General features: G+C 39.6%; 1 protein-coding gene across 1 annotated transcript; it reads right to left on the bottom strand.

Annotated features, from left to right (window-relative positions):
* Window positions 1–50,506: 50,506 nt before the first annotated feature.
* LOC131246957 (oligopeptide transporter 4-like) lies at window positions 50,507–56,157 on the bottom strand. Its single transcript, XM_058247415.1, has 3 exons — window positions 55,573–56,157; window positions 55,055–55,237; window positions 50,507–50,599 (listed from the first exon to the last, which is right to left on the bottom strand). The coding sequence occupies exons 1-3, from the start codon at window positions 55,831–55,833 to the stop codon at window positions 50,507–50,509; spliced, it is 537 nt and encodes a 178-aa protein (XP_058103398.1). The 5' UTR covers window positions 55,834–56,157.
* Between the last annotated feature and the right edge of the window lie 15,932 nt (window positions 56,158–72,089).

Below are 72,089 nucleotides of genomic sequence, written 5' to 3'. Positions count from 1 at the left end.
GTCAAGGACGTCCCACGACCAGTCGTGTAATGCGTTGGATCTTTTAATTTGGAGAAAAACCCTTTCTTCCTCATTTCCTCTTTTTTCTACAACGGGCTGTAGCACGACTAGTCATACCCAACTTCTTGATTCATCAAGGTTAGTGCATTATTTCAGTTTTTCTTATAGATTCAATCTCTAATCACTTCATTTTCTTCCTTGGAGTGCTTAATTTTAAGTTGCCTTGAAGTTTTTTGAGTTTTCTTCTCCAAAATCTGTTTTTGAGAAAACCCATTCCACATCTTTTGTAACTCTTTGCTTCTTTGATTTTCTAGTTGCAAATGGATGCTAGAGGAAAAAAGAAAAACACTCGTGGTCCTTCATCATCTCGTTCTTCAATTATAACAAGACGCCACTTTCAGTCACCCGAAGATGATTCCTCCTATGTGCGAGATTTACGAGTGTGTAATGTTATTGTTGAATGACCTGTTGATCTTGATCACATTGCTCCTTTTGGTCTCCTTCCACTTCTTCAAGTTGTAGGATGGGCTAACATTTTACATTGGGGTGGGTCGGCATACCGGTCTATTGCGCAGGCTATGTTTGCTTGCATTTCTGATTTTTCAACTGAGAATTTAACTTTTATAATTGCAACTAGAGAAGGCCCATTTCAAGTTGATCGACACCTGATTTCTGGCCTAATGGACATACCTGTTAATGATGATGGTATTCCACTTAGCACTCTAGTTGAGAAACTCTCAGAATTAGAAAAATGCATGCTTACTAGAGCATTATGCAATATGCATGCGCAATAGAGTCAAATGAGAATGCGCTTGCTTCAAAGTACTTGTTACCTAGATACAAGGTTCTTCATCGAATATTTATTTCAAATTTGTATCCACGTTCTGGTAACAAAACAGAACTGACTTCCTTTATAGTTTAAATTTTGCATTCCATCATCTCAGGCACAAATATCTATCTTCCTTCTTTGATCTGTCATTCTATCATTCAATTCCGTCTCCATCCTGGACACAGTGATATTCCATTTTCATTTCTTAAGACCGTGTTAGCTACTGGCATGCTAGTTGCTATGCCTGTTGAAGAGGCTCCTATTCATCACCTTGTTTTCAACAACTCAAATATACACAAAATGAAGTTTCGGTTGGCTGAGGGCCAAGTGGATGTTGGTGATGGTGGAGCTATAGTTGTGAATGAAGAAGAAGGTAGCGATCTACCTCCTGATGATATAAATATGGATGATATCTTCAATGAGATTGAATCAGATTCTGAGGCTGACCCTGACTATTAGCCTTCTAATTTTGCTGAGTGATTACAATCTCTTGAGGAACAGGTGGCTCAGATTCGTGTAACCTAAGATTCTCAATTTGCTTATATGTGAAAATATATGAGGTGCTTAAATAAGGGTTTACACCAAATTGATCCTTCTATTCCTGCACCATCATCTGGATCTGATTAAGTTTTTTTTGGGCTGTAATAACTCTTATGATACTTAACTCTTTTCTTTCAGTTTCTGAGACTGACTTTGGACGAATTTGGTTTATGCTAGTTAATGATATGTGATCTTTAAATTTGCTTATATGTTTCATAACATGACTAGTTTGCTTCCTTATTCCACTTTTCTTTTCCTCTTTCATATCTTAGTTGCTTCCTTTATCATATTGTGATAAAAAGGGGGAGATTTATTTTGTTATGCTTGTATGGATATGGATTGGGATTGGATAGTAGTATTTTTTTTAGATATATGTGTGCTACTTAGGGGGAGTATGTAAGGAGGTCTTTTGACTAGTTCATGATGATGTGTGCTAAGTTGATGATAACAGGTTCATGTGAAACGACCTAGCTATATGTCCTAGAGGGGGGGGGGGGGGGAGGGGGGGGTAAATAGCACTATGCCAAATTATAATTATAATAGCGGAATAAAATAAAGAGATAGCCAAATAAAATAAATCAATTCACAATGCTGAAATAAAATCAACCTCAATAAACAAGTATTGAGAGGTTGATACGAATTCAGTTCTAAGGACAACCTTACACCATAAAAACCAAGGGTTTATGGCAGGACAACCTTATTTCTAGAATGTCCTTTGTATCAAAAACTCAATTTGAAGATAAATAAATAAACAGTAAGAAATTGAAATAAATTGCAGGAATTTAAATCTAAATTATTACAACATTCCACACACTTGCTTGAAATGTAAATTTTACAACATTCACATCCACACATACATCCCACAAACTTGAATGATAAAAGATATAAAACTTAAGCAAGCATTCAAACCACAAGACAAAGAATTATAGTGGTTCGCCTGTGTGTACACCAATTATTTCACAACAGCCACACAAAATGCTACTCCACTCCTAATATCCTCACACAGGGGATATTAGTGTTCACTAACAAAATAGGTTTTACAGGTTCACCTAAAACCTTCACAATTGTGACTTTTTAACTTGGGCTTACACAATCCAAAAACCCACACTTTCTGAGTTTTCTGGCTCTCCTCAGATAACCACACAATGAGATTTTTCTGGCGAATCTCAAATAAAAATAAAAAGAATAAAATTTTTACATAAACGTAAAATACCTGGATTTCTCCTTTCGTACTAGCCCGGAAGAACCAATCAGAGTAGAAGTTTGAATCAATGTTCAATGTCCAATACTCACTTAAAATGGTTCTAAGTTCTAATTGATTTTAAATTAAATCAAATGGGCTAGCTCTATTTGATTTTGATTCCAAGAAGAAGGAATTACAGAATTTCCCCTTTTCAAATCAGATTGGAATGTAGATCAAAATCAAATAAAAATAAGCTAACAAAAGGAAATATTAATTATGCACAAAGTAGCTTAAAATGAACACTAACTTATCTCAGAGTGGAGCCTTGAATTTCTTTGAATTGAGTTATGAAATTCTGAGATTCGTGCTCAATTTTTAGAAGTAGAAATCACGTCTACGACTGGTCTTAGGGAAACTTCGACTGGTCATAGCTTCAACGGCATTTTGAATTTTTAAGCACGATCTTTGAAAACCGTTTTATGACTGATCGTGGGGTGTCTACGACTGGTCGTGGACCACCTACGACCGGTCGTAGATGACCGAGGACTAGTCGTAGACTGCATGAGTAGGTCATTGTAGTTTGAGTCAAGGACCCACGACTGGTCGAAGTTCGAGTCGTGAACACACCTACGACCGGTCGAAGGACCTCCAGGACTGGTCGTGGGCTAACCAAAAAATTTTGAAAATCTTTAACAACTTAAAGACTGGTCGTAGAATTTCTTGGACTGGTCGAACCAGTGCTAGGACTAGTTGAACAAGGTCCAAGATTAGTCTTAGAACAGACCAAATTCATATATAAACATACAGTTTGAATTATGTATCCGAAATGACCTATCCTAAGGTCAATCTAAGGTCAATCATACCTGGGACATGAAGTATGGACATTAAAACTCCATTCTATCAAATGATTGTTGACCTTTGAAGTTTACAAAGCTTGAGATCTCTACTTGATGTAGCTTGATCTTGAGATCTTCGAAAGCTTGACATCAAACTTCAACTTGAGTTGCTCTTAAATCTTGAAATGTACTTAAGTCTTGTACTCTTTATTGATGTAGCTCTGAACATTGATGTTTACAATACATGGCTTGACTTGGCTTGAAGTCGATCATTGTACTTAACTTGAAGCACTTGTGAAGTAGTGTCTGGAACATATATAACAACATACAAACACAAGACACAAATAGAGTTTTGGCACAACAAAATTTGACAAGCAAAGGAACATGAGACCATAACAATTACAATCTCCCCCTTTGTCAAATTTGTGACAAAACACTCTCAAAGAGAATAAGAGAAGCACACCATGTTCAACAAAGAATCATGCACTAGTTATCATAAACTAGCACACACATTCATTTAGAGGCAAGTCTCCTCTATACTCCTCTATACTTAGTACTCCCCCTGAGTAGCACACATAGATATTCAAAATAAAAAATGCTACTTAATCCATAACCAATTAGCTCTAAAAAGTCTTCTCCCCCTTCTTGTCACAAAATGACAAAGGAAGAACACAAGGATAATAATGATAATTAGGATTGCAAAGTAAGCAAGAGATGAAATAAAGTCCATACATCCAAATATCAAAAATCAGTCAAGTCCAAAGACAAATAAAAACAGTCATACAAATTGAGATAAAGCAAAATAGTATATGAGTTATTATAGACTAGCAAATAAAAATATTTAGTCAGATCCTGAAGGAGCAGGAATAGATGCATCAATTTTGTGCAAATCCTTAGTAACACACCGCATATACTTGCGCATATAAGCAAATTGAGAAGTTTGGGTTACACGTATTTCAGCCACCTGTTCCTCAAGAGAACGCAATCTCTCATCAAAGCTAGACGACACAAAGTCAGGATCATTTTCAAAATCAGATTCTATTTCATCAAATATATCATCCATATTAATATTGTCTGGAGGAAGATTATCACCCTCTTCTTCATTCACACCTGCTGCTCTACCTTCTCCAACATCTACTTGGCCCTCAGCCAATCGCAACTTCATTTTGTTTAAGTTGGAGTTGTTGAAAATGAGGTGTTGGATAGGAGCCTCTCCAACAGGCATAACGACTAGCATGTGAGTAGCTAACATAGTCATTAAGTAGGCAAAGGGAAGATCACTATGACCTGGATGGATACAGAACTGAATGATGGAGAGGGCAGACAAACATTTACACCAGTGATGATAGAATACAAGATATGAACCATGAATGCAGTCAGTTCTATTTTGTTACCAGAACGAGGATACAGATTAGAAGTAAAGATACGATGCAAAACTCTGTATCTGGGTAACAAATATTTGGTTGTGAGGGCATTCCTGTTCTGAGTCCATTGAGCATCCATGTTACAAAGTGCTCTAGTATAAATACATTTTTCAGATTTAGAAACTTTCTTAGCTAGAGTGCAAGGTGGAATACCATCATCATTAACAGGTATATCCATAAGGCCTGAAATTAAATGACAATCAATAGGAAAAGGCCCTTCTCTAGTAGCAATAGAGAAAGTTAATTGTTCAGTAGAAAATTCAGATATTCATGCAAACATGCTCTGCGCAATGGATTTATATGCTCCCCCGCCCCAACGTAGGATGTTATCCCAACCTACAGATTGGAGAAGAGGAAGGAGACCGAAACGAGCGATGTGATCTTAAATCAACGGCTTTTTCCACAATGATATTACGCAGACGCAAATCATGCACGTAAGATGGATCATCTTCGGGAGACCGAAGATGGCGTCTTGTAATAGGAGTTGGGTTTAACAAAGAATATGGACTCTAGTATTTTTTCTTTTTCCCTCTAGAGTCCATATTCTTGAATAAAAATAAGAAATCTCAAAGAAGTAGAGATGGGTTTTTCTAGATCAGCAAATGGAGAAGAAAATCCCAAAAAGCTCAAGGCAAACTTGAAATCAACTACTCCAATGAAGAAATTGAAGAAAATAAACCATGAATCTACAAGAAAGACAAGCAAAATGCTTTGACCTGATTGAATCGAACACTCAGGTTCGACTAGTCGTAGCTCGACTTGTTTGAGAGAAAAGTGAAAATGAGGAAGAAGAGAGATTTCTCCAAATTAAAGAGGTCAGCATGCTCCACGACTGGTCTTGGGAAATACAAGATCGGTCGTACCACGACTGGTCAAGTACCGGCCAAAAATTATATTTTTCAGTGAATTTAAAAATTTAACCACAAAATACATAAACATATATACAATATGTTACAATTATGCAAGAATATTTAATATAAATTGCACATACCGAGGTCAAACTTTAATTTATTGAACCTGCTTTTGTTGAGCGGTTTAGTGAAAATGTCAGCAAGTTGAGTCTTGGTTGGAATGTATTCCCCAGATATTGTTTTTTCTTCTACTAATTCATGAATGTAATGATACCTAATGTTAATGTGCTTGGTACGTGAATGCTGGATTAGATTTTTAGAAATATTTATTGCACTGGAATTATCGCAATATAAAACCATTGAGTCTTGTGCAATTCCATAATCGCTTAACATACGTTTCATCCAAACAAGCTGAGTACATGCATTTCCTGCTGCGATGTATTCAGCCTCAGCAGTGGAAAGCGATATAGAACTTTACTTCTTGCTAAACCAAGAAACCAAGCAATTTTCAATATAAAAACAACCACCACTGGTTGATTTTCTGTCATTTATATTACCAGCCCAATCAGCATCTGAGTACCCAGCCAACTGAACACTAGTATCATATGAATACCAAAGACCCAAATTAGCAGAACTTGTGATGTATCGCATAATTCGCTTAACAACAGTTAAATAAGATTCTTTAGGATTAGACTAATATCTAGCGCAAATACCAACATAAAAAGCAATATCAGGTCTACTAGCAGTTAAATAAAGTAAACTGCCAATCATGCTATGATACAATTTAGGATCTACATCTTTACCTGTAGAGTCTTTTGAGAGTCTTAAAGTTGTACTCATGGGAGTATCAAAATTCTTACCATTCTCAAATCCGAACCTTTTAATTAAGTTCAAAGCATACTTGGTTTGAGAAATAAAAATTCCATCAGGTTGTTGTTTTACTTGCAACCTTAGGAAATAATTTAATTCCCCAACCATGCTCATCTCGAACTTAGATTTCATTAAATCTGCAAACTCAATAGTCATGTTAGTACAAGTTGATCCATAAATAATATCATCAACATAGATCTGAACCATTAAAATATCATTGTTGTGTTTCTTAACAAAAAGCGTCTTATCGACACTACCCATTTGAAAATTATGACTGAGTAAAAACTTAGTCAATTTCTCATACCATGCCCTAGGAGCTTGTTTTAGACTATAGAGAGCCTTTTTAAGATGGTATACATGATCAGTTAACTTAGGGTCTTCAAACCCTGTAGGTTGTTCAACATATACCTCTTCATGTAAATCGCCATTCAAAAAGGTACTCTTTACATCCATTTGATAAATCTTAAATTTTCTATAGCATGTAATGGATATAAAAAGTCTGATTGATTCAAGGCACGCAACTGGGGCAAAGGTTTTATCGTAATCGATGCCTTCAATTTGAGTGTACCCTTGTACAACCAGTCTTGCCTTATTTCGAATTATATTTCCAAGTTTATCAGACTTATTTTTGAAAATCCACTTTGTTCCGATAATGTATTTATCTTTAGGTCTAGGAACGAGATACCAGACATCATTATGAACAAATTGATTAAGTTCTTCCTGCATGGCAACTATCCAGTTTTCATTAGAAAGAGCTTCTTTTATGTTAGCCGGTTCAATTTGGGATGTAAAGCATACATAATTACATATGTCTTCTAATTGTCTATGAGTGCGCACACCAGTGAAAGGGTTTCCAAGAATCTGAGTAGTTGGATGATCTTTAATAGTCCTTAATTCAGAATTAACTTGATTTGATGAATTATCTGGTTTGTTAATTAAAAGAACTTCATCATTATCTGGAATAGGGGTAGGTGTATTCAATTGATCATCAATGACCACATTAATGGATTCTTGAATCACACTAGTCCTATTGTTCAGTACACGATATACACTACTGTTTAAAGAATATCCTAAAAAGATCCCTTCATCACTCTTAGTGTCAAACTTTTTCAAATTTTCACGGTCACGTAAAATATAGCACTTGCTGCCAAAAACTCGAAAGTATTCGACAGTAGGCTTCTTATCAAACCAAAGTTCATAAGACATTTTATTATTAGAGTTACAAGTATAAACCTGGTTAACAATATAGCAGGCGGTATTCACTGCTTCAGCCCAAAGATGTCTAGGGAGCTTCATACTATTTAACATTACGTTTCCCATTTCTTGAAGTAATCTATTTTTTCTTTCCACAATTTCATTTTGTTGTGGTGTTTTGGGCGCAGAGAATTCATGCAATATTCCCTGATCGCTACAAAATTTCTCAAAACTACTATTCTTGAATTCAGATCTATGATCACTATGGTTCTTACTGACATGAGAACCTTTTTCAATTTAGATTCGTTTGATGATCTTTTTCACTTCATCAAGGGTTTCTGAATTGTCCCTTAAAAATGTTACCCAAGTGAATCTGGTATAATCATCTACGATAACCAAGATGTATTTTTTGCCACCTCGACTCTCCGTTCTGGCTGGTCTTATAAGATCCATGTGGAGCAGTTCGAGTGGTCTTGATGTGGCATTGGAGTTCACCTTTTTGTGAGAGCTCCTAGTTTATTTACGATACTGGCATTCACCACATATTTTACCTACTTTTTATAACTTTGGTAGACCTCTAATTAGTTCTCCTTTGCTCAATCTGTATAAATTTCGGTAGTGTACATGTCCAAGGCGTTTATGCCATAAATTTGTCTCCTCAGTATGGACCATGTAGCACGATTGCTTAGATGAGCTACCATCACTTACAATATAGCATTTTTCAGAAGTTCTGCGACCAGTTAATATAACAGAACCCTTTTTGTTTATTATTTCACAATCTTGATTGGAAAATTTCATACTATGGTTGTTATCGCGTATTTGAGATATGCTTAACAGGTTGTGTTTTAGTCCCTCAACATATAAAACATCTTTAAATAAAGGGAGGTTATAGAGTTGGACCGTATCTTTGCCAATAATCTTGCAATTGCTACCATCACCAAATGTGACTGACCCATTAGTCATATCTTTTAGATCGGTGAATAAAGCCTTGTTGCCTGTCATATGCCTGGAGCATCCACTATCTAAGTACCACTTTGAATGGCTTGTTGCTTTGAAAGTAGTGTGGGCAGCCAAGCAGGCAACTTTAGTAACCCATTTCAAAATTGTTTTGGGTTTAGGAGTACAGTTGGTCTTCTTCTGTTTGTTGTTGTAAGAATGACCTACCGAGTTAGATTTTAAGAGCTCCTTGAGTAAATCAACTATCTTTTCAACTAGTGGGTTTCAGTTCTGATTTTTAAAGTTGACATAGCTGCTTTTAGGTTTTTGAAAAGTTTTTGTATTTTTAGAAAAACATTGATAAGTACTTTTCCCTTTTGAGTTTAAGGTCTCTCCATTCACAAACTTAGGAGGAGTATTCTTTTGTTTAGGAGGTATATTCTTATCATAGCCCAACCTGGATCGATCGCCACATTTTCTTGATCCGGATAATAGTTTTCTAACTTGGATCACCTTGGGCATATCTCCATGTGTCCTTTATACTCAGAAGAGAAGATACTTCATTTTTAAGTTTCTCATTTTCAGATTTCAGATTTTCAATTAGGGAGGTTTTGAATTCTAAATCGCATTTTATTTTTCAAAACATTCTGTAATTTGGGATTTTTCTAAAACAAGTGATTCAAAACATTCTTTGAGTTTAAAAAACTTTTCTTTTTAAAGTTTAAGTTTGACAGCAATTTTACAACTTTCCTTGTATAGGGCATTATAAGCATCTTGAAGATCCTCTTCATTTTCACATTCACTGTTCAAATTTTCCTCACTAGTTGAATCATCATGATCTGAAAAAGTGAACTTGGCCAGAGTCATAAGGGCTTTAACTTTATTGTCCAACTCAGTTTCAGAATCTTCTGATTCAGAAGAAGCTTCAGGATCAGACGATTCATCCCAAGTAGCCAACATACCCTTCTTTTTTGTTTTGTCCTTTTTAGGACATTTGTTTGCTAAGTGCCCATACTCTTGGAAGTTGTAACATTGACTATCTTTTAAAGACTTCCAATTTTTAGATTTAGATTTAGATCTTTTCTTATCATTTGATTTTTGAAAATCTATCCTTTTCTTGCTTTTGAAAATCTTGTCAAACTTTTTCGCTAAAAGAGCCATATCATCTTCAGAATTTTCTAAATCCGAGTTTTCTTGAGAAATACCTTTAGAAGATTTAAGAGCGATGGATTTACTTTTAGGAGCTTTAAAGTTTAACTCATAGGTTTGTAAAGAACTAACTAGTTCTTCTACCCTCATATTGTCCGTATCACGAAGTTCCTGGATCGCGGTTACTTTAGAGTTGAACCATTCAGGAAGAGAGCGTAGTATCTTTGCACACACTTTACTTTCTGGGATTTTATCGCCAAGACCTCACATCGAGTTTACAATGTCATTTAATCTTGTGTAAAAGTCCATAAACATATCATTTTCCTCCATATGAATTTCTTCAAATTTGGTTGTGAGGAGTTGGACTTTAGATTTTTTGACAATTGTAGTACCCTCACGTGTCATTTCTAATATATCCCAGGCTTGCTTTCCAGTATCATAGGATATGATTCTTTTGAACTCATCTGGTGATAGTGCGCAAGTGATTGCATTTAGTGCTTTTGCATTGGCACTACTCTCATTTTTCTGAAGGGTGGTCCAAGAGAAATAAGGAGATACTCTCATTGATTTTGAACCATTGATTCCAGTCACTTCAGAGGTAGGAGAATTCCATTCAGTCATAGTGGCTTGCCACACACTCTCATCCATTGATTTGAGGAAGATCCTCATCCTGGCTTTCCAATAGGCATAGTTGGAGCCATCAAAGGGTGGAGGCCTAGTGACTGATAGGCTATCAAAATTTGACGTCTTTTATATATCTTAGATTACAGGAAATAAATCCAAATAAAAAGAATAATAGTGAGCTATTAGGCTCTGATACCACTTGAAACGGCCAAGCTATACGTCCTAGAGGGGGGAGGGGGGGGGGGGTGAATAGGACTATACCAAATTATAATTATAACAGCGGAATAAAATAAAGAGATAACTAAATAAAATAAATCAATTCACAATGCTAAAATAAAATCAACCTCAATAAACAAGTATTGAGAGGTTGATACGAATTCAGTTCTAAGGACAACCTTACACCATAAAAACCAAGGGTTTATGGCAGGACAACCTTATTTCTAGAATGTCCTTTGTATTAAAAACTCAATCTGAAGAGAAATAAATAAACAGTAAGAAATTGAAATAAATTACAGGAATTTAAATCTAAATTATTACAACATTCCATACACTTGCTTGAAATGTAAATTTTACAACATTCACATCCACACATACATCCCACAAACTTGAATGATAAAAGATATAAAACTTAAGCAAGCATTCAAACCACAAGATAAAAAATTATAGTGGTTCGCCTGTGTGTACACTAATTGTTTCACAACAGCCACACAGAATGCTACTCCACTCATAATATCCTCACACAGGGGATATTAGCATTCACTAACAAAATAGGTTTCACAAGTTTACTTAAAACCTTCACAATTGTGTCTTTTTAACTTGGGCTTACACAATCCAAAAACCCACACTTTCTGAGTTTTCTGGCTCTCCTCAGATAACCACACAATGAGATTTTTCTGGCGAATCTCAAACAAAAACAAAAAGAATAGAATTTTACATAAACATAAAATACCTGGAATTCTCCTTTTGTAGCAGCCCGGAAGAACCAATCGGAGTAGAAGTTTGAATCAACGTTCAATGTCCAATACTCACTTAAAATGCTTCTAAGTTCTAATTGATTTTAAATTAAATCAAATGGGCTAGCTCTATTTGATTTTGATTCCAAGAAGAAGGAATTACAGAATTTCCCCTTTTCAAATCAGATTGGAATGTAGATCAAAATCAAATAAAAATAAGCTAACAAAAGGAAATATTAATTATGCACAAAGTAGCTTAAAATGAACACTAACTTATCTCAGAGTGGAGCCTTGAATTTCTTTGAATTGAGTTATGAAATTCTGAGATTCGTGCTCAATTTTTAGAAGTAGAAATCACGTCTACGACTGGTCTTAGGGAAACTTCGACTGGTCATAGCTTCAACGGCATTTTGAATATTTAAGCACGATCTTTGAAAACCGTTTTATGATTGATCGTGGGGTGTCTACGACTGGTCGTGGACCACCTACAACCGGTCGTAGATGACCGAGGACTAGTCGTAGACTGCATGAGTAGGTCATTGTAGTTTGAGTCAAGGACCCACGACTGGTCGAAGTTCGAGTCGTGAACACACCTACGACCGGTCGAAGGACCTCCAGGACTGGTCGTGGGCTAACCAAAAAATTCTGAAAATCTTCAACAACTTAGGACTGGTCGTGAAATTTCTTGGACTAGTTGAACCAGTGCTAGGACTAGTCGAATAAGGTCTATGACTAGTCTTAGAACAGACCAAATTCTTATATAAACATACAGTTTGAATTATGTATCCGAAATGACCTACCCTAAGGTCAATCTAAGGTCAATCATACCTGGGACATGAAGTATGGACATTGAAATTCCATTCTATCAAATGATTGTTGACCTTTGAAGTTTACAAAGCTTGAGATCTCTACTTGATGTAGCTTGATCTTGAGATCTTCGAAAGCTTGACATCAAACTTCAACTTAAGTTGCTCTTGAGTCTTGAAATGTACTTGAGTCTTGTACTCTTTATTGATGTAGCTCTGAACATTGATGTTTACAGTACATGGCTTGACTTGGCTTGAAGTCGATCATTGTACTTAACTTGAAGCACTTGTGAAGCAGTGTCTGGAGCATATATAACAACATACAAATACAAGACACAAATAGAGTTTTTGCACAACAAAAATTGACAACCAAAGGAGCATGAGACCATAACACTTATAGCATGATTCTTTAACCAGGCTGTAACTGGTTTTCTTTTATAACTGGTGCATGATTCTTTATTAAGATGCATCTCTTATTTTTTGAGTGTGTTTTGTCACAAATTTGACAAAGGGAGAGATTGTAAATGCTATGGTGTCATGCTCCTTTGATTGTCAAATTTTGTAGTGCTAAAACCTCAATCTGTGTCTTGTGTAGCACATTGGTGTATATGTTCAAGGCAATGCATCACATGTACAAGGACAATGCTTCAAGTCAAGAGCAAAGATCTACTTCAAGAACTGCAAGATCAAGTACATTGTTCTCTTCTGTAAGCTTCAAAGCTCAGTGTTTTAAAACTACATCGAAAGACGAGATCCTGTTCAAGACTCAAGGTGAAGTAAACTCAAGAACTATGAATTCAAGCTTCCAAAAATCTAAAGTTCAAGCTTCATCATGTGTCGAGATCTCAAGCTTCATGAATGTAAAAGATCATCCATTATTTGAAGAAAAGAAGGTTTAATGTTCACACTTCATGTTTAAGGTATGAATGACCTTAGATTAACCTTAGGGTAGGTCATTTTTTAATACATAATTCAAATTGAATCACTTTATAAGTGTTTGGATTATTCTACGACTAGTCTCAGACTCTGTTCGACTAGTCCTAGCACTGGCTCGACCAGTCTAAGAAATTTGAAGACCAGTCCTAAGTTTGTTGCAAATTTTTGAAATCTTTTCGTTAAGCCACGACCAGTCCTGGAGTCTACTCGACCGGTCGTGTGAACAGTGCTCGACTCGTTCACGACCAGTCTAGCAGCTATGACTCAAACTCCAGCAACTATTCCTGGCTCCTCACGACCAGTCATGGAGGTCTCATGACCAGTCGTGAAGTGCCTACGACCAGTCGTGGAACGGTTTTATCCGATCACACTCAAAATTTTGAAAATCAGTTCGTTCTACGACCAGTCGTAATGTCCACAGGACCAGTCGTAGACGTGATTTTTACAACTATAAATAAAGCATGATTTTCAGAGTTTAATATTCAATTCAAGTAAAATCAAGGCATCACTCTAAGAGATAAGTTTGTAATCTACTTAAGCTAGATTGTGCATATTTAATATTCTCTTTTTATTAGTTTTTTATATTTGATTTGGTTTCTGCATTTCAATCTGATTTGAAAGAGGAATTGTGATATTCCACTTCTTGGAATCAAAATCAAATAGAGCTAGCCCCAACTTGATTTAATTTAAAATCAATTAGAACCTAGAACCATTTCAAAGTGAGTGTGGACATTGAACTTCTATATTCGAATTTCTACTCCGTCTTAGTTTTTCCGAGCTGCAACAAAAGAAGAAATCAAGGTATTTTGCATTATTGTAATTTCCATTGTGTTGGTTTCTTTTGATATTAATCCAAAAAAATCTCATTCTTTTTGGTTATCTAAGGGGAGCCAAAAAACTCAGAGTGTGTGGTTTTTGAATTGTGTAAGCCCACTTGAAAGACACAATTGTGAGGGTTTTAGGTGAACTTGAGGAAAACCTATTTTCATAGTGAACACTAATATCCACTGTGTGAGGATATTAGGAGTAGAGTAGCTGTGTGGCTGTTGTTGAACAGTTGGTGTACACACAGGCGAACCACTATAATTCTTCGTGTTTTGTGGATGTGTGATTTATTTTCTATATCTTTTATCATTCAAAGTTGTGGGATGTATTTTTGGATGTGAATGTTGTAATATTTTCATTTCAAGCATTGTGGGGAATGTTGTAATAGTGTAGATTTTAATTCTTACTATTTTATTTCTCTTCAGTTTGTGTTATTGATTCTTAGATTGTTCTAGTAAGGTTGTCCTTGCCATAAACCCTTAGTTTTTACAGTGTAAGGTTGTCCATAGAACATCTAGAATTTTAAGGTTGCTTTACATTTCTGTATTGTGAATTGTTTAAAGCGCTTCTTTCCTTTATTTAATTAAATTTCGCTGTTATCATTTTAATTTGGCATAGTCTATTCACCCCCCTTTTAGGACATATAGCTTGGGCTTTTCAATTTTCCTCAAGATATTTTTGATCACTTTATTATTGGCCTCGACCTGGCCATTTTCTTGAGCATAAAACAGGGTTGAATGGAGAATTTTTATCTCATATCGATCAGCCATGACATGTGTCTCCTTGGCTGCGAATGTAGCCTCTCATTCCATATTAATGGATTCTGGAACACTAAAATGATGAATGATATTGGCTTCTGTAAAATTGATATTGTCTTTGTGATCAACCATTTTCATAGGCATGGGCTCTACTCATTTGGTAAAGTAACCAATTGCCACAATGATGAACGTGTCTAACTTGGTTGAAGGTGGATGGATCTACCCAATCAAGTCGATCGCCCATCCTCGAAATGGCTAAGGTTTTATGATATGGTGTAATTTGGTTATGGGTACATGTTGAACTAGCCCATTTCTTTAGCATGCCTCATAACCTTCTACATATTGAACACAATCGACCGTCATTTTTGACCAAAAGTATTCGTAACACCTTAACATAAGTTTCATCTTCCTTCCTGCGTGGTGAGCCCTACAAACATCTTCATGGATCCCTTTCATGACTGACATTGCTTCATTCTTTGACAAACAATGATGCAAAACCCCATCAACCCCTTTACAGTATAGTTCATCGTCGATCATGACATAATTTACGGCCGACCTTCTCATGCTTCTGTCGGCTTTTGTCCAAGGGCTTTGTAAATAACCCATACTAGGGGCTCTCCAATCGTTTTCCTCTACATTGATTAAACGAACTTATTCTATGCTTCCCCTTCGGAAGACAAAAGGCAACAATCTTTTTTAAACTGTAATCGACTAACCATTTGATCCCTTCCATATTTCCAACCCTGCTGCCAATTGTGCAATTTCATTAGCATTTACATTGTTATTTTGAGTAACATACATTAGTTGGACGTCATTGAATCGTTCTAGCAATTTGATGGCCACCGCGTAATGTAAGGCCCATATCCTTGTGCGTTTCATTTCTCTAATTCCCGCGATCCTCCCCATCGAATTCCGGCAACCAGCGACCTGTATACAGCGATTGCTCACGATCCTAAGTCACATCCCAAAAATCTGAGTTAACTCTACTCGAAACCTATACCCTAGCGACCGCGTCGTCTCCGCGGTTCCAACGTCGTGTCTTGCGTACCAATGCGATGCTCAGGCTAAGAGTAGTAGGCCCTCGTATATCTTGAGGAAACGCCGCGTGTTGCGAATTCTGAGAGATTCCAGAGAATCTCTACCCAACCTATCACATCAATCAATCAAGTACAGCCATCATTTAAACCCATACCTAGCCCATCCCTCTCTTACCAACAAGGCATGACACCCATCCCTCTTTCACCCAAAAGTCAACCAAACCCATACCTCTCATGTCGCTCCTCTTACACACTCATTCCTCTCATCCCATCCCTCTTACACAACGCCACTCCTCTCTCATTTCACTCCATCCCATCTCATTCTCTACCATTTCCAAGCAACCAAGAGAGAAAAATTCTAGGGAGAGAAAAAGAACCCAAGTTCAAGGCCCATCTCCCTACCCCTAAGATCTCACCATCCAACCATCCAAACTTCATCATCCTCCATTAGAGAGAGAGAGCCTAAGAGCTAAGGAGTCCAAGGAGGTAAAGAAAAGGACCATAGGTGGGTGTTTTGTAGGATTGGATTATAATTTTAGTGCTGGACTAAGGGGGGCCTACCGTTTGATGGTATGGACCCCATTTTGGACCCAAGGTGTGGCTAATGGCCCATCGTGATTCATATGTTTAATCCATGATGGGGCCATTCTCCATGGACCCCACTGATGTTTATTTGATAATCAACATGTAGTGGTCATCTAGACCCTTGATCTAGTGGTGGGGATGGTATCCCCACCTTGATTTCATATTGTAGGCCCACATGTGGTGGGACCCAATTGATGTATGTGTAGTAATGCTTGGAGGGGAGCTCATAGTGGCAAAGCTCCTCCCTCACACACATGTTTTCTCTCTTTTTCCTTATTGATGGCCCACCTTGATGATGTATATGTTTTACCCCATTGTCCCATTGTGGGACGCACCTTGCTGCCCAAACAGGGGCCCACCTTGTTGCCCATTTTCGGGCCAATCTGAATGAAGGGAAAACACAATTATTAGCTTGATCATTGTGTGGGGTGGCCCGCTCATGTGGACCCCACTGTGATACATGTGCTGCATCCATGCCGTCCCATTCGTGGGACGCCGGACTGTCCAGTAGGCAGGCCCACCTGCCTGGACTGGCCCGATTGAAGGGAAAAATACAAATATCAGCTGGATCTCCCATTGGTGGGCCACACGTGTGGACCCCACCCTGATATATATGTTGTATCCTCACCGTCCACACATGGGACGGTGGGACTGACCGTGATGTATGTGGTATCCTCACCCTCCAGAATCTGGACGTGGGACCCACTGATATAAGTGTTTTATCCACACCGTCCACCGTCCAGCAATGGGACGGTGGGGCCTTGCTACACGTGTGGTGTCCACATCATCCAGTTGGGACGGTGGGACCCACCATGATATATGAAAGTGCCCTGGTTTGTCAATTAGCGTGATGATTGAGTCGGTGAGTTACGTGTGCCCCATATGAAGATTGATCAAGCTATCACCTCAACCGGATGTGTGCCCCGAACTCATCAAAAGTAAACTTAGCCTCACATCCCATGTCCCAAAACACCCATGTATATAAATCCTTAAAAAGCTTAGAACGACATTGGAATATAAGTATGAAAACTGAGTTTGCAAACAGGAAAATTCTCTAAGTTTTCAGATTTCTTCGATGTATCGAGCTTACATCGATGACATCAAACACTTGTTTTCGATGGCATCGATATATCCTCGATGACATCGAATTGAGGTCTTTTATGTCCAGCAACCAACATGATATTTGGACAATATTCTCGATGAATCGACTGATCTTCAATGACATCGGAATTCAAATTCTGATGACATCGAGAAAGGTTCGTGTCATCGAATATAGGCTAGTTTGTGTCCAGCAAGCTTCAAAGGTAAATTAAAAATTTCGTCGATAACTCGAAACGAGCCTCGATGACATTGGAATTCAAATCCCAATGACATCGAGGGAGCTTCGATGTCATCGAATTCGGATAAGTCATGTCCAACAAGCTTGATAGGAAAATCATCTGGATATGTTCGAGGAATCGAGCTACCCTTGATGATATTGAAATTCAAATCTCGATCATATTGAATCTAGGTTGATGACATCGATTTTGGATAAAGGAATGTCCAGCAAACTCTCAAGGAAAATCTTTTGAAAAGATCGATGTATCGAACTAGGTTTCGATGTCATCGACATTTAAAATTTGATGACATCGAAGCCAGCCTGTTCATGTCCAGCAAGCTCTTTTGTATACATTGTCGAGGAATCGAACCTTGGTTCGATTACACCAGAGTTCAAATACCGATGCCATCAAAGCAGGTTTGATATCATCGAGTTTCTGTCAAAAAGTTCTAGCTGTGTTTGTTAGTTGAGTTTGTATCATCGAACGACATTCGACGTCATTGAAAGTATATGTTCGATGACACTGAACTCTATAAAATACTGACTATTTTATTTTCATTGGTACTTTTTGTCTATAAAAGGGGAGCTTGTTCTTGATTGCTGTGTGAGAAAAAAATAGAGAGAGCTTTGAGAGAGTATTTGCATATTACCTACGCTAAGCTCATTTTCTCATGGAAGTTCATCCTTCAATTCACCCTCATCAATGATATTTAATAGTGGATTGAGGAATGAACTTTCCCATTCAAGGATCATCCAACTACTATCTTAATGACAAATCATTGAGCTGGGATACCTTGAATTCTTGAATGTTTGGAATCACTCCTCTAAAAAAGGAAAACATTTACTAGAGTAGGATTCTAACATAACCTTGACCCAACCTGTCGCCTTTATTAGAACATCATCAAGTGTTGCAAATCAAGGGAGCAGAAGAATCTTCATCATCAAGGAGGAGATCTTCATCAATGTGCTTAATGAGGCTCATCTACTTATTTGTAAGTCATTAGAGTCCAGAGACCCCGTTGATCATTCCTTGTGTAGGATTGGGTCATAGGTACATCTCACCCCATATAAGTCCTCATAGGAGGCCTCCGATGGGAGACTATGTCTGGGTGCTATGTGTCGACCCTTGCTCTTATGTAGGGCATAAACTTCAGTCCTTTGTGTAAGTCCTTGGCCTATATGGCCTAAACCTAGGTACCTTGTCATTACGCCAAAACAGTGGAAAAAGTACAGCTGAAAACCATCTCAAATCTCAATAAATGATGGTCTTGAACCATCACATGGGCCGTCTTATTTTGTTGTGTCGTATTAGTTAAAGGACGGTCATGGACCGTCATTAAAGATGGACGTTAAAAGGACGATTATGGACGGTCTGTAAAGAAGGACGGTCATGGACCATCATTAAAGATGGACAATAAAAGGTCTGTTATAGACCGTCTCTGATGTTTGACAGTTACAAACTGTCTAAAACACTAACGGTCTGTGGCCGTCATTAGTGTGCATTTAATGTCTTAAAAAAAGGACGGTTATGGATCATCTCAGATTTTAATATTTTAGAAAATATAGACGACCTAAAGCCTTAGAAAATTTCTTGCACTAAAAAAAAAGCAACAATTTTCTTTTTGTGTTTCTTTCATCTAATAAAAAAATATTTAACCAACAAAACATGGTTATAATTTAGAATTAAGAAGAATTATTAAGCTTAAATAGAAGCTTCATTTAAGTGGACAATGAAATAATAAGGAAATAATAAAGAAAAGTATTCTAATTCAAGTTACTAGAAACAACAACAAAAATTAAAACTTTGTAAAAAGAGGCATGTGTTAAAGGGATACCTCATTGATTCTCATGCATAAGAGTCCAATGATGATGATAACAAGAATTGTAGCAAAAGGGTCCATAAATATGGCAATGTTATCCCGCAAAGAAATAGGATAGTATTAGATGTTAACTATAGTATTAGATGTTAATGCACTTGATTAAATTGAACCGTTAATGTACTCGATCAGATTGCGCACAAAGTTTAGATTAGAGCTACAATTTAGCAAAGGTTTACACTGCCATACATGAATGATAAGGAAGCTGAGAAGAGCTCAAAAACTAATCAAGCCCTTTTATTTTCCTTTGCAACAAAATATGTACAATCTTATGAAAACTAATTAATGAATTAAAAGAGGGTTTGAAAAAAAATAGAAATGACAATATTCATTTAGTGAGATGGCATTCATGGTCTACAAACTTCTAATATAATGACATTATAAACTCTAGTAGCATAAAACAAAAGGCTATTAAATTCATGGGTTCTATGGTCCATGTGAATTTGCAACCATGAAGCATTTATAAAGTTTTGAAAATTTATTTTCATGATATTGGCAAACTATTTTTACCGACAAGTGTTTAACTAAATCTACTTTTAGCATTTCCATAGCCAAAAGTCAAATCCATAACAGCTTCCATAGCCTATTATAGACCTCTAAATCACTAGCCACCACTACAAGAAAAAAAAGGCTTTAGCCTCCATTCAAAACTATGGCTAAAAAGGTTAAAAACTGAGGCTAAAGCATTTAGCCTTGGTTTTGCCTTAATTATCCTAACCGAGGTTGGAACCCTCGTGGTTAAAGGCTTTAGCCTCAATTTTAGCAACCGAGGCTAAAAAGGCTTTAATAACCTTAGTTCTTCAAGTGAAGTTAAAAGAAGTTTTTTAGCTTCAGTTGCCTTGAAATGATGTTAAATCAAAATTTTAGCCTCTATTTGTAATGCCTCAGATTTCTAGGGTTGAGCAAAGCTCAACTCTCGAGATCTAGCATATCACTTATGCAACATGGATAGTGATGTTTAAATGTTGTCCATATCTATGTATTAACATGAGTGGGATTATTGTTAAGTGCTATTGGTTCAAGATCCTATGATTGTCAAATTTTGTAGTGCCAAAACCTCTTGAAATATGTGTCTTGTGTAGCACATCGATATATTCAAGACAGTGCATCTAATGTACAAGGACAATGGTCTTTACTTTAAGATCTTTAAATGTAAGATTACTTGTTCATGTTCAAGTACAAAATCAAGTGTGAATTCAAGCTTTCAAGCTTCAAAAGTTCAAGTTTTTCAAGGCTTCGTACAAGTTATGAAAAAGTTTCTATACTTTGATCCTCAAGCTCAAGCTTCAATATGTCACAAATTCAAGCTTTAGAAGTCTCGAGTTCAAGCTTCTACGAATAACAAGATCTTAAGTGTCGTGAACTTCAAAGAACATCTATCAACCGAAGGAAAAGAAGTTTCACTGTTCATACATCATGTATGAGGTATGAATGACCCTAGATTGACCATAGGGTAGGTCATTTTGTATACATAATTTAAATTGGATCACTTTATAAGTGCATAGACTGTTTCTCGACTAGTCTTGGACTTTTTTCGACTAGTCCTAGTACTGGCTCAACCAGTCCAAGAATTCCTTGACCAGTCCTAAGGTTGTTACTGATTTTTGGGAATTTTTGTTAAAGCCTCGACCGGTCCTGGAGACTGCTCGACCGGTCGTGTGAACAATGCTCAACTTGTGCTCGACTAGTCCTGCAGCCTCGACTCAAAGTCTAGCAACTAAAAATGGTTCCACACGACCAGTCGTGGACAGGACTCGACCGGTCGAGCAGAGCCTACGACCAATCATGGAACGACTTTATCCTATCGCGCTCAAAATTTTAAAAATCTGTTGGTCCTACGGCCAGTTGTGCCAACCTCAGGACCAGTCGAGAGTGCGATTTCTGCAACTATAAATAGAGCACAAATTTCAGAGTTTTATATTCAATTCAAGCTAAATCAATATGTCGCTCTAAGACATAAGTTAGTGATATTCTTAAGCTATCTAGTGCTCATTTATATTCTCTTTAATTAGCTTTCTTTATATTTAATTTTGTATTCTGTATTCCAATTATATTTGAAAGAGGGATTGAAGTATTCCCATTTCTTGAAATTAAAATCAAATCAAGCTAGCCCAAGGTGCTTTAAATCTAAAATCTATCTAGACCTTAGAACCATTTCATAAGTGAGTGTGGACATTGAACTTCTACGTTGAACTTCTACTCCGATTTGGTTCTTCCGAGGCTGCATCTAAAGGAGAATATCTAGGTATTTTACATTATTGTAAATTTCTATCTTTTAGTTTCATTGAGATTGAGCTAGAAAAATCTCTCTGTTTTGGTTTGTCTGAGGTAATCTAGAAAACTCAAAGTGTGGAATTTTTTGAATTGTGTAAGCCCACTTGAAAGACACAATTGTGAGGGTTTTAGGTGAACCTTGAAAAACTTATTTTCATAGTGAATGCTAATATCCACTGTGTGAGGATATTAGGAGTAGAGTAGTTGTGTGGCCGTTTTTCTAAACAGTTGGTGTACACACAAGCGAAACAGTATAATTTCTGGTCTTGTGGATTGATTGTTTATTTCTTTTTGTGGATGTTTGTAATTTCCCCTTTTGCATTTGTGGAGAATGTTGTAATTTCTTTTATGCAAGTGTGGGAATGTTGTAATAGCTTAGATTTCTTTCCTTGCTATTTATTTCTTTATTCCTCTATATCAGTTTGAGTTTTTGATACACAGACCTTTCTAGGAATCAGGTTGTTCTATCATAAGCCTTTAGTTTTTGGTGTAAGGTTGTCCTTAGAACAACATCTGTATCAATCTCTTAATACTCGTACATTTGAGGTTCTATTTAATTTCAACATTGTGAGATTGTTTATTGCATCAGTATTTATATTTGTTTAAATTCCGCTCTTAATTTTTAATTTGACATAGTCCTATTCACCCCCCCTCTAGGACTTAATACCTTGACCTTTTCAATTATACTAAAACAACATATCATACTCCAGAGATAACGTAATTAAGCAAGCGGAAGTCTGAAGTATATGTATTGAAATAAGTAAGCGATTCATAGCCTCCAGAGTATGATGATGTAACAGGGTTTAATATATACAAGGTTAGTTTCAAAATATACAAAATGTTAAAATGTAGGTTTCCAACTAATCCATGTGACCCTGTAATCTCATCGAATCAGCATGAGGTCTACATAGACCTGCCTGATAGCTGAACATAGGAGAATTCCTCCTCCTCATCATTGAAGTCCAACTCAGCCGCATAGACTTCATCATCACCTGCATTTACAATAGAGTCTGGTTGGTGTTTTAAAACACTGTCCCAGGGTGGGAGTGAGTGATCAACTCAGTGGTACTATAAGGCAAAGGTTAACATGTTATCAAATCAATCAAGCAGTAATGATAAAGCAGTATAAAATCATTCCCTAATTACTCTTATTAATGCAGGGATGGAATGTAGTAATGATGCATGCTCTCACACGAAGTTCCCTCACAAGTGACTCCGACAACCAAGTTGACGCATGACAACCTTCCTAAAGTGCAACTTCCTCGCCAAAGCACATGCAATGCGGTGCATGGTCGTGTTAGCCGAGTACTTAATTAAGCTCATTCATACAACAGATTTGGGAAGCTAAGGTACCTCCCTTTATATCATAACCCAAACTGAAGGATCCATCTAGGGTCGTCAATCCTAGTTAATCACATACGATAGGCAAGTTATGGGGCATCATCCTTAATGGAAAGCAGTCGATAGGCAAATTCAATAGTTTATACTTGCGGTCACTACGGAGAGGCTCGTCACCTTAGCGTAGGCCGACAGCTTGAACACGGTGTCCTATACCACCATGCTCGGCTCACGAGTTTGGGTTGCTCACTGGTCACTATGGGGAGGCTCGTCACCCTAGCGTAGGTCGATAGCTCAACCACGGTGTCCCATACCACCATGCCCAGCTTATGAGTCTTAGAGGTTCGTGGTACCATGGTTGAAACGGGCTTTTACATTGGTAAGTAATACCTTAGATTCAAGCAGTGATGTCCATATATGGTAAATACACAATAGGTCAATCGGTTTATTAGATAAGTTCGATTGGTACGAGCGCACGCTGACTTAATCGACATGGAGCGCATAAGCACCCCACATGGCCTAACCACTGTCGACAATCGTCATACGACTCAGATTCATCAAACGTGTCAAATGTGGCGATACTAATTCTGCCACTCGAACAGGAACTGTTACCGATTGCTTGGACTACGTTATAGTCCCAATCTTACTCAGATGTAGCATGTAAATACATAGACTAGATTAGTTACGACATATATTATGGCAAATCCTTACACAGAGATCGTCATACATATGGCAAACATGAATCCTAGATTTACAGTCACGATATGCGTAAATCATAATTTTATGTTCATTCAAACATTTCAACAAACATATGGAATGCATCTTGTATTTAACATAGTTCACAATGCATAATATATCGACAACGCCGTAACTAAGATCATATGGTAGCAATCAAGTTAGACATAAATCATTAGCTGACATTGAAAGCATTGAAAACCATAACCTAAATGTTTATAGTCTGCACCTTCTGTCGGAATACTCGATTCGGACTCAGTTCAAACACTACGTTCCCGAATACAGAACAATGGGTACCTAAACCATGAAATAGGTTCGCTAGTTTATCGATTACTCAATCCAAACTTCTAAATCAAGATTAAGGTTAGGATTTCTTACCCAAATCGTAACCGAATAGATCGGTTAGCTAGATGGAAAGGCGATTCGGTGCGTGTAGTGGTGGGAGAGAAACACCGCAATAATCTCCCGACCTTTCACTTCTCTCCTCACTCTTTTCTCTTCTTTTCTCTCTTCTCTCTCCTAGGGTTTGGAGCAAATTTGCATGGAATAGAAATGGGGTGGTTTAAGGGCTTTATATAGGCCCAGTAGTGATGTAAATGGCCTTAGGGCCACGGTATACTTAGTTTATAACCAGAGGGTGCCTATTTCTGGCAAATGGGACTTATCGGGAGTTCAATTACTCACCTACGTCATAGAGTAAGTTCCCTGACAATGGATCTATTTCAGGATGTGTTTTTGGCACGATTGGATTGGTCGATCAGCCGTAGAGGACCTTTGTCAGATTAACGGTTATGCTTACTCGATCGGGGCCACAAGTACAGGGATATGAGCGACAAAATTTCCCTTATCCATGGGTAAAGTTTGATCAGAAACTGATGGTCTGGAATCCTCAATTTCGCGCGTAAGTGAATGGCCCAATTCACTTACGTTTCATTACGTTTTCTAAAGATAGTCGCATTTCTCACACACGTTGCTCAGGGCTCAAGTTGTGCATTTCTTGACAAAATCTGGGCTCGATTCCCGGGATGGTTGTTACACCTAATAAGATGGTCATAACCCTATAGTTTCGTGGTCATCAGACTTTCGACGTACGGTCCCAGTCCGATACGGAGTTTTAATGTGCTCCCGAGAGCAACAAGCTTTTGGGATTCTTCCTAGGTTTTAAAGTAGTGTTAAGATAGTGGTATTGGTGGTTTTGAGTCTTGCCACTTGTATAAATAGTGGTTCGAGTTGAATCCACTGATTAATTCAGCGAGTACTCAATTAATTTTCACCTAAATTTCTACAGAATACGATCCTTAGGGATTTCTGCTTGAGGTGGTACTCAGGTCTTTGTATGAATTTTTTCGAGACATTACAATCTACCCCCCTTAAAGAAAAATTTTATCCCTGAAATTAGTACCTTTTCATACTCCTCGAGGATCTGAGGGTAGTTCTTATGGACTTCAGCTTCTGTTTCCCAAGTAGCCTCTTTTTCAGTATGATGTGTCCATAATACTTTCACAAGTGGGATAACTTTGCTGCGTAGCACCTGTTCCTTCCTATCTAGAACACGTGTTGGTCACAATACAAAGGTAGCATCTTCACTTAGCTGTACTTGCTTGTAATGCCCTGAAAATCGGCTTCCGAGTTCCAACTCATCACTTAGGCAACATAGATAATGATGATTAAATGTTGTCTATATTAGTGCATTAAACATGAATGAGATTACACTAAATCAACATATCATACTCCAGAGACAATTAGATTATGCAAGCGAAAGACTATGATAGATATATAAAGCATATAAGTAGTTGTAAGTCCCCAGAGTATGAACATGTCGTCAGGTTAAATAATTACATGTATAGTTCCAAAAGTTCACAAAATGATATAATGTAATGTTCAACTAGTTTGTATCCCTACAATCCTGCCGACGCAACTCTAGGTCTACATAGACCCGTTAGAGAGTTACAAGTAGGAGAACTCCTCATCATCATAGAAGTTAGGCTCCACCTCGTAAGCCGCAACATCATCTAAAACTACAATAGAGTCTGGTTGGTGTTTTAAAAAACGTCCCAGAGTGGGAGTGAGTGATCAACTTAGTGGAGCTATAAGGCAAAGGTTAACATATTATCAATTATGATAAAGCAATACAAGAAGTATTCCTAAGTACTCTGATTAATGCAAGGATGATATGTATTCATGATGCATGCCCTCGCCTGCACTCCCTCTACGACATCATCTCACGGTCGCGCATGCTAAACTCCCACTGTGCTCAACTCTCAAGCCAAAGGCACATGCAATGTAGTGCATGGTCGTGTTAGCTAAGTCTTTAATTAGACCTATTCATACAGCAAATTCGGGAAGCTAAGGTACCTCTCTTTATATCATATACCCAAACAATGATCCATATAGGGTCGTCAATCCTAGTTAATTACATATGATAGGCAAGTTATAGGGCAACGTCACTCCTGATTTAAAAAACAGTGGACAAACAAGTTCAGGTCAGTACAGGAGGCTCGTCACATCGGCGTAGGCCTAGTTTATACTCGAGGTCACTACGGGAAAGGCTCGTCACCTTAGCGTAGGCCGACAGCTCGAATACAGTATCCCATATCACCGTATTCGGCTCACGAGTTTGGGTTGCTCACTGGACACTACGGGGAGGCTCGTCACCCCAGCGTAGGCCGGCAGCTTGACCACGGGGTCCCATACCACCATGCCTGACTCATGATTCTTAGCAGATCGTGATACCAAGGTTAAACGGGCTTTCTAATAGTAAGTGGTACCTTAGATTCAAGCAGTAGCATCCATATATGGTGAACATACATTAGGCTAATCAGGTTACTTGATAGGCTCGACTGGTACGAGCGCATGTTAAATTAATCAACACGGAGCGCATACGTACTCCTCCTGGCCTAACCACTGTCGATAATCACCGTACGACTCGGATTCATTGAACGTACCATTGTGGTGATACTAATTCGGCCACGGATCGTAAACTGTTACCGATTGCCTGGACGACGTATTAGTCCCAATTATATTCAAACACAATAGGCATTCATATGTGATAGTCAATATAACATGTGACAACTAATTCAGATATAAATCTCATTTGAGCATTTTAACAAATATATAGGGCACATGTTATCATACATAGGCATTTCATCCATAAAGCACATAGTAGCAAGATAGTTTACATGAAGGAAACTGTAATTATAGATAAGGTAATTGAGAATCCTATCTCAACACCCTCATTAAATACGTTCCAACAAGCATTTTCTCATTCAGACATTTTATCAAACACTTAGACTACATATATCAATATACATGTAATAAATTAGTTATAACATATATTATACAAATCCTTTCACAAAGAAGTTATCATGTATACAATGATCATGTATTCTCAAGCACAAATCATGATTCCATATTCACTCAAACATTTCAACAAACACATGAAATGCATCATATTCAACATAGTTCATATATATGTGTAATACACGGAAAGCAAAGCATCCAAGTACATGTGACAGCAATCAAGTCAGTCATAAATCATTAACTGACATTGAAAGCCTTGAAAACCATAACCTAAATGTTTATAGTATGCACCTTTCATCGGTACGCTGATTACGAACTCAGTTCATACACTACGCCTTTGCTTATGGCACAACGGCTACCTATAGCATGAAATAGGTTAGCTATTTCACCGATCTACCTGTTTAGATACCTTAAACAGATTAGGGTTAGGATTCCTTATCCAAAAATGAAGTTAAAATTGCCAGTATAGCGACACGGAAGAGGGGATTCAGCATGTGGAGTGGCGGGAATGAATCCCAGCAACAAACCACAACTCTCTCTCACTTCTCCTCCCCTTCTCCTTCTCTTTTCTCTCTTCTCTCTCCTAGGGTTTAGGAAATTCGTATGGAATGAGAGAGGTGTGGGTTAAGGCCCTTATATAGGCCCAGAAGTGATGTCAATGGCCCGAGGGCCATGGTATACTTAAGTTATAGCCAAAAGTTGTTCGTTTCGGGCTAACGGAGCTCATTTGGAGGTCCATTGCCTACATATAGTTTGGGGAAAGTTTCCTGACAATAGATCTATGTCAGGTTAAGATTTTGGTCTGATCGAATTTACAGATCAACCGCGGTGGACCTATTTCAGTTTAACAATCATCATTACTCGATCAGGGCCACAAGTGCACTGACATTTGTAGAAAAATTTCCCTGATCCAAGGGTGTAGTTGGGTCAGAATCTGACTGTCTGAAATCTTAAATTTGTCTTGCAAGTGAACGACCCAAATCACTTAAGTTTGAGTTCATTTTCTAAAGATATTCGCGTTTCTCACACACCTCGCTCCGGGCTTAAGTTGTGTGTTTTCGGATACTATTTGGACTTGATTCCCGAGATGGTTGTCAAGCCCAGTAAGGCGGTCATAACCTTATAGCTTCACGTTAATCAGACTTTTGACATGCGGTCCAGGTCCGATACGGAGTTTCAAGATGCTCCCGAGAGCAACTGGGTTTTGAGATTGATCCTAGGTTTTTAAGTAACGTAGAGTTAGCGATTCTACTGGTTTTGGGTCTTGCAGTTCGTATAGAAAGTGATTTGAACTAACTCGCCGATTAATTCAGTTTAGTACTTAATTAATTTCCATCTAATTTCTAAAGGATTCGGTCCTTAGCGATTTCTGTTTGAGGTGGTACTCGGGTCATTGTACAAATTTTTTTTTGAGACGTTACAATCTACCCCCCTTAAAGAAAAATTTTATCCTCGAAATTATTACCTTTTCGTACTCCTCGAGAATCTGAGGGTAGTTCTTGTGGACCTCGACTTCTGTTTCCCAAGTAGCATCTTCCTCAGTGTGATGCGTCCACAGTACCTTCACAAGTGGAATAACTTTACTACGCAACACCTGCTCCTTCCTGCCTAGGATACGGGTTGGTCGCAGTATATAAGTAACATCTTCACTCAATTGTACCTACTCTCATTTGATAATATGGGAAGGATCAGGAACGTATTTCTTTAGCATCGATACGTGAAATACGTTGTGCATGCCGGTGAGTGGTGTGGCCAAAGGAAGGCAGTACGCTACTACACCCACTCGGTCTAGTATCTGGAATAGGCCAATGAATCTCGGCGTGAATTTCTCTTTCTTTCCAAACTGGTGGACTCTCTTCATTAGGAAACCTTCAGGAATACCTAGTCCCCGACTTCAAATTCTAGCGGTCGCCGCCTCGTATCGGCGTGATCTTTTTTCTACTCTGTGCTGCAAGAAGTCGACTCCTGATAATGTCGATCTTCTCTGAGGTCGCCTGTACTAACTCTGGGCCAATCAAACTCTTCTCGCCAACCTCTGCCCAGTAATGCGGTGCTCTACACGGACGCCCATACAGTGCTTCGTAGGGGGCCATGCCAATACTCGCCTGAAAGCTGTTGTTATAAGCGAACTCAACATAAGGAAGATAGTCATCCCAACTGTCCTTGAAATCAAACACACAAGCTCGCAGCATATCTTCCAACACCTGATTCACCCGTTCCGTCTACCCATCCTTTTGTAGGTGGAACACGTACTGAACTTCAGTTTTACACCCATTGCTTCCTGGATACGAGTCCAGAAGATAGATGTTAATCACGTATCTCGGTCCGACACGATCTCCATAAGCACTCCATGTAGACATACTATCTCCTTGATGTACAACCTGGCCAAATCGTCTGCTGAGTTTGAGACTCTAATCGAGAGAAAATGAGCCAATTTCGTCAACCGGTCCATAATCACCCAAATGGAGTCATGTCCCTTCCTCGTCTTCGGTAACCCTAAGATGAAATCCATAGAGATGAAATCCCATTTCCATTCAGCTATGGGCATGGGCTGAAATAAACTAGGAAGTCGACGATGTTTTGCCTTGACCTGCTGGCACGTGAGGCAACAGGATACATAGTCCACTATGTGGGCCTTCATGTTATCCCACCAGTACAAGCGGTTCATATCTCGATACATCTTCGTACTATCAGGATGCATCGCCATCTTCAAATTGTGAGCAGCTTTGAGAACTTCCCTTCTCAAGTCATGAAGGTTTGGGACATATAGGCGGCCATAATAACGTAAACCCCTATCTGTACCACCTCTTTACTCAGAGTCTTTATTGTCATTAGCTCGCTTTCTCAACTCAACTAACCCTTCATCTTCCCACTGAGCCACTTTGATTTGGTCATCGATAAGTGGCTGTACATGAATATGTGCGCTGCTCTCGAACGGTTCCTCTACCATAAGTTTCTGCTCAAAGTCTTGCACAAACTCTATCACGTTCCATTCATCAATCATCAGCGGAGCTACAAATGCTATTGTTGTCTTGCGGCTCAACACGTCTACCACAAGGTTGGCCTTGCCGGGATGGTAGGAAACCTTAAACTTAAAGTCCTTCAAGGTTTCCATCCACCGTCGCTGCCTCATATTCAAGTCTCTCTGTGTGAATATGTATCTGAGGCTCTTGTGGTCGCAAAAGAGCTCGAACTCCTCTCCATAGAGGTAATGTCTCCAGAGCTTTAATACAAAGATGATGGCTCATGCGTAGGGTAGTTTTCCTCATGCTTCCTCAACTGTTGCGATGCATAGGCAATCACTCTGTCCTTCTGCATCAGAACACAACCCAAACCAACATGAGAGGCATTGGTGTAAATGGTATATCTAACCCCCTGCTCTGGCAATACTAGCACGGGGGCGAATGTCAACTTGTCTTTCAGTTCCTGAAAGGCTGCTTCTGCCTTCTCATTCCAGGCAAACTTGAGATCCTTCCAAGTGAGCTGAGACAACGGTCTGGCTATATTGGAAAAGTCTTTAATGAAACGACTATAGTAACCTACCAGGCCAAGGAAACTTCTCACTTCAGTAATCGAACTGGGCTGCTTCCAGTCCTGAACTGTGGTCACCTTAGCAAGGTCCACGACTATTCCTTCCTTGGACACAACATGTCCCAGGAACTTGACCTATTCTTTCCAGAAGTCACACTTCTTGTACTGGGCAAACAACTGGTTTTTCTTGAGCGTATCAAAGACTTCTCACAGGTGCTCATTGTGATCTTCCTGACTCTTGGAGTATATCAGGATGTCATCTAGAAATATGATGATGAATCAGTATAGATACGGCCGAAACACCTGGTTCATCATGTCCATGAACACGGCGGGTGTATTCGTGAGTCCAAATGACATAACGAGGAACTTGTAATGCCCAAAGCTGGTTCTAAACGCTGTCTTTTGCACGTCTTCATCCCTGACGTGCAACTGGTGATACCCTAACTGCAAGTTGATCTTTGAGAAATATTGTGCCCCTTTTAACTGATCGAACAGATCATCTATCCTCGGCAAAGGATACTTGTTTTTCACTGTCACTTGGTTCAACCTGCGATAATCCATACACAACCACAGTGACCCATCCTTCTTCACGAATAACACAGGTGCTCCCCAAGGAGACACGCTAGGCCGTATGAAACCTGAGTCCAACAGGTCATCAATTTGTCTCCTCAATTCCTCTATCTCACATGAAGGCATGTGATATGTGGGTAAGGAAATGGGTGTTGCACCAGGCACAAGGTCGATAGTGAAGTCAATCTCACACCGGGGAGGTAATCCAGGTATCGTCTTAAATACTTCCAAAAAGTCCTGGACCACAAGTGTGTTTTCAAGTGTTGGATCATTATGATCTTTCAATAGGGAAAAATAATAAAGAACCCGGAAGGGGCAGCTGACCTGTACGGGGAATGTGAAGGTTGTGCTTTCGGGTCCGTGTGCTGTCACTAGTCAGGTCTCGCAGTCGATCTCAGCTCTCATTTCAGTAAGCCAATCTATGTCGAGGATGACGTCGTAATGGTATATCGTGGTGACAATCAGGTCAATGCATGTTGTCTTGCTCCCTAAATCTATTAAGCAACCCTCACACAACTTAGTGACATCTGTAAAAGTTCCTACTGCTGCGATAACTCTCACCCTAACCATAAGGGTCATATTTAGCCCTAAGCGCTTGACCGCAGAACATGATATCATCGAAATAGTGGACCCAATGTCCAATAACAGGAATATGGGTGTACCTTGGATGTGGGCAATGACCTCGAAGGCTAAAGGCACTATAGCTGCTGCCTCAGATGCTTCAGCTGCAAGTGCATGTACTCACGCCTGTTGAGAACGATTCGGCTGTGGTGCCATAGGTCGTTGAGGCGGCCTAAATCGAGGTACAGGCGGCCAGTAAGAAGACTGTGCAGGTGGTACTGAACATAGAGGTGGAGCCGAGATAGCTGGGGGCATCTGACGGTTGATCTTCTGAGGGGGCATGAAGCCATTATCCCTCATCTGGGTAAAACAGTAAGCGTCAGAATGGCCCGACCTCTTGCAATAGGTACACCATACATCAGGTCGCCTCAGCTATGTCAATGGAGTCGTAAGCCAAGGAAGAGAATCTGCATGCGGCCTCTTGCCGAGGAACGGTCTGCTCGACAATTCTGGTCGAGGCCTAGGTCCCATGGGTACACGTGTACGGGATAACCTATCCCCATCCTGCTCAGCTCGCAAGAACATGCTCACTAGTTCAGCATAGTTGTAATGCTAGCGCAACACATCTTCAAGCAGATCTCAGGCCGCAAACCCTCAGAAAATTGTCGCATCTTCATCGGCTCGTTTGTTAGGATCAAAGGAGCGTATCTGTCCAACTTCGTGAACCTATTCTAGTATTCTGCCACGGTCATCCCTCCCTGATGGAGGTAAAGGAAGTCACTCTCCTTCTCATTACGGTACGTGAGGGGAAAGTACTTCACGTGGAAGCGTGTTTTAAAAGCCTCCCATGTCCATATGTAACCAAGAGCAATGGTTCGAAGGATGCTGTCCCACCAGAGACTTGCTTCCTTCTCGAACATGTACGTAACCAACTCGATTTGCTCTACCTCGGTGCAGTGCAGCAGCTTCAGCATCTTAGAGATGCGGTCAAGCCAATACTCGGCCTTCTCAGGTCTGTGAGTACCCACAAAAGTGGAAGGTCGGAAGCGCTGGAATCGCTCGAACAAGCCAGTGGCACCTATGTTTTCAACAGGGTGCACAAGAGGTGCAGGTGGAACCACATTCATGTTCTGGGCAAGGGCCTTAGCGATGGTGGTCTAAATCTGCTATTACTGCTGCATAAGGAGTATCATCTGCTCCAACCTATCAGGAGGAGGAGCCTGATACATGTGAGGCATCGACGAAGATGCATGGTTCTGCTCTAGAACCGGTGGTGCAATAGGTGTTAGCCCATTTGTGGGGCTAGTGTCCGACTGGGGATCCGACATAGTGTCACTATCAGGGCCCAAACTGGGGTTCGTGTGGCTATCGCTTAGGGGAGGTGCCCCGTCAAATGATCCGCCAAGTGCAAGACATGCTGTAGTCCAAGTGACTTTCGGAGGCATTCCCTATACACAACATAGGGTACAACATGTTTAAGATTTTTGCATAAAAACACTCAATTTCTCAAGCATTCTACACATTTCATAGCAAAAGGAGCTGCATGCATTTCATTTAACAAAATTTGTCACAACACATGAGATATAGTTTTACATGAATCATGACAGAAGATGCATGTGAGCTAATCTAATCAAAGCTTTAAACACCAAACGCACCATCAAATCTGCCCTACTACTAAGCCTAGCAAGGCTATAACGTAGGAAATAGGAAAGCAAAGAAAACTCAAGGACGACTACAACATAGGATTAGTTGTCAGAATCTGGTGATGGTGGAGGGGCACCCTTGTCCTGCATGCAGCACAGGAGAGCCTTCAAGGTGCAAGACACCTTCTTAAATTTCTACTTCATGAAGGCCTGATTCTCTTCAAGCTTGGCCTGGGTCTCTCTGACCTCCTATTGCAGGGTGACTTGGCCCTCCTCAATCTGAGTCAAGCAGGCTTCTAGAGCAGCCCGTTCATGGTGGGGTTCAAGTGTAGCAGGTGGAGAGCCCTCATCAGTGTCTTGGGCCTCCTCTTCTTCCTCTTCCTGCTCTTCCTCTTCCTCGCTTCCTTCCTCTATTTCATTTTCGTCCTCTTCTTCATCACTTTCTTCCTCTTCACTTCCCATCTCATCCTCACTCTCATCGAGTCGGGCTTAACGTTGTCGTGACCTAATACCCATGTTGCTAAGAGTAGTGTCATTGATGAAATGGATCGGCGTAAGCTTTTCTGAGCCAAGTCTATAGCCAAATTCACGAGCAAGCTTGCATATAAGTCGGCCGAATGGGAGTGAAATGTCTGTCCTAGGAGAGCGTGCAGTCTGAACTATCTGTAGTAGTACATACGTAGGCAGGCACAACTTGTCTCCTTGCCCAGCTCGGTATAGGAAGTCTATCATTAAACGCGACAATCGCTGCGATTGCTCCACCTGGGATATACATTGTATGTGAAGATGTGGTGGAGCAGGCAGAAGTCAGGAGTCATCTTGGACGCCATGAGGTAATTACCTTGATTCCAGTGGACAAGTCGGCCACAAAGAAATTGCGTGCGGCGATCTCTTTCACGTACGCTCCTGAGATTTTTCTCGCTAGCATGTACCTCTCCACGCGACATTCCCATGATTTAGGCTATCAAGTCCACATTGACAATGGCTTCCCACCTTCCCACGAGGATAGAGAACTGTAGAGTCTCCAATAGTGGCTCTCATATATGGGCGTAGAAGGCTCGGACAGTGCTCTCATTCGCATGAGATTTGCCCTCAAATATGGGACCCCACCCGGCGTCCAACAGGAGATTCATCACCGGATAAAGTCCAAATAGTTTCTCATCCACGTGCACTTCAAAGAGAATCCTATGGCCTTGAAACTTTCCATGTGCCATATCCGCCAGTAGGGCTCTTTCAAGAGAAATTTGGGGATCGAGATCCCGCTTCATCCTTAGCTCCCAATCGATGCTTGTGCTAGCCTTGGCTCCTTTCTACCTCCTTGAACAGGTAGGGCGGCTAGGCCCGACTCCATCCGTGGAAGCCCTCTTCTTTCCCATGAGAGAAAGAAGTGTGAAAAGTAAAAATATGGCCGCCACTAGCTCAAAAAGAGCCATGAGAGTGAAACAAAATGGAGGGATAGGATGGGTTGTTGGACTTTGAGATTTTTGAGACACCAATGAGGGTTTGTGTGCCCAAATAGGAGGAAATAAGGGAGATAGGAGATGGGTTTGAAAGGAAGGGTGGGAGGTGTGTATGTAGTGATGAAGAAGATGATGATATGAGAATGGAGGGGAGGTTTGACAGAGAAAAATGGGATCTTTCAGAGATTTGGAAAGCTTGGAGAGGTGGAAATGAAAGAAATGAAGCAAATAGAGAGGTATAAGGGGCCCCCACATGATTTCGTGCGCCCCACATGCGTCTACAATGGCTGGCCCGCTCGGCCCGCAACGGCCCGACCGACTTGTTGTTCGTAGACCACGAGGCCTCGCCCTAGGCGCGATGCCATCATGGTCCCCTAGACCTAGGGTGATGGCATCCCCCTGGGATGCCGTAATGTGCGGGGTCCACCTTGGTTCCCCCCGATTTGCACCGTTTAGGTCCCCCGAGTTCGTTAGAGATGTTTTCGTAGTCCATTTCGCATATATTCACACATTTTGGTCATTTGAGTGTAGAATAGGCTGAATCCTCATCTAAACCTGTTGATGGACGGTCTGGAAAAGAATTGGGATCATCTCGCATGATCATAGATGCCTACGGGTCCGATTTCAACTGTCAGTTTCGCTCGTCAGCGAAACTGGGAATCCTACAATTGTTTCTATGTTTCACCGCCCCCTCCTAAGTCAAAATACGTTAGTGTGCATGTGTTACCATAACCCAGGTCCAGTTTAATCCAAATCATGCTTTGATACTAACTTGTAATGCCCTAAAAATTGGGGGTCGAGCAGAAGCTCGGCTCCCGAGTTTCAACACACATCACTTATGCAACATAGATAATGATGATAAAATGTTGTCCATATTAGTGCATTAAACATGAATGGGATTACACTAAATCAGTATGTCATACTCCAGAGACAATTAGATTACACAAGCGGAAGACTGTGATAGATATATAAAGCATATAAGTAGTTGTAAGTCCCCAGAGTATGAACATGTCGCTAGGTTAAATAATTACATGTATAGTTCAAAAAGTTCACAAAATAATACAATGTAATGTTCAGCTAGTTTGTATCCCTGTAATCCCGCCGACGCAACTCCAAGTCTACAAAGACCCGCTAGAGAGTTGTAAGTAGGAGAACTCATCATCATAGAAGTTGGGCTCCGCCTCATAAGCCGCAACATCATCTACAACTACAACAGAGTCTGGTTGGTGTTTTAAAACACCGTCTCAGAGTGGGAGTGAGTGATTAACTCAGTGGAGCTATAAGGTAAAGGTTAACATGTTATTAATTTAGTCAAGTAGTAATGATAAAGCAATATAAGAAACATACCTAAGTACTCTGGTTAATGCAAAGATGATATGTATTAATGATGAATGCCTTTACCTACACTCCCTCTATGATCTCATGGTCGCGCATGCTAAACTCCCACTGTACTCAACTCCCACGCCAAAGGCACATGCAATGCGATGCATGGTCGTGTTAGCCAAGTCTTTAATTAGACCTATTTATACAGTAGATTTGGGAAGCTAAGGTACCTCCCTTTATATCATATACCCAAACGATGATCCATATAGGATCGTCAATCCTAATTAATCACATACGATAGGTAAGTTATAGGGCAATGTCACCCCTGATTTAAAAACAGTGGACAAGCAAGTTCAGGTCGCTACGAGAGGCTTGTCACCTAGGTCGTCTGCTGAGTTTGAAACTTTAATCGGGAGGAAATGGGCCGATTTCGTCAACTGGTCCATAATCAACCAAATAGAGTTATGCCCCTTTTTCATCTTTGATAACCCGAAAATGAAATCCATAGATATGGAATCCCATTTCCATTCAGCTATGGGCATGAGCTGAAGCAAACCAAGGGGTCAGCAATGTTCGGCCTTGACCTGCTGACACATGAGACAACGGGACACAAAGTCTGCTATCTGGGCCTTCATGTTGTCTCACCAGTATGAACGCTTCATATCTTGATACATCTTCGTACTGCCCGGATGTAACGCCATCTTTGAATTGTGTGTGGCTTCTAGAACTTCCTTTCTCAAGTTGTGGAGGTTGGGGACGCATAGGCAGCAATGATATCATAAACCCCCATCTAAACCAATTCTCCATTCGGATTCCTCACTGTCACTTGCTCGTTCTCTCATCTTCACCAATAGTTCATCTTCTTTCTGCGCCACAATGATTCGGTCATCAATAAGTGGTTATACGTGTATGTGTGTGACGCTCTTGAACAGCTCCTCTACTTCAGCTTCTGTTTAAAATCTCGCATAAAATCTACCATATTCCACTCTTCTATCATAAGTGGGGTCGCAAATTCTATAGTTTTGTTGCGGCTCAATGCATCTGCCACAAGGTTGGCCTTGCCAGGATGGTAGGGAACCTCAAAATTGAAGTCTTTCAAGGTTTCCATCCAACGTCGTTGCCTCATGTTTAGGTCTCTCTGCGTGAAAATGTACTTGAGGCTTTTGTGATCACAAAATAGCTCAAACTCCTCTCCATAGAGGTAATGTCTCCAGAGCTTTAATGTGAAGATGACTGCTATCAATTCCAGGTTGTGCGTGGGGTAGTTTTCTTTATGCTTCCTCAACTGTCGCGAGGCATAGGCGATCACCCTATCCTTCTGCATCAGTACACAACCCAAACCAACACGAGAGGCGTCAGTGTATATAGTATATTTGACCCCTTGCTCTGACAGTACTAGCACGGGTGCGAACGTCAACTTGTCCTTTAATTCCTGAAAGGCCGCTTCTGCTTTCTTGTTCCAAGCAAACTTAAGATCTTTTCGAGTGAGTTGAGACAACGGTCTAGTTATCTTGAAAAAATCTTTAATGAATCAGCAATAGTAACGAGCAAGTCCGAGGAAACTCCTCACTTCTGAAACGGAGCCGGGATGTTCCCAGTCTTGTACTGTGGTCACCTTGGCAAGGTCCATGACAATTCCTTCCTTGGACACCACGTGTCCTAGAAACTTGATTTCTTCTTTCCAGAAGTCACATTTCCAGTACTGAGCAAATAACTGATTCTTCCTGAGAGTATCGAAGAATACTCGTAGGTGTTCTTCATGGTCTTTCTGACTCTTGGATATATCAAAATGTCATCTATAAATACGATGATGAATCGGTACAGATACGGCTGAAACACCCGGTTCATGAGGTCCATGAACATGGTCGGTGCATTTGTAAGTCCAAATGGCATTACGAGGAACTCGTAGTGCCTAAAACTGGTTCTAAATGCTGTTTTCTGCATGTCTTCATTCTTGATGTACAACTGATGATACCCAGACTGTAGGTTGATTTTTGAGAAATATTATGCCCCTTTCAATTGGTCGAACAAGTCATCTATCCTGGGCAGAGGATACTTGTTCTTGACGGTGATGTGATTCAGTTTGTGATAATCAATACACAATCGCAGCGATCCGTCTTTCTTCTTTACAAATAACACAGGTGCTTCCTAAAGAGATACACTCAGTCGTATGAAACCTGAATCCAATAGATCATCAATCCGTCTCCTCAACTCCTCCATTTCATATGGAGACATGCGATATGTCGGTAGAGAGATAGGTGTCGCACTCGGCACTAGGTCGATGGTAAAATCGATCTTGCGCTGAGGAGGTAGTCTAGGGATCGTTCTGAACACGTCCGTGAAATCTTGGACTACCAATGTGTCCCCAAGCGTCGGACTATCAAAATTTTCTAACAAGGAGGCGTAACAACGAATGCGGTAAGCATAACTGACCTGAACAGGGAAGGTGAAGATTGTGCCATTGGGTCCATGGGCTGTCACTAATCTGGGATCATAATTGATCTCTGCCTTCATTTCAGTGAGCCAATCCATGCCGATGATGACGTCGTAATGATATATTGTGGTGACAATCAAGTCAATACATACCACCCTGCCCCTTAAGTCTATTAGGTAACCCTTACATAGTTTAGTGGCGTCTGTGAAGGCTCCAGTAGCCGCAATGACTCTCACCCCAACCATAAGGGTAGTATTCAACCTTAACCGCTTGACTATAGAGTATAATATCATCGAAATAGTGGACTCGGTGTTCACCAACAGAAATACAGGTGTACCTTGAATGTGGGAACTAACTTCAAAGGCTAAAGGCACTGTCGTTGCTGACTCTGATGCTTCAGCTGTAAATGCATGTACACGCACTTGTTGAGAACGATTGGGTTGCGCTGCCATAGGTCATTGAGGCGGCCTATTTTGAGATATGGGAGGTCAGTTGTACGGTTGTGCTGCGGTGCCGATCATAGAGGTGGAGCTGAAATAACTTGTGGTGGCTGGTAGTTGATCTTCTGAGATGGTGTAAAGCCATTGTACGTCATCTTAGTAAAATAAAAGGGCTCGTTATGTCCCGTCTTGTTACAGTAGACGCACCAAAGATCTGATCGCCTCTGCTGGGTCGGGGGAGCTATTAGCAGAGGAATGGTCGGTTCGACAATTTAGGCCGAGGCCTCGAGCCCATTAGTATACGTGTTCAAGACATTGTCTCCATCCTGCTCAATTTGCAGGGACATGTTCACTAGCTCAACATAATTGGGAATGCTAGCACAACACATCTTTGTGCGGATCTGAAAATCGTCACATTCTCATCAGCTCGTCTGTTAGGATCAATAGATCATATCTGGATAGCTTCGTGAAACGGTTCTCGCATTCAGCTATGATTATCCCCCCTTGTCGGAGGTGAAGAAATTCACCCTCCTTTTCATTACGATAAGTGAGGGGGAAGTACTTTTTGTGAAAACGAACTTCAAAAGCGTCCCACGTCCACACGTATCCTATGGGAACGGTTCGTAGGATGTTGTCCCATAAAAGACTAGCCTCCTTCTAAAACATATAGGTAACAAGCTCCACTTGCTCTGCCTCAGTATAGTATAACGACTTCAGCATCTTAGATATACGATCCAACCAATACTCAGCCTCCTCGGGTCTGTGAGTACCCGCAAAGGTAGGAGGGCAAAAATGCTAAAAGCACTTGAATAAGCCACTCGTATCCATAGTTCCAGCAGGCTGCACAGGTGGTACAGGCAGGACCACATTCATGTTTCGGGCAATGGCCCCCACTATTGTGGCTAAGACTTGTTGTTGTTGCTGCATTAGGAACATCATTTGTTCTAACCTATCAGAAGGAGGAGTCGCCTGAGGCATGTGTGGTGTCGACGAAGACACGGTTTTGTCCTAGAACTAGTTGTGCATTCGGTGTTGGCCCATTTGTAGGGTCAGTGGCCGGCTGTGAATCTGGCATTGTCTCAATATCTGGGCCCAAACTAGGGTCCGTATGGATATTACTCAGGGGAGGTGCCCCGTCAATCGATCCGTCAAGTGCGAGACGTGCTATATTCTGAGTGTTTTTAGGAGGCATTTCCTATATACAACATAATGTACAACAAGTGTAAGATTAGGATAATATTACCTACTTTTCCAAACATTCTACACATTCCAAATCAAAAGAAGCTTCATGCATTTCATTTAGCCAAAATTTTGTCACAATACATGAGATGTAGTATTACATGAATTATGACAGAGAATCCATGTGAGCTAATTTACCAAAAGTTTTAACACTAACTACTCTAACATCCAACTAAGCCAACCAAGACTATTACAAAGAAAAATAAGAAATAAAGAAAACTAAAAGACAACTGCAACACATGATTAGTCCTCTGACTCTGGTGAAGGTGGAGGCGCACCCTTATCCTGCACACAACACATGAGGGTCTTCAAGGTGTGAGACATTCTCTTGAATTTCTGTTTCAAATAAGCTTGATACTCTTTGAACTCCTACTTCAGGGCGGCCTAGTTTTCTTCAATCCTGGCCATGCGAGCTTCTAAGGTAGCCTGATTATGGCGGTCTTTATGTGTAGCAGGAGGTTCCCCATCTGAATCTTGGGTCTCCTCTACCTCTTCTTGCTCTTCCTCCTCACTTCCTTCTTCATCCTCACTGCCTTCTTCCCCTTCATTTTCTTTCTCATCTTCACTTCCATCTTCCTCTTCACTTTCTTCTTCTATTTCATCCCCATACTCGTCAAGTCGGGCTCGGCATTGCCTAGGGTAAATCCCCATATTGTTGAGTGTAGTCTCACTAATGAAGTGGATGGGCACAAGATTATCCATATGAAGTTGCGAACAATCTTGCAGATAAGTTGGCCGAATGGGAGTGAGGCGTCTCCTCGAGTAGAGTGTGCAGTCTTGATTATCTATGACAGGGCAAAAGTAAGCAGGCACAACTTGTCTCCTTGTCCATCTTTATATAGGAAGTCCACCATAAGGTGAGTACATTCTGTATGGTTACTCCACCTAAGATAGACGTTGTACGTGCATATGTGGTGGAGTAGGCGGAAGTCTGTCGTCATCTTAGTTGATGCGAGGCTATTGTCTCACCTCCAATGAGCTAGTTAGCCACAAAGAAAATGTGTGCGGTGATCTTTCTCTCGTCTACTAGCGAGTTGAGTTGCACTTGCATGTACCACACCACGCTCAATTCCCATAATATGGGCCATCACATCCACATTAACTATGGCTTCCTGCCTCCCCAAAGGGATAGTAAACTAAAGGGGCTCCAGCATGAGGTTTCGTATGTGGGCATAGAAGGCTCGTACGGTGCCTTCACTTGCATAAGCCTTCCCTTCAAACATGGGACACCACCCAGTCTCCAACAGAAGGTCAATAACTGGATACAATCCAAATAGTTTCTTATCAACATGAGCTTCAAATACGACTTAGTGGTCATGAAACTTACCAAGTTCGGTGCCCGCCGGTAGAGATCTTTCAAGCGGGATTTGACGATCAAGATCCCGTTTCGATCTTCGCTCTCGCTCGACACTTGTACTAGCCTCAACGCTCGCCTTCTTTGTCGAGCGGGTTGGACGGCTCAGCTCGGCCTCATCCGGGGCCGCTCTCCTTTTCCCATAAGGGAAAGGAGCGTTAGGATTGAGAAAATGGCGGTTATAAGCTTAAAGAGAGTCATGGAGATGGAAAAGTTTGAGAGTGAAGTGGATTTGAGGATATGGGAATTATGAGACACAAAAAGAGGATTATTGTGCTCAGATAAGTGGAAATAAGGAAGATGGAGAGATGGAAAGGTAGTTTTGAGAGAATGGTGGAAGATGGGAGTGACATATAGAAGAAAATGTAGCTTGGAGTGTAGGGAATGGGGATTTTGAGAGAGAAAATGGGGTTTTGGAGGGTTTAGAGGGTTTGAAATAGGGTGGAATGAATAAAGGGGGCAAGGGAGAGGTTAAATAGGTGGTCTCACACGTGGGTGGGCCCCACACAGACGGTCGGATGGTGGTGCGCCGTTAGCCGGGCAGTGCCGCCACGTCCCCCTGGGGTGTCCGGCAGTGGCTCCGCCCTGGGGCGGTGGCCACCCCCTCCCGGGGTGCTGAATACATGTGGGGGACCCCCTAGGCCCCACCGAATTTTACGATTTGGGTCCCTAAGCCCGCAGGGTCTACTTTCGTCATTCAACACACGCATATTCACGCCTTTAGGCTTATTTTAAGGTTGGGATTCGTTGAATTATAGTCCAAACTCGTCGATTGATGGCCCTAAAGGGTCTAAGATCATTGCACATGATCTAGGATGCATACAGGCTACACTACACTGGTCAATCTCGCCCATCGGTGAAACTTTGAGATCCTATGATCGTTTCTAAATTCCATCGCCCCCATCCTAAGTCAGAGTGTGTCAGTGTACGTTGTGTTACCTATAACCCAGGTCTAGTTTGATCCAAATCAATCTCTAATACCAACTTGTAATACCTCGAATTTCGAGGGTCGAGCAAAGCTCAACTCCCGAGATCTAGCACATCACTTATGTAACATAGATAATGATGTTTAAATGTTATCCATATCAATGTATTAAACATGAGTGGGATTATACTAAAACAACATATCATACTCCAGAGATAACGTAATTAAGCAAGTAGAAGTCTGAAGTATATGTATTGAAATAAGTAAGTGATTCACAGCCTCCATAGTATGATGATGCAACAGGGTTTAATATATATAAGGTTTGTTTCAAAATATACAAAATGTCAAAATGTTGGTGTCCAACTAATCCATGTGATCCTGTAATCCCGTCGAATTAGCATAAGGTCTACATAGACCCGCCTGATAGCTGAACATAGGAGAATTCCTACTCCTCATCTATGAAGTCCAACTCAGCCGCATAGACTTCATCATCACTTGCATCTACAACAGAGTCTGGTTAGTGTTTTAAAACACTGTCCCAAGGTGGGAGTGAGTGATCAACTCAGTGGTACTATAAGGTAAAGCTTAACATGTTATCAAGTCAATTAAGCAGTAATGATAAAGCAGTACAACAATCATTCCCTAACTACTCTTATTAATGCAAGGATGAAATGTAGTAATGATGCATGCCCTCGCACAAAGCTCCCTCACAAGTGACTCCGACAACCAAGTTCGCCCATGACAACCTCCCTAAAGTGCAACTTCCTCACCAAAGCACATGCAATGCGGTGCATGGTCATGTTAGCCGAGTACTTAATTAAACTTATTCATACAGCAAGTTCGGAAAGCTAAGGTACCTCCTTTTATATCATTTACCCAACCAAAGGATCCACTAGGATCGTCAATCCTAATTAATCACATACGATAGGCAAGTTGTAGGGCATTACCCCTAATGAAAAGCAGTCGATAGGAAAATTCATAGTTTATACTCGCGGTCACTACGGGATGCTCGTCACTTCAGCGTAGTCCGACATCTCGAACACGGTGTCCCATACCACCATGCCTGGCTCACGAGTTTGGGTTACTCACTGGTCACTACGTGGAGGCTCGTCACTCTAGCGTAGGCCCACAGCTCGACCACGGTGTCTCGTACCACCATACCTAGCTCATGAGTCTTAGCTGATCATGGTACCATGGTTGAAACGGGCTTTTACATTGGTAAGTGGTACCTTAGATTCAAGCAGTGATGTCCATATATGGTAAACACACAATAGGCTAATCGGTTTATTAGACAAGTTCAATTGGTACGAGCGCATGCTAACTTAATCGACATGGAGCGCATAAGCACCCCACGTGGCCTAACCACTGTCGACAATCGTCGTACGACTCAGATTCATCGAACGTGTCTAATGTGGGAGACTAATTCAGCCACTTGAACAGGAACTGTTACTGATTGCCTGGACTACGTTGTAGTCTCAATCTTACTCAAATGTAGCATGTAAATACAAGTGATAATCATATCAGCATTTAACAAACAATTCAAGTAAATTCCTCATTTAATCATTGCATCAAACACATTGAACATGTTACCAAACATTTGCATTTCATCCATAAATCGCGTAGTTAAAATTAAGTTTACATGAAGAAAACTATACATATGGATAAAGTAATTGAGAATCCTATCTCAATACCCCTATTAAATACAATTCATCAATAATTTCTCATTCAGACATTTTATCAAACACTTAGACTACACATTACCAAACACATAGACTAGATTAGTTATGACATATATTATGACAAATCCTTACACAAAGAGATCGTCATACATACAGCAAATATGAATCCTAGATTTATAGTCACGATAAGCGCAAATCACAAGTTCATGTTCATTCAAATATTTCAACAAACACATGGAATGCATCTTGTATTCAACATAGTTCACACATGCATAATATATGGACAACTCCGTAACTAAGATCATATGGCAACAATCAAGTCAGACAAAAATCATTAGCTAATGTTGAAAGCATTGAAAACCATAACCTAAATGTTTATAGTCCGCACCTTCCGTCGGAATACTCGATTCGGACTCAGTTCAAACACTACGCTCCCGAATACAGAACAACAGGTACTTAAACCATGAAATAGGTTAGCTAGTTTATCAATTACTCAATTCATATTTCTAAATCAAGATTAGAGTTAGGATTTCTTACCCAAATCGTAACCAGACAGATTGGTTAGCTAGATGGAAAGGCGATTCGGTACGTGTAGTGGTGGGAGAGAAATACTGCAACAATCTCCCAACCTTTCACTTCTCTCCTCACTCTTTTTTCTTCTTTTCTCTCTTCGCTCTCCTAAGGTTTGGAATAAATTCGTATGGAATAGAAATAGGGTGGTTTAAGGGCTTTATATAGGCTCAGTAGTGATGTAAATGCTCAGTAGTGATGTAAATGGCCTAAGGGCCATGGTATACTTAGTTTATAACCAAAGGGTGCCTGTTTCTGGCAAACGGGGCTCATTGGGAGGTCTATTACTCACCTACGTCACAAGTAAGTTCCATGACAATGGATCTATGCCAGGATGTGATTTTGGCGCGATTGGATTGGCTGATCAGCTGTGGAGGACCTGTGTCCGATCAACAGTCATTCTTACTCGATCGGGTCCAGAAATACACGAATATGAGCAACAAAATTTCCCTTATCCATGGGTGAAGTTTGGTTAGAAACTGACGGTTTGAAATCTTCAATTCACTTAAGTTTCATTATGTTTTCTAAAGATATTCGCGTTTCTCACACACTTCTCTCAGGGCTCAAGTTGTACATTTTTTGACACATCTGGGCTCGATTCCCGCGATGGTTGTCAAGTCCAATAAGACGGTCATAACCCTATAGTTTCACGGTAATTAGACTTTCGACGTGCGGTCCCGGTCCGATACGGAGTTTCAATGTGTTCCCGAGAGCAACGAGCTTTTAGGATTCTTCCTAGGTTTTATAGTAGTGTTGAGATAGCGGTATTAGTAGTTTTGGGTCTTGCCATTTGTATAAATAGTGGTTCGAATTGAATCCACCAATTAATTCAACGAGTACTTAATTTTCGTCTAAATTTCTTGTAACGCCCTGAAATTCGGGGGTTGAGCATAACTCAGCTCCCGAGTTTCAAAACATCACTTATGCAACATATTTAATGGTTGATGTATGTTGTCTGTAAGAGTACATAAAACATGGAATAGATTAAGCCAAACTTCAAACATAATTCACGGATAAGTGATAGACGCAAGCGGAAGACTTAAAGAACAATATGTGTACATGTGCAAGTCCCTGAAGTACGTATACATGCCAGGTCATACTACAAGTGTTGCTCTAAAAAATACAAGCATCAAAAGATATTATCTATTCCAAAAGAAAACTCAGAATTCCCGCGCATCAGGACATGACTCACATGAACCCGCCTAAAAACTGCATAAAAGAAAATGCGGCCTCATCATCCTCGAACTCCTGCTCTGCCTCAGGGGTCGCATCAACATTTATATCTAAGACAGAGTCTGGTTGGTGTTTAAACACCGTCCCAGAATGTGGGAGTGAGTGATCAACTCAGTGGAACAATAAAGTAAAGGTTAACATGTTATCAACTCAATCAAGCAGTAATGATAAAGTAGAACAATCCAACATGTCCTAATTACTCTTGTTAATGTAAGGATATATGGAGAATGATGCATGCCCTTGCCTTACGCCCTCGGCGTTTTCATCTTACGTTACGCATGACATCCTCTCGCAGTGCCAACGACTACCACGTACATGCAAATGCGGTGCATGAACATGATTACAAGTTGTTATTAGTCCTTTTCATACAGCAGGATTGGGAAGCTAAGGTACCTTTCTCATATCAATTTTCACACAGTGATCCATTCTAGGGTCGTTAATCCTAGGCATCTCATACGATCATATGGTTTTAGGTGGCTGCAAGGGGCTCGTCACCAATCAATGCACGCCTATCATACCTCCGTTACTACTCTAAGGCTCGTCGCCCTAATGCAGTATCAAGGTATGCTCGAGGTCACTACAAAGGGCTCGTCACCAATCAATGTAGGCCGACAACACAAATATAGTATCCCATACCACCATAGTCGGCTCACGAGTTTGGTTGCTCACTGGTCACTATGGGGAGGCTCGTCACCCCAGCGTAGGCCGACAGCTCGACTACGGTGTCCCATACCACCATGTCCGGCTCATGAGTCTTAGCGAATCAAGGTATAACGGTTAACGGGATTTCATCGGTAAGTTTGGTACCTTAGATTCAAACAATAGCATTCATACATGATGAACATACATCGGACAATCGGGTTACTTGACGAACTCGACTAGCACGAGCGCACGTTGAGTTGAACGACATAGAGTGCGCAAAACACTCTGTGTGACCAAACCACTGCCGACAACCCTAATACGACTCGGGTTCGTCAAATCACGTCCTTCGTGGCGAAAGCAACCTCGGCCACGAACTCAAGGCCGATTACCGATTTTCTGGACTATTTCCTAGTCCCAAACACATTCCATTACAACATATATGCATATACAATTTAGAACAGTAATGGAACAATAATTTAAATCACACAGTATGTGAGCATTTGAAGAATATCACTTAACATGGATTTCAACATAAGTAGTGCTTGAACTTAAAGAACAAAGAATGTAAATTGAATGTAAGGAATCATACACACCAGATAGGAGAGTTGAGAATCTCTTCTCAACGCCCGCAAATAGGATAATATATTGCACTTTAAACCATTCAGACATTTCTACAAACACTTAGCCTACATAGATCAACATACATGACGTATGTTGGAATACACGCATTTGGACAATTCCTTTTGCCAAGGAGTTGACACACATACAATTAGCACAAGTACACGACAAATAATCATGGCAAACATATGTTCATATTTTATACGTATACGGTACTTCCTACATACACATAGAATACACAAATCTCAATATAACGCATACATATCAGGAACACAAGATAAACATAGCATTTGGTATGTGAAATTTCACCCACAACAAGAATAAACCATTATCTGACATTGAAAGCCTTGAAAACCATAACTTATACGAATATAGTCCGTACCTTAAACCAGAAATAGCGCACCAAACTGATTCAGACGATATGTCTTCGTCAACGGCGACTAAATAACCTAAGGCAAGAATAGAAATGAGCTACAACAACACACAGACTATTCTAAGCTCTAAAACAGATTATGGTTAGATTAACTTACCCAAGAAGGAACTTAGAATCGTCGGAATAACGATTCAACAATGATGGTTGAAGGATGTAGAGTAATAGGAAAGAATCTTAAGATGATTCACCAACTTTTCTCTCACTTTCTCTCTTTTCCTCTCTCTTTCTTAGCTAGGGTTAGAAAATTCGTATGGAAAAGAGAGTGAAGGTTTTAAGGTCTTTATATAGGCCTAACATTGATAAAAATAACCCCAGGGCCAAGGTATACTTAGGTTATAACCAAATCAGGCCTCTCTCGATCCAACGGAGCACTTCTGGTGGTCCTTTCTCCACGTGCGGTCGGACTTAAGCTCACTGACCATGGATTTAGGTCAGGCTAAGTTTTCGTACCGATCGGCTTTACAGATCAGCCGTGGTGGACCACACTCAATTCAACGGTTACCGAAACTCGATCAGGTCCACAAGCACAATGACATGCCTAGGCCATCTTCCCTGATCCAATGGTGAAATTGGGTCAGAATCCAACGGTCAGATTGCTTAAAAATCGTCGCGCAAGCGACAAGACTCAGATTTCATAAAATCATATTTAATTTCTCACCGTTCTCACACTCTTCACTTCGGACTCATTCAAATCGACCCAGGACATCATCTGGACTTGATTTTTGAGGCGATGGCCAAGTCCAACATGGTGACCATAATTGTTTAAGATCATCGCTATCGAACTTTCGATGCGCGGTCCAGGTCCGATCCAAAGTTTCTAAAAATTCCCAAGAGCAACTGGATTTAGCGTTGAATCTCAGATTTCAGAGTAACATAGCGCTAACTATTCTACAGGTTTTGAGTCCTACAGATCAAATTTAAAGTGATTGACAATAATTTCACAAGCAATCAAGTTTAACGCTAATTAACCCACAAATAGCTTCTAAGGAAAATAGAGGTAGTACTCGGGTCTTGGCACGAAATTTTCCGGGTCATTACATTTCTACAGAATACAGTCCTTAGGGATTTCTACCTGAGGTGGTACTCGGGTCTTTGTACGGATATTTCTGAGATGTTACACAATTGTTTCCAACTGAGACTAAATCCAAAATTTAGACTCAATTGCCTCCAACCGAAGCTAAAACTATTTTTAACCTCAGTTCTCAACAATCAAGGCTAAAGCCTTTAGCTACGGGAGTTGTAGTCTCGGTTTGGATACTTGAGGCTAAAGATAAATTTAGCCTCAATTGGCATCAACTAAGGTTAAATTCAATTTTTAACCTCAATTCTTAACAATTGAGGCTAAATCATTCATTTTAATACATTCACAAACCTAGCATACTCATTCATTCATTCAATAAAATACAATAATTCATTTTAATCTATTCATAAAAGTACAATACCAATTTAAAAAAAGTTATCCATTCATAAAAGCACAATACCATTTTTTAAAAAAAAAAAGTCACTACAAGAAAACCGACCTTTACTAGGGGTTAAAACCGCCGGTAAAGACCCAAAAAGACAAGCATATGCAGGCATGCACATTATCAATTCTCTAAAGTAATAGATGTTTTTTTTTTTCCTGCTGCCACTAAACAATGCTCTCTGCAATATTTCCTTGCCGCAGCCCTATCCAAAACATAAACAACCCATTAGGATAGTATGTTCACATTTTAGGACACTTAGTAAATAGCTCAAATCTCTTGCACATGAGTCATGAGCACATGTTCCACTACTCACCTATTCCATGTATGCTCCTGCAGTATGCTTTTGGATTATGGATCATGAGACTTCTACAGACTGTCATCCAAACACGAAAAGAAATCTTAACATCTACGGAACTCTAAATTTTGACATCCAAACATGCAATTTGAATATCCATTCAACTTTATGCAGGACAGCCTATGGTATAACCATTTTGAATTTTTACATTTGAGTGACTACAAGTGTTATATAGCCATTGAAATTCAAACAAGACATGGTGTGTGTATGTAATCTAATACAGTGATTTCTTTTTCTTTTTTCAAGTGTTGTAATCTAATACAGTGATCGCAGTGTTGGAAGTGCCCAGATTACCTTTGAGGAGGAACGACTGGCATCATATAACCTTGTCCTCCAAAGGGATCTTAAGGTAAGACCCCCCGAAGGGAACCTCAAATGGACTTGGTGTATAACCCATATAAGGGCGTAGGACCAGTAAGAGGTGCCATATATCAATCCATTCCCCATTGCATGCTAGACCAATCTGGGTTGTAGGCCAAATGGCCAAAAGGCATTGCATGGTTTTCACCAGCATTATCTTGAGGGGTTCTCCATTGCAAGTTAGCAACTGCAACACAGACAAATAGAATAAATTACATTAAAATAAAATTACGAATGGTTTGAACAATAACATAGGAATAGTGGGTCCCTCCACTAGAAACTTCCAATGTATAGAAAAGGTCTCCTTTATATTATGAGTATGATCTTCACGATGATCTGTCATAATTTCCTCTTTTGCAGTGGCAGAAAGAGTAGGGGATGGAGCTTTAGACAGTGAACACCGAGTGGACTCCATATCCGAAGAAAACAGGTTAGATCAACTTACATGAAATGTTTGATTTCAATACACTAAACTAGATTGTCATCACCAGCTTACAAACCTTGCACATGTAATACACTTCCAGCATTTTCTGGACTACTGGTAGTTGACTCCAAGATGCGGTTGATAGTTTCCCTAAGCGCCATCTGCAAGTATATTTGTAGCTCCACATACACACATGAAATTTGAAATTACGTGGTCTTGGATACCTGATTAAATTGCATAAGAATAATAGATTTCAAAACTCCAAAATGCAACAACTATGGGTCCAGAGATTAAATAAACCAATCAAAACGAAGAAAATAAGAATCCAAATAATTAAAAACACAAGGCATGGATTTAATGCAAAACACACCCAAGCCACATTTTAATTCCATCTAGATCCCAATAATTGCAAGTAGAAAAAGAAAATATATGGAAGAGTAATTCTTTGAAATGACTGAATCCACATACCACAATAAGTTTACTTTTAGGTATCAGTTCAATAAGACAATGCGAATAATAGCCATCAGTTTCCGCTGTGATGTCCCTGTTTTGATTTCTAAAAGCCAAGGGCTTGTTTGGTTGCCGCTTGAAATTGAGTTTCATCTCACTTTATTTAATTACAAATTATATATTAGAGATCAATTTTATTTGTACGGTTTAAAAATATAACCAATGTGTAATCGATATTAAATAAAATGAGATAAACTCATTTTCGAGTGGCATCCAAATAGGCCATGAACTTACCAAACAATTTTGGGAAAGGTGTTGCCCATGCAAACAAAGATACAGCGGAAATTGTGAAAAGGCCGAGCAATGTCCTAGAGGGGGGAGGGGGATAGGACTATGCCAAATAAAAAATAATAAGCGGAATAAAGACAACAGATAGCCAAATAAAATGTAAATAACCAAAGGAAATAACAACCTCAAAAATCAAGTATAGAAAGGTTAATACAAACTTGGTTCTAAGGACAACCTAACACAAAAAACCAATGGTTTATGGCAGGCAACCTTACTAGAACGTGGGTGAGTATCAAAAACTCAAACTCAAGAGGATATGCAATAAATAGAATCTAATCTATTACAACGTTTACCACACAATGCTGAAATGTAAAGATTACAACATTCATATCCACAAATACATCCCACAATCTTATACCATAAAAGATAAAGAAATAAACCACACACCCACCAAACATAGAGAATTATAGTAGTTCGCTTCTGTGTACACCAACTGTTAAACAACAGCCACAAAACTACTCCACTCTTAATATCCACTCCCTCGGGATATTAGCGTTCACTAATCCAAAATATGTTTTTCAAGGTTCACCTAAAACCTTTACAATTATGTCTTTCAAGTGGCCTTACACAATTTAAAAACCCTACACTCTGAGTTTTCTGGATCACCTCAGACTAACCAAAAATGGAGATTTTCTGGAACAATCTCACAAACCAAAAAGGAACTAAATTATAGAAAAAGCAAAATACTTATCTGTATGAAGATTCTGAAGCAGCCTGGTAGAACCAACTTGATGACGACATAGATATTCTACGTTCAGTCTCACAAGTGTATAGGGTTCTAAGTCTAGATGATTTTTAATTAAATCAGCAAGGGCTTTGTATTGATTTTGATCTTAAGAAAGGGCAAATCGGATATCCCTTTTCAATATAAGAATAGAATAGAGATTCAAAATCAAATTACAATAGCTACTATAAAGAATCTTAAATATGCACAAAATAGCTTAGAACGTACTTAAAATTATCTTAGAGTGATTGCTTAAGAATGATAAGAATTTAATAGAAAACTCTGAAATTTGAGCACTATTTATAGGAGAAAAATTGGTTCACACGACTGGCCTTTGATTAGCTACGACTGGCCTTATCCAAATAGATTTTCAAAAATTCTGGCACGATAAGATTTTTCGATTGCACGACTGGCCTTGTGGGTCCCACGACTGGTTGAGTGGCTTGCTCGACTGGTCGTGGACACCACACGATTGGTCGTGTAAGTCCAAATTACACACTGGAAAATGAGTTGAGCACTGGACAACTGGTCGAGCACTATTCACACGACTGGTCGAGCAGTTTCCAGGACTAGTCGTAGACCAACAGAAAAATTCCAAAAATTTATAACAAATCCTGATTGGTCGAGGAAATACTAGGATTGGTCGAGCTGGTTCAAGGGCTAGTTGAAAGAACAGAATTTTATACTTATAAAATGACCAAAATGACCGACCAAAAATATGAAATGATCTAAGGTCAATCTAGGTCAATCATACCTTGTGAGATAGAACATATGAACACTTAATGTATCGATCACTTCAGTAGTTTTAATTCTTGCAATCTTCAAAGCTTGAACTCGACATACCAAACATAATCTTCAACTAGGTCTTGAGTTCTTGGACTTCTCTGGTTCCAGATCTTGAACCACAATGTTCTTGAAAACTAAGTCTTCACTCAATATATGAAAGTCTTCACTTTCTTCTAGTTTGAAGATCTCGGTAAGTTCGTCATAGATATCGGCAATATAGATTCAGCACGAACAAAACGAACATCGAAGATTCAATATGAACAGATGCACAAGCTTGATACAAATCAAGATACAAACTTGAATTGGTTTGTCACACAAAAATTTGACAATACGTAAGGTTTATCAACATAGCACTTTCAAATTGCCAATTCACTTTGAAGATCAATTTTTTTAAATGAAATTAAAAAAAAAACGAACCAAAGATCATATAAAAATTGGGCACTTGCTACTAAAATCTAAAGATCATCATCATCTAATCCTCGTGCCAACTAATTGGGGTTGGCACACTAAAATCTAGACAAGGAAATTCAAAATACAGTTCCAACCATCAAAGCACCTACATTTGTCACAAAAACTCTTGAAATAACACTTGCTAGTGAGGACAGCATCTTTCATTACTTCTTTACACAATGGACAATGCAATTTTGTGGGGAGATTGTTGACATGCCGAGTAGAAGGTAAACCCTCAATTTCCCTCTCAAAAGCAACCCTGTTTTCAGAAGTTCAAATGGTTAACATGCTATAACCTAGCTCCAATGACAACCTGAAGAAACCATCTCCAAGATAAAGATATCATCTTAGTAATTTGGTTTGAGAACAGCAACAGCGCCACTTGGCAATGCATAAGAGCCATCTGGAGATACCGGTGCAGTTCTCTAGTCATTGGATCGCTGCCTTTCTAGACAGTGAGAATGGTGGGATGGGCGATTGAATTTCTAACTAGCCGAAGTAGATCAAAAGAGAAGATTCAACCCCAATCAAACAAAAAATGATGAGCTTTCTTAGTAACTTAATTTGTGGATGAAAACAACCATTTTTTCTCATTTCAGTAAGCGTTTGTGTGGCCAAACCAAATCCTTTGTAAACATACCATTATCTTGTAAGATCAATCCACAGGGAACCATCAAAATGGAAAGTATAGCTATATTGAGGTAAAAATTACTGTGTTCATGGAGAACTGGAAAAGTATGTTTCACCTGATGAGAAAAATTCATTTGATGAATTAAGGATTTGCCAGAAGTTTTGCAATGGTGGGATGGTTTAGAGTGGGAAGAAGATTGAATCAAGTCTAATTTGTTTCCACTTTTCAAAGCATTAAGATGATGAATTCAAAAAATCTGCTTCTACCACGTGCATAGTGGATTGAATGGGCTTGTGTTTTTTCCCCATAAAACCTGCTTCTCTATTTGAATCTTATATCTGAAAAGGAAATGGAAAGAAATGTGCCAGTTTGTTAGCATACTGTGTGTTCTCTTGGTAAATCTTAAGGCTTGTTAGGGTGTCACTTATAAATGAGTTCATCTCAATTTTATTAACCATAACTATGTATTAGAGATCATGTATGTTTCTATAATTTCAATAGCCAGCAATCATGCAGTTAGTCCTCTGTATCATCCTACTTTGTATTGATTAGCCCCATCAGATGGATGCCTGAACAACCTCAAATCACAGCATTCTCTCATGCATGCTTGAACTATTACTATAGACTATTATTGTCAACTTGTAAGATAGATATTTCATGTCTTATAAAGAGTACAAATACATAATCTATCATGACCAATTTTTTCTTATAGTTATAGCTAGTGAACAATTTCTAGGTTATCTTGAACACTACAGGTGGCAATGGTCTAGATTTGATCTGGACAAGAAATTTGAACAACTCTGGATTAGGAGCTGCACATGTGAACAACTCTTAGTGAAACTAATGTCATTCATCAAGTGGGCACATATAGAGGTAGAATGTGGACTGTTCGTCTATTCCTTTTTATCGTCCAAATGAATGAGGCCCACATGATGATCAGGCTAGCCTGATTTTCGGGCCATAGCATATACACGGTGGGGCCTACATGATGAATGGCCAGTCCTCACACATACACTGGCCTTCATTATTTCTCAAATCATAACTAGCTGTTACTTACAATTTCCTAAATTCATGTTGGCAACCATTATTCAAATATTCAAATGCTAATCCAATAGTAAGGTTTATCATATAAGCATCTTAACATTCTCTGCTTGATTCCCCTGTTTCTTTTCTAAATGCCTTATAGACTATTATTGAAGGTTGAATGGAGAAAAAAAAAAAAAAAACCTGAACTAAGAACATTGATCTTGGCAGGATCTTCATGTAGTGTCCAAGCTTGAAATCAGAAAGGAAGGAGATGGCCTGTGTCATGCTCCTATACCCATACACTTTGAAGCAAACATTGGCTATTGGCCTTCCTGGTAGTATTAAACCCATGATGTATTCTGTGATGATGTTCAGCCCCAGCGTCTGAAAATTGAAGGTACCAATAAATATAAGAGCATACAAAAATATCTTGGTATTTTTAAGGACTCCTTTGTGACACTTTCATGCACTGGAATTTATGGCAATAAATGAAATGTCAGTATTATCTTTAGAGTGTTGATATATATTAGAACCTTAGGATATTGTTGTGATAACATGAATTGTAGTAGCATCAGCTATTCAAGTCCTCTTTTGTGATCATAAGGTTTTTTGTGAATGGTTATACACTATTGAAGGCACCTCCAACATAAGCCTGGTTTGGTTTTTGGGTGCAAATGGAATAAACGAAAGAGAAGGAAAGTGGATATGATTCTCTGTACCTGATTTGTAGTGGCAGTTATAATGCTGATGGGAAGAGTGAAAACAAAGGCAATAGCGCAGGCGAATAGGAGACCCCACCATGGCAGTTGAACCTGGTCTTTTAGGGCAGTGCACATGATAAGCGAGATTCCAACAGTCACCACCAGCAACAGGTAGAACCACCATTCAAGAATGTCCTTGTACTTCCTCATCAACCTGGTGTGGATGTCTTCCTTGCCTTTATAGGAAGCTCGAAAACGTTCATACACCTCCCTGCACATATGAACTTTATTTTATAGTAGAATTTCACACACAACTATTAATATTGTAAGAAATTTCTGAGTAAGCAGAGCTCAAAAACTTTATTTATTTATTTACTTACTTGTGTGTATGTAAAAATGGGTGGTTTTAGTCCTTCTCTTGACTCTCTTCTATTATAAAGCATAAAGGCATGTCTGGAAGTATGACATCAGCCTTTCAATTATCCTTCTTATTGTAATTCTCTGGGGCTTTCCGACATTCTCCTGTGTGAGTTAAAGTGATGACAGGGTCACTCATTTTTAGGTGTTCCAAGCATTTTCTTATACACCGACCAAGTGTATAAGGGCCAAGTGTAGAAGGGCCAACTTGTTTCGCCTGATTGGAAGCATTTCTTACACTTGATTCCGTACCCGATTAAATCCAAGTCGTTAATTATGATCAAAACATCCCATCTAAGCCCATTCTATAGTAGCGTGTCTACAGAACCCAGTCATCAGGTGGACCACACCATCAAAATAAAGGTATATCTAAGAATCTGATTCAACATAAGGTGCACCTCACCTAATGAGTGGATTGATCTGATCTCTGACATGGATCATCTTCATGTCAGAACCCAAGTTTTGCACGGTTCAGATGTTCTAAACGTGTGACATATAAGCTTACAAATACGCTGTAACAGATCATCACTTGTAAGGAAATGCATAAAATGATTTCTTATTCATGAGAAACAGCTCTTGCTATGTACTAAAACCCAAAAAAAAAAAAAAAAACAAACATTAACAAACATGTCCATATTTTTTAATAAATGGACCCTATGACTCGATCACATGAAAACAAACGGAGCACATCAACTTGTTTCAAAGATCAGATGATTATATTACTAAAAAGGGCAAATAAAATGACTAATGCTAGCTTTATCAATGAAGATTCATAGCTTGTTCGACTCATTCGAGCCTAATTTGCCCTTGAACGCATGATATGAAGATCGCAGCCCGCTTATCGATGCTCTCATCACCAGTGGGACCATCAGCAAGACCACCTAACTCAGCCCCTCCATCTGTCTTCGCAATCAAAGACGTTTGTTTCATGGTGGGGCCCATGAAACCAACGGAAGGCGTTGAAGGAGATGGGGCCCTCTGAAGGTTGCTACTAAATTGCATGGGAGATGGAGATTTTGGTGGCCGATGGAAGGACATCACCAACTGCTAGATTTCTGAAAGAGTCTTGCAAGACTAACTACCGAATTTCTGTGACAGAGGCCGGAAATCCTATAGGACTCGTGTCTTTTGCTAGGAAAGTTTGCCGGAGAGAGAGAGAGAGAGAGAGAGAGAGAGATCAGATCTTCTTCATGGCTAGTGAAGAATTGTTGAGGTGCGCCTATGAAGGGTCCATCGCAGGACAGGACATGGAGATCGATGGAGGAAATCTAAGGGGCCGTTTGAATGTGGGCGCTCGATGGAGGATGAAAGAGAGGGGTGCCCGATTGATTTGGGATGGATTTGGAAATCCTCTTCCAAATAAGATAAAAATTTGAAATCCGTATGATGTGAGTTTTCTACTAAATAACAAACTCTATTAACGGTCGTACATGCATGGGACCAATTTTTAGATGGTTAAGATTGTGTTATATAATAAAAATGTATAAATATTTACCATTTACAACTAGATCGATTATTTGGATGGTCACCACTATTTTATGTCTTAGCCACCATTGTTATGAACAAGTCACCGCTATTTTACATAAAATACAAAACTCATGGTGAAAAACAGAAAAATGAAAATAGTAAATTGAGCTTTGGATCTAGTATGGATATGTGGGCCCCACCATGATCGATTTGTTTCATCCATGCTGTCCATCTATTTTTCAACATAATTTTATCATCAATCCCAAAAAATGAGCATGAACTAAAACTTGGGTGGACCACACAATGCAAAAATAATAGTGATTGGACGTCCACTGTTAAAAATCTAGCTTTCCCAAATAATGATTTGAAAATACTAATGGATGGCATGGATACATAATACATGCATCAAGGTGGCCCCCACAATAACCCATGTGAATGCATGTGGCTTATCCACGCCATCCATCCATTTTACCATATAATTTTAGAGTATGAGACAAAGTATGAGGCAGATCTAAAGTTTGAGTGAACCCCACCACATAAAATAATTGGGATTGAATGCCTACCATTAAAAACTTCTTTAGGCCATAGAAGTTTTCGATCAAGCTAATATTTATGTTTTCCCTTATTCCATGTCTATATTAACGTATAAACAGGTTGGATATCAAATAAACATCATGATCGGCCCTAAGAAGGTTTCAACAATGGGTGTCACTATTCCACTCTTTTCTACTGTGGAGTCCACTTAAACTTTAGATCTGCCCCATCACTTTGATGCACCATTCCAATGTGACCATGGGTTTAAAAATAAAGTACATTGACTTGGGTGGGCCACACCATATACTATAGTTGAGAGGGGTTACCCTCCCATTAAAGCATTCATAATCATTTATTGGGCCCACCTAGATGTGGTTCATAGATCCAACCCATTCATTATGTAGGATGATGGGTAAGACCAAGTTTCAGCCACATCCAAAACTCATGTGAGCCCTACCAAGTGCTTTTATATCCTTTAGGGATGATCTTCACATAGTTTTAGATGTTATGGCCCACTTGAGTTTCGTATACGACAAATTTTTGGGATATCTTATAACCTAAAGGGGACACATCAAATGCATGGTATTGATGTTCTACACACATGATGGTGGGGCCCATACAGATTGACCTCATGGGAAGTTCCCATGAAATCGACGTTATAATACCATTTTACTAATTAGGTAACTCCTTCATGTGTGTTATCCTAACCGTGTAGAGCCTACCTTAATATAGTTTGTGTACATCGATACTGTCCATATATTTTTCCATCATATTTTAGGATGTGATTCCAAATCATAAGAACTCGGTAACCTCAGGTGGGCCATACCAATAAAAACAGTGATGAATAACCATTAGAAACCTTTTGAAGGCCACAAAAGTTTTGGATTAATTTGATCTTTGTAGTTTCCCTTCATCCAGATCTTCTTTACATAATCAACAAGTTGGATTACAAATAAACACTATTAAGACCTTATGATGGGCACTTTATAATTTTTAATGGCAAGGCACTATATTACCACTTTTTTGGGTGGTGCAGTCCACTTAAGATTTAATCTACACTTTTTTTATACCTTGCCCAAAAATGGGCTGGAGAAACATATGGACGGAATGGATATACAACACATCATTAAAATCTCACTTTTCTTATTGAACTTCTCAAAATTTTTTTATTTTCGAAATACAAAATCTCAATTTCTTTTTCGAAATATTTTTTTTTTCAAAGTTGTCAAAATTTTCACAAATTTTTTAATATTTTCAAATTTCATTTTCAAAATATCATTTTTTTTTTTAGAAATCTAATTATTTTTACAAATGATCAAACTTTATTCAAAGTTCTAAATTTTTTTTTTTTAATCTAGATTTTTATTAAATCATAGTTTTTTTTTAATCTCAATTTTTCTCAAACTTTGTTAATTATTTTTCTAACCTTCTCTATTATTTTTTTTTAAATTCATAAATTTTTTAAACTTCTCAATTTTCTTTTTTAGAATGTCAATTATATATCAAAATCTTATTTTTTTTAATCTCAATTTTTTTTCGAACTTTATTTCCTAAAATCTCGATTTTTAATAAAATAAGAAGGATGTAGAGTGAGAAACTAATGGATGACTTGGATACATAATACATACATCAAGGTGGCCCCCACAGTAACCCCACGTTAAGGCATGCTCTACCTTATGTGAGGAAGTCATGACCATGGAAGGGTAAGGCAGTTTTAAGCCTATATGACAGCCAATGACCGTCTCTAATGCAAACAGTCTCTGACTATCTCAAATGACCATTATAAAACAGCTAAAGACCATCTTTAATGCAGACGGCTTCTGACCATCTCAGATGACCACTATAAGACGGCTAAGGACAGTCTCTAATGTAGACGGTCTCTGACGGTCTTAGATGACTTCCTATAAGATAGCTAATGACTTTTTTTTTTTTTTTAAATTCCAGACGATCGATAACCATCTTTTCTAAGTAGTTATCGACGGATTTGACTGTCTTAAATGATTTGTGGATGTTTAACATTTTAAGACAATTTTAGTTCATATTAAAGACGATTAAGAGCCGTCTGAAATTTTAGAGACGGTTTACAGCCATTTTTAAACCAAGGGATTTTAAAGATGGTCACAACCGTCTTAAAATTCATCTTATTTTTCCCTTTTTCACAGTGTGTGTGGATCCTTAGCTTGTGTGGCCTAAAACGGAGGTTCATTGTATGGATCTTTGGCCTGTGTGGCCTAAAACAGAGGTTCCTTGTGTGGATCATTTACTCTTGTGTAGGGCATAAAACTTAAGTATTTCGTGTTGACCTTTGCTCTTGTGTAGGGCATAAACTTGTCTTGTCTAGGCATGTCTTAGGTACGTTATGTAGGTCCTAGAGTCAACCTTGTGTAGGTTGTAACGGTTTGAGGTGAACCTGATTTGAAACCTCCGTTAGTGAAATCCGGTACACTCATGGGATGAGTGCGTCCACTGGGAGTGGAGTAGGTACATAGCCGAACCACTATAAACAACTGTGTTTGGGATTGATTCTTGCTTGATCTTTCATTATGTTAATCTTTTACATGCAAGCTTGATAATATGAATGCTTTGATTTGAATCACATCTCACACACATTCACACTTCTCATCCATCTTAGACTAATTGTTATATCATGTTTAATATTAAATAGTCTTGTGATTGGATCCTCTACTTGGCTTGGAAGCCATTAGAGTTAAATTGGGAATATCTTGATAGTTGCACATTAGATCAAGAGTAAGGTATAAAATTTTATAAAGTCCTATTCACCCCCCCTCTAGAACACCTTGAGCTATTTCCACTTCAACTAAAGCGGTCCTCACTGTAATTTCAATATATGTGTTGGACGGTGGGATCCACCATGATGTACGTGTTTCATCCATGCCGTCTAGTGATTCTAGATGGTGGGACCCACCTTGCACCTGCTTCATATGTGGTGGGACCCCTTATGATGTGTTTCATCCAGGCCATCCATTTGTTGGATGCCCATCTGGGCCAGGGTGTTGGTGGGCTGGCCACCCACCAGCTGGCCCACCCAATGTATGTATTATATCTCCACTGTCCATCTGGTGGGGTCCATCTTTTAGGCCCACCATGAGGCCCACTTGCCAATGTGTAGGCCCACCTGCTGTATGCAGGGCCCAGTTGATGTTTGTGAGGCCCATTATGACCGTATGTGAGGCCCATTGTGGCTGTATGTGACGCCCATTGTGGCCGTATGTGAGGGCCATTATGATTGTATGTGAGGCCCATTGTGAATGTATGAGGCCCATTGCGATGTATGTGGCCCATTGTGATGCATTAAGCCCATTACGATGTATGTGGCTCATTATGATGCGCGAGGCCCATGTATAAGGCCCATTGTGATGTGATGTGGCCTATTATGATGCATAAGCCCATTGTGCAGTGTAAGGCCCACCAAGATGTATGCGTTGTATGCACACTATCCATTCATTTACACGGACCACCTTATGCAGGCCCACCTGCTATATGTGAGGCCGAATTGTTGAATGTGAGGCCCACCTGCCGTATGTGAGGCCCATTGAGAAGCTTGAGGCCCACTATGATGTGTGTGGCTCATTGTGATGTGAATGAGGCCCATTGTGATGTGTAAGGCCCATGTGATGAGGCCCATTTTGATATGTGAGGCCCATTATGATATGTGGGGCCCATTGTGATGAATGAGGCCCACCCTGATGTGTGAATGTTGCATGCACGTTGGCCATCCATTTCCAAGATATTTGGAGGGCCAAGGGCCCCGTTGTGATTCCGATTTCTATCCCAAATGGACTGCACCTTAGGACAATGTTCACCACCCCAAGTATAGGGTTGCGATGTAATAATAATCTCAGTAAGACCGAGGTCGAATTCACAGGGACTGAACCTTGTACGTAATCTGAAAGTAACTAGAACTAGAACTAGATGAAGATGTAATCTAAACTAGAAGAATAATGGTGGAGTATTAAACTAAAACTTGTAAAATTCAAAGGTGGGAAACTAGGGTTTTCAAGGATCCACTTGCAGAGATCAGGGAGATCTACGCTTGATTCAAGAACACAACTAGATTTAGAGTCCTATCTTCATCCAGTTAGAGGATATAACATTAAAAATCAAATCTGAACTTCCTTTGATCCAGTTTTCAAGAGATGAGAAGGATGTGAATTAGACTTGATTCCATCACAAAACCATGCCCATGAGACAAAGTAAACAACAAAATTTAACCAATCATATCCAATCTAAGAGAGTTATGAACATAGGGGAAGGTTCCATCATCCAACCATGTCCATGAGACGATGGTGAACAACAGGATTCCCAAGTTCACAATCCTAAACACATGCACATAATATACTCAAAGCTATCGCAGATCTATTGTAATTTAAGTCACAACAAACCATTAAAAACTGAAAGTATATCTTATAATCAAACTAGAATCAAAGAGAGTTAAACACATGAATCAAAGCAATAGGGAATTACCCATCATGCTACAGGCTTCACCTCTTAGCCCTACCTAAGAGATTTAGCTCTTTATAGACATGACAAAACTAAGATCTCTTAAAAACATAAGGGAAGAGGAAAAAGAACTAAAGAGGAAGGATGGGAAGAAGGATGGATGGCTGGCCGATTCCACGTCTCTCTCTCTCTCTATATGCTTCTCACGTCCAAGCTCTTAGGATGCCCCCTCCGCTCTCTTTTCTTCTCCTTTTATAGAGAATAGGGGCGGTGGAATGACCGGGGTTGGTGGGAGCAACTCCTTTACGCAGCAATGTGCGCATGCAGCAAAAAAAATGCAAATCAACTTGCGTTTGGAGGGAATTTTTAGACGGTGGATGTTCCAAGTGTAGGATTTGAGCCGTTCAGGCTTCTTGGCCCTAGTCGGCCTCACCTTGGGAGTGATTTGAATGGTTCAGATCAACGAACCGATCATGATCTTGATCGTCGAATGATGGTGAAAATTCGGTTTTCCCAGACGCGCGTAAGCCTTACGCAAGTTGCGCTGACGTGTTCGGTGGGCCCCATGGTGATGTTTTCAGAGAAATCCACCCTGTTCATTAGATTCCTGGGGATATTTCGGTTGGAAATGGGTGGTTTTGGTTGATTTTTGGTGCGACCTACTGTATCAAATCTTCTCGTCATTCATCCTACATTTTTCAGTGATCTACGTGTGTACACGTGCATGAGACCAAAAGGGCACCATGGCTAGTGTCGTGGCCACCCCCTGAGCACGTTGGACGGTTCAGATTATCCAATGGGATGATCATGGTGGCCCACTAATCACGCTCGGCGAGATAGCGTGCAGACGCTGGCTTGGAGTTGGGTCAACGACATTTTGACTGGACTCTTGGTCCGATGCGGTGCGGGAGTGCGTCACCTATGCACTCTCACGCCCCCATGTGGGTCCACTGTGATTTATATAAAAAATATGCTCCGTCTATCCGACTTCCCATCTAATTTTAAGGGTTGAGACCAAACTTGAAGCATATTCAAAGATCAGGTGGGCCCTAGATTGATGATTTATGGGCTGATCTGTCCGTTGAGCCACTTCTACAAGGATCCAATGGCTGAAATTCAACGTGTACAATTAATTTAGGGTCCTCAGGCCAGATATAAAGTTTTCAGCTAAATAGATGGTAGGAACCCTGTGATCTTGCATTCAGGACAACTTTTAGGACCCTTTAACTCCAATCACTTGATTTTCTCAGATCTTTGGCGTGTAAATTCTTCGATCTCGGTCCCTTAAAATCTAACCCTTACCTTGGTAATTTCTGAGTGTTAAATCCATGCTTTTAGTACCCTTTTTCAGTCTAGGCTCTTAAATTCACCTTGCAACACAAACATGATCAAAATAGGATGTTAAACAGTATCATGTTCGTAAAATCAGGTAATAACTGGGGTCTAATATGTAATAGTTGACCCTCAACACAATCCCCAACTAGAATTTTGCTAGTCCCGAGCAAAGTATGCAAAAAATAATTTAAGAATTACGGGACAAAAACTTGAGTGATTTTTGAAAAACAAGCCAGATATTAGAATTCCAAGATACATCAATATTGGGCATTTTCTTCTCCTAAACTCAAGCGCACGGTAAAATTCATAGTCAAGTTCAAAGTATTAATCCATCAATTAGAACAATTCTAAACATTAAGTTTCATGGGTGTATAGTGAAAACTTGGCTTATCATCATTAAGAGTCCAATCATCAATTTTCATGGTAACATTGATAATCAAACAGAGCATTACTGGATAACCCAACCCAAACCGAAACTTGCCTTATAGTTCAACCTTTTCATTCTTCCAGCTTTTGATTTTTCCATCAATGGCTTCACGCTGTGTCAACCTTTTTAAAGATTTTTAACAGGCAGCCGTTTTTTATGATAACTGTTTTTTTAACTGGATATTCTTTTTTTTTTCCAAAGAACATGATGGACAAATTCCCTCAGGTTGGTTCCTTCAACGCTTAGTGATTACTAGGTTAATAATTCAATATCGAACTGAAACCTTAATGTGTAAGCTAGATGTGACATGTGAAATCAGGACTCAATCAATGTTTAAAATTTCTAATCACAGATTAATAATCCGAACTTAACTGTGAAATCTAACAGGTAGTTGAATCCAAGAGTCATAAATTATCAACATTATGTATCTTATACTTCTAAATCAAAGACGACTGTTAAAATCACTTTGAATTCATAAGAATTTCCAGAAAAATTTCACAATTTTTATTCAAGACCAAGAAAATACTGATTAGGTAACCTAATCTCCCATCCCCAACCTAAAATCTACACTGTCCTTAATGTAAAATATATGAATATACAATGCACATGAGACAACGAAAGTAAAGGAGATGTGATGGAAAGATAGTACCTGATGAAGGAAATTGAACAACTTTTTTCGAAGAGATCTCAACATGAAGGTGGCTCAGCACAAGAGTTAAATCAACAAAAGCAAATTATCTTAGAACAAATGGAAAGCAAACTACCCTAACAGCATAAAGCCGACTATCCTAGAATGACAAAAAGTAAACTATCCTAGTTTTATGAAAGCAGAAAACCTACCTATACCTCCATCAGACTAGGAGATCAATCCTGGTAAATAGGATCATTTAGAGGCATGGACATGTCTTCTGAATCAAATTTCTCAATAAATGGCTTTAATCAATGTCCATTTACTTTAAACTCATTACCATTATCTGGATTCTGAATCTCGACAGCCCTATGAGGATAAACATTGATAACAGTGAAATGGTCGGTCCAACGAGATCGAAGCTTACCCGGAAATAGATGTAACTGAGAATTATACAAAAGAACTTTCTGACCTAGCATAAATGATTTTCACAGAATATGTTGGTTATGAAATGCCTTCATCCTGTCCTTATAAATTCTTGAGTTCTCGTACGCATCATTCCAGATTTCTTCAACTTCATTCAACTAAAGTTTGCGCAACGAGCCAGCATTGTCCAGATTAAAATTTAGATTTTTAATCGCTCAGTAGGCTTTATGTTCTAACTCCATAGGCAAGTGACAAGCCTTCCCATAGACAAGTCTAAAGGGAGACATTTTAATAGGGGTCTTGAATGCAGTATGGTAAGCCCATAAAGCATTGGTCAATTAGATTGACCAATCCTTATGGTCAGGATTAACCGTCTTTTCTAAGATGTGTTTGATCTCCTTATTGGAAATCTCAGCTTGTCCACTTACTTGTGGGTGGTATGGAGTGCTCACCTTATGAGAGATACCATATTTCTTCATTAAATTCTTGAATGACCTATTACAAAAATGTGAGCCCCCATCACTAATGATGGCTCGAGGTGTTCCGAACCGTGAAAGGATGTTCTCTTTTAAGAATTTAATGATTGTTCGATGGTCACGCTTTGACCCATTTAGTGACATTGTCTACAGCGAGTAAAATATATAGATTTTCAAAGGATTGGGGGAATGGTCCCATGAAATCGATGCCCCAACAATTAATGCTTCTATGATAAGAATGAGGTTCAAGGGCATCATATTTTGATGAGACAATGCTTCCAATTTCTGACAACGCTCACAAGCTTTGCAAAACTCATGAGTGTCCCTGAACATAGTGGGCCAGTAAAAGCCACACTGAAGAATCTTGGCCATGGTCTTTTTAGCAGAAAAGTGACCACCACAGGCCTGAGAGTGACAGAAGGAGATGATACTTTGATGCTCATTATCTGGCACACATCTCCTTAAGATTTGGTCTGGGCAATGTTTAAACAAATACGGATCATCCCAGAAGAATTTGCGCACCTCGGTGAAAAATTTTCTCTTATCTTACGCAGTCCAATGTGTCGGTGTGAAACCTGTGGCAAGATAATTGGCAATATCAGCAACACAAGGTGAATGGAAGACTTTAAACAATTGTTTGTCAAGGAACATGTCATTAATATGTGCTGTCTCAAGGGAATCAGATGGATTAAGGCAGGAAAGATGGTCAGCCACTACATTCTCTACTCCCTTTTTATCCTTTATTTCTAAATCAAATTCTTAGAGTAGGAGGATCCATCTTATCGGGCGAGGCTGAGCATTGTTCTTATAAAGAAGATACTTGAATGTCACATGATCTACGTAAATGATGATCTTGGATCCGATCAAGTGGGACCTAAATTTGTCCAAAGTGAACACTACAGCCAAGAGTTCCTTTTTCATAGTCGAGTAGTTCACTTGGGCACGATTTAGAGTTCTACTTGTGTAATGGATAACATAGGGTTTCTTTTGTTTTCTCTGGCCTAAAACCGCCCCAAGCGCATAGTCAAATGCGTCGCACATAAGTTCAAAAGGAAGGCTCCAGTCGGGTGGCTGCATGATGGGTGTAGTGGTCAACATGCCCTTAAGCTTAGTAAAAGCTTCTTAGCATTGCTCAGTCCACTCGTATGTTACATCCTTTTGAAGTAGATTACATAAACGATGAGAGAGGAGACTAAAGTCCTTTATGAATCGTCTATAAAAATCAACATGTCCTAAGGAGGATCGCACGTCTCATATGTTCTTGGGTGGAGGTATGTTAAAGATATGATGAATTTTAGCCTTATCTACCTTGATTCCTTTGGACGAGATGATATGTCCAAGGCTAATTCCCTTACGAACCATGAAATGCCACTTCTCCCAATTGAGTACCAAATTCTTTTCTTCACATCCTCTCAACACACATTTAAGACTCTCTAAGAAATTGCTGAAAGATGGACCGAAGACAGAGAAATCGTTAATGAAGACCTTTAGATATTGCCCAACCATGTTAGAAAAAATACTCATCATACATCGCTGGCAGGAGCATTACATAGTTTGAATGACATCCTTCGGTAAGTAAAGGTGCTTTAGGGACACGTAAACGTGGTCTTTTCCTGATCTTCAGGGGATATCTCTATCTGATTGTAGCCCGATTACCTGTCAAGGATACAGTAATATGACTGACCAGTTAGCCTTTCTAAAATTTGATCGATGAAGGGTAAAGGAAAGTGGTCCTTCCTTGTGATGGTATTCAACTTTCTGTAGTCAATGCACATTCTTTAACCAGTACTAACTCTAGTTGGCACGAGTTCATTATCGACATTGGCTGCGATGGTGATTCCAGACTTCTTGGGAACCACCTGAGTTAGACTCACCCATTGACTATCGGATATAGGGTGTATGATACCCACATCTAATATTTTAAAAACCTTAGCTTTAACCACCTCCTTCATGTTTGGGTTTAGTCTATGTTGTGATTTTCGAGAGGTCTTCGCATTATCCTCGAGATAAATGCGGTGAGTATAAATCGAAGGTTTAATTCCCTTAAGGTCTGAAATCGTCCATCTAAGGGCTCGCTTATGCTTAATGAGAGTAGATATAAGCATACTCTCCTGTTCTTGCTCAAGGTGGGAAGAAATCATCACCGGGTATGTCTCATTTTGACCTTAATAAACATATTTCAAATTAGAGGGCAACAGTTTTAGGTCAAGCTTCGGTGGTTGAGGTTAGACGGTAGAGACACTTCACCAGTTTGGGGCAACTCATCAAATTATGGCCTCCACCAGTTAATTTCAAGTACCAGCACAGTATCAAGTATCACACCCATCTCCCTAATCATGTCATCATCAAAATCATAGGAGTAGGCCAGGCACGTCTCTAGAAGATCAGAGGATAAGGTCAAAGGTGTTCTATCTTCCACGAAAGAGTCAATCATGTTAATGTCATGAAAATCGTCATCATCCTCTAACCGTCTGCCTGTGTTGAAAAAGATATTTAACTCCAATGTCATATTCCCGAAAGATATACTCATGACTCCATTTCTACAATTGATAATTGCATTTGAAATGGCAAGGAATGGGCGACAAAGAATGACAAGAATCTGAGTGCTCATGTTATTGATGGGTTGGGTATCTAGGATGATAAAATCTACAGGATAGTAAAATCTATCAATCTGGACCAACATATCCTCAATTATCCCTCTTGGTACACTAACAGAGCAATCAACAAGTTGTAATGTGGTTAGGGTGGGTTTTAATTCACCCAAACCTAATTGTTTGTACACTGAGTAGGGAATTAGATTTATGCTCGCTCCTAATTCAAGAAGTGTGTGCTCAATTCGGTAGTTCCCAATTACACAAGGTACAGTTGGCCTATCGGGATCCTTAAATTTCTGCAGCACATCTTGCTTTAGGATAGCACTCACTTTCTCAGTCAAGAAGATTTTTTTTTGAATATTTTACCGTCTTTTGGTCATACACAAGTCTTTCAGGAATTTGGCATATGAAGATATTTGTTTTACAGCATCAACTAGAGGAATATTGATCTTCACTTGTTTTAACACCTCTAGAATGTCCTGAGAGTTAGAGAGAGGTTTTGGTGCAACCAACCATTGAGAAAATGGAGCAACTGGCTTGCCTTGAAGTTTCGGTTCTAATTCTTGTAGAGCAGTGCTAGGTCTATCATCTTTGTCCTCTTCTAGGTCCTTAGGCTTTTTAGCTCTTACCGGAATAGATTTGTCAATTATTTTCCCACTCCTAAGAGTGGTGATAGACTTAGCTTGCTCCATCTGATTTGAAGAGCTTGGATAACTTATCTCATATTGCGGTTTAGGATTGGGGAAAGGTTGGGCTGGAAGAATCCCTTTTTCCCCAATTGAATTTTTTGTCTCACGCACTTGTATGGCCTTTAAAATGTTTTGAAGGGTTTACAATATACCCTGAGTGATAAGCTCTTAGTTTTGAATATGTTTTAGAACCGGATCCTCTTGAGGTTTCACTTGATTTGGAATTTGATTGAAAAAAGCTTGAGGAGTAGCAGTTTGTCCATTCCTCCAACTGAAGTTTAGATGATTTCTCCAATTAGGATTATATGTATTGGAGGTAGGTCCATTGAAAGGTCTTTGGTGATTATTCACGACATTAGATTCCTCATTCAGCACCCCTTGAAAGGCAGGTATTATTGGAAAATTTTCAGTTATGTGAACGTTGCAATCACAAATACCACAAACAGTTTCATTAACCTTATCCTTCTTTAAGTCCATGGCCTCAAATTTCCTTATGACATTAGTCACTCTAGAATTGATATCATCGTCCGCTTTCAGGAGATACATTTTAGCCCTCTCCTTATATTGAATCGACGATACATTTTAGCCCTCTCCTTATATTGAATCGACCTAGACATGGTGCTTGATTTTGGGTAAGTGTCCCATGATTGTGCGTTTTCAGCAAGTCTGTCCAAGTAATCTCACACATCATCGACATTTTTATTCTTAAATTTCCCATTGCACATTGTCTCAATCATTTGGTGCATGGAAGATGTCAGACCATCATAGAAAAAGTGTTTAATGCGCCATGTTTCAAAACTGTATTGTGGGTATAAACTGACAAGATCCTTGAACCTTTCTTAACATTGGAAGACTGTTTCATCCTCCTTTTGGGTGAGGTTCATGATTGACTTTCTAAGGGTGTTCATTTTATGATGTGGAAAGAATTTCTTTATGAACTCCCTTATCATATCATTCCATGTGCTAATATATCTAGGACGTAGTGAATGCAACCACGTCTTAGCTTTCTCTTTCAAGGAAAAAGGGAAAGAGTTTTAGCCTGACTGTGTCCTCAGACACGTTTTTAAAATATAAAGGGGCTATGATCTCATCAAACTCCTTTAAGTGTAAATATAGATTTTCTGACTCAAGCCCATGAAATTTAGGAAGGAGTTGGATCACCCCTGTCTTGATATCCATGTCTTATATTCTCTAGAAAAACCATACATGAGGGCATGCTCACCCCTGCTGGTTTTAAATAATCTCGTAAGGTACGAGGCGGGGGTGCTTGGTGCACCTCATTCTCATCTTGGACTTCCCCAACCCTTGGTTAAGGTAGTCCTTCTGGTTGTTTGGCCAGTTGATTTGCGGCTATAACATTAATTAACTCTAAGGATCTCGAGCAGTGTCTAGTCCTGCAATGGATAGTTATAAGTGCTAAGTTGTAAATCTAGCACCCTGAGTTGTCAAATTTTGTTGTGCCAAAACACCGCAGTATGGTTGACTTATTTTGATAGATGGAAAGTTCATCTTCAAGTTTAAATTAATGGAAAGTTCACCTTCAATGTTATATATGCTACAAGTACGCATTTTCATCTACAACATCATGTTGAAGATCATTAAGTCGAGGTACTCAAGTTCAAGTGCATCACTACTTCGATCTTCAGGCTTATAGTTTAGGCTTATGTTAAAGCTCAAGATCAAGTCTCAAATTCAAGCTTAAGTACACTACTTTAAACTTAAGTCACAAGAACAAGCTTAAGTACATTTGCTCAAGTCTCAAGACACGAGTTCGAGACAAGTTTAAGAATTCAAGGTCAAGCTTCATGTGCTTCACAATGCCCTATCTACCAAAGTGACCGTTAATTCAATTTCAATACTCACATTTAAGGTATACATGACCTTAGAAAGACCTTAGGATTAGGTCATTAACATTACATGTTTAATTTAGGTCATTGTACTTTATTTAGGCTTTGCTTTGACTAGTCCTAGTCTTGGTTCGACTAGTCCAGGCACTGGTTCGACCAGTCCAGGTTTTTTCTCAACCAGTCAAGATTTAAATTTCAAATTTCAAATTTTTTTAGTAGGTCCTCGACCAGTCGAGTACCCTACTCGACCAATCATGGATACTGGTTCGACCAGTCGAGTGTGGCTCAACTTGAACTCTAGTAACGCGATTTTTATTCACTCGACCAGTCGAGCGCTCCGCTCGACCAGTCGAGCTGGCCACTCAACCAGTCGAGGGTTTGTTTTATCCGATCACGCTAGAAATTTTGAAATATCGTTCAACTAAGGCCAGTCGAGCCGAACCCAGGACCGATCGAGTGAACCAATTTGTAGCCTATAAATAGTGGACTTTTATCAGAATTTTTCATTCATTCCAAGCCAATTCAAGTCACCACTTTGAGAGATAAGCCCCCACTATTGAGAAGTTATTGGTTAATAGTTTTAGATTCTTTTATAGCTTTTTTATTTGATTTTATTGATCTCCTTATTCAAATCTATTCTATTAAAAGGGAACTCTGCTATACCCTTTGAGATCTAAAATTAAATTCAAGCTAGCCCTAGGTTGATTTAATTTAAAATTCATCTAGACCTAGAACCCTTCCAATTGTGAGATTGAACATTGAACATCTAGATCTACAAGGAATCGGTTCTACCGGGCTACATTGAAGAAAAATCTTCAAAGAAGTATTATTTCAATTTTTCTGTATTTTTGGTTTGTGAGATTCAACAAGGAAAATCTCTATTTATGGTTTTGACTGAGATAGCCAGAAAATCTCAGTGTGTGGGGTTTTTAATTATGATAGCCCATTGAAAAACAATTGTAAAGGTTTTAAGGTGAACCTTAGAAAACCTTCTTTCTTAGTGAAAGCCAATATCCCATGGGAGAGGATATTGAGAGTGGAGTAGTTGTGTGGCTATTTTCGAACAGTTGGTGTACACACACGAACCACTATAATTCTTGGAGTTGTGGTGGATGGTTATATTTATATATGTATGTGAATGCTATAATTTATTTTATGCTTTTGTGGTAAATGTTGTAATAACTAGGTTTATTTCTTTTTTCTCTGTGTTAGTTTGAGTTTTTGATACTCACAA

Source organism: Magnolia sinica, chromosome 1 (assembly GCF_029962835.1).
Source record: "Magnolia sinica isolate HGM2019 chromosome 1, MsV1, whole genome shotgun sequence".
Lineage (NCBI taxonomy): Eukaryota > Viridiplantae > Streptophyta > Magnoliopsida > Magnoliales > Magnoliaceae > Magnolia > Magnolia sinica.
Note: the sequence above shows the minus strand (reverse complement) of the source record. Positions and strands in the feature narration are given on the sequence as shown.

Coding starts and splice junctions, on each gene's coding strand:
- LOC131246957 (XM_058247415.1), bottom strand. CDS start 55,833: ATGTGCAGGGAGGTGTATGAACGTTTTCGAGCTTCCTATAAAGGCAAG. Junction 55,238..55,572: donor TAACTGCCACTACAAATCAG/GTACAGAGAATC, acceptor TTCAATTTTCAG/ACGCTGGGGCTGAACATCAT. Junction 50,600..55,054: donor GATCAATGTTCTTAGTTCAG/GTTTTTTTTTTT, acceptor ATATACTTGCAG/ATGGCGCTTAGGGAAACTAT.